This window comes from Rattus norvegicus, chromosome 7 (assembly GCF_021556685.1).
Source record: "Rattus norvegicus strain SHRSP/BbbUtx chromosome 7, alternate assembly SHRSP_T2T, whole genome shotgun sequence".
NCBI lineage: Eukaryota > Metazoa > Chordata > Mammalia > Rodentia > Muridae > Rattus > Rattus norvegicus.
In genome coordinates this window covers 55,944,801-56,016,889 of record NC_141540.1, presented here as the reverse complement: position 1 = coordinate 56,016,889, position 72,089 = coordinate 55,944,801, and the positions used below count along the sequence as shown (strand labels likewise).

General features: G+C 41.9%; 1 long non-coding RNA gene across 2 annotated transcripts; it reads left to right on the top strand.

Moving 5' to 3' along the window:
- Positions 1 to 18,955: 18,955 nt before the first annotated feature.
- On the top strand, positions 18,956 to 54,185 carry LOC148004671 (uncharacterized). 2 transcript variants are annotated; one of them, XR_015624633.1, is made up of 2 exons: positions 18,956 to 19,167; positions 53,001 to 54,185. It is a non-coding gene; the product is annotated as an uncharacterized LOC148004671 (long non-coding RNA). The 2 variants fall into 2 exon arrangements; XR_015624634.1 differs by lacking the exon at positions 18,956 to 19,167 and adding an exon at positions 42,109 to 42,431.
- Positions 54,186 to 72,089: the final 17,904 nt, after the last annotated feature.

Below are 72,089 nucleotides of genomic sequence, written 5' to 3'. Positions count from 1 at the left end.
TTGATAAATGACAACAGAGAAGGATAAGTGCAGTGACAACCCCATTGCCTACATGGGGTCAGGTGAAGCGTTTAACCACTGAAGGACAAACATGTTGTCTTGTACAGGAAAGTCCTTTACTGATGAGCATTTCCTTTTAGCAATGTGTGCTTTACTCACAGTATCTTCTGCTGAGGCCGATGTGAGTTATTGGGCTTGTATTCCTAAACCACCTTTATTTGAGCCTGCTACTTGGGGGGTGGGGGGAAACAAATGTGGTATTATACACCAGTCCAAACATTTTATCATCTCCTTGGAATAATTTGACTTATTTGAATAAGCATGATTGTATAATTTTACTTAATGCTGGCTCAAAGATGCCTTTATGTTTAGGACAGAGACCATGCCTCCAAATGGGCTATCAAAGTTGGCTATTACCAGGAATAAATGCTACAGGCTCCAGGACTTACTTGCAGTGATTGACAGCTTGGTCTATAAACCAAAATTGGAATAACATTACATTTGTTAGCGAGTCAGTATATTCTATTTGTGCTCAATTTACTTATATAGGCTTAAAATATCACCCATTCATTTGGAAGAATTGCCTTGGCACGTTTGGAAAAATTATCAAGATAAATGGATAAATTGGGGTCCTTACAGTCAATTTATTAATACATGTTCAGAATGGAATGTTACCACTTGTGATTTGTCTAATGTTACCAAGATGAACGGAGAGGAGAATGAATACCTTAATGGATCCTTGCTGATGGTATGGGGAGATGGTGGCATTGCTGATAACCGACTGGCCTCTGTGGAAGATCCTACTGCATTTCAAACTCATTTGTGGAAGACTGCTGCTACATTAAAAGTTGTGCTTGCTAATGGAAGCTTTTCTGGGACTGCTCAATCTGCCTCTCAGTATAATTTTACCACATTTAAGAAAGAAAAGGTTACTACTTGTATTCCTATGCCATATTTTTAATAGGTAGATTTAATTTTACCAATGGATTTGCTTGTATTAACTGCCATTTGTTTTCATGTATTAACTGTCATTTGTATTCATGTATTAATTCATCTATTCAGTTTAATATGAATCAAGATTCTATTATGATATTCAGCAAACATTATATGTATGGATGCCTATTATTTGGGATGCCATTGTCTCAAGATCCTCTTAGTCATGTGATTATTGAATGTTTTAATAATCTGCTGGAGAGAAGTAAAAGAATTATTGGAGTCATAGTAGCTACTGTTTTAAGCCTTATTTCTGTTGCTACTTTGGCAGCAGCTTCCAGCATAGCATTAAAAACCTCGATTCGGACAAAGCATTTTGTTGAAGACTGGCATAAAGGTTCACATGAGTTATGGATAGAACAAACTAAAATTGATACTAGACTTCAATATAAAGTAGACGTTTTAAAACAAACAGTAGAATGGTTGGGTCGAACGATGTTATCTGTTGAAAAATATGTGGATTTAAGATGTGATTGGAATTCTACTACTTTTTGTGCTGCTGAATATATGTATAATTATGCAGAACAGGATTAGAAGTCAAGCCTATTTAGAAGGTAATGATAGTGCTACCAAAGTAATTAATGCCTTGAAATAAGATGTTCAAATGTCTATTGGTAAACAGCTAGAAGATACTACCCCTGAGGAAATGGCTAAATTATTGGCTGATCAGTTGACAGGACTAGTTCCCAAAGCTTGGCTTCAAAGTATTTTCCATAGCTTGGGAGGAGCTAGTTTTGCCATAATATTATGTGCATTATGTATTATGTTGCTTTATTTTTGCATGATTAAACCCCTACAAAGGCACTGAGCTATGTTATGGAAAGTGTTACTTCTAGAACAAAAGAAAAAAGAAGGAATTGTTGAAACATAAAGACAGCTTCAAGACAGGATCAAGTAAGGACTGGTGACAGGTGCAAGTAGGAGCTAGAATGTTGCCCTGGAGAAGGAAATGTTTTTCTCACTTGGCCTTAAGCTATGTTCTGCTGTGTACAGTTTCTGTGGAAGCAGTTCTCATACTCTCTTGGTAATGGTGAGTATATTTTGATAAGAAGAAGAGGGGTGATTTGTTATGTGAATATTTTGAGAAGCCTTTGTTTAGTCTTGCCTCAGTTTTTCCTGGTATCGTGGGAATAATGATCTTATGGTATCTTGACAAAATGGAAATTGAGATAATGCATATTCATATCTATATCAGGATTAATAAAGTTTGCAACTGCATGCAGTTGTTTCTGCCTTTGCTCTGCACCCCCCTGTGTCCTGGTTGTGTGACTGCACCCAGGGCCCCCAATGCACTAGACTTTGACAGGGAACCTCAATTAAGAAAATGCCTCTTTAAGATTGGCTTGTGGGATGTTTTCTTAATTAGTGATTTATGTGGGAGGCCCTGCCCATTATGGGTGGTGCTGGGTTCTATACGCAGGTTAGGCAAGCCACGACGAGCAAGACAGTAAGCAGCATCCCTCCATGGCCTCTGCATCAGCTCCTGCTACCAGGTTCCTGCCCTGTTTGAATTCCTGTCCTGACTTCCTTCAATCATGAACAGTGACATAGAAATGTAAGCCAAATAAACCCTTTGCTCCCCAACTTGCTGTAATTTAAAGCTACTAAGTTTTGGTGGGACACATTATGTGGTAACAAGTTATTGGAACAGAAACAGTGTTCTCTTTAGTGTCCTAAGTAGGCTTTTGTGGTCTACAGCAGTCACCGAGGGAGAAGGGTTTCTTTTGATCATATAAGCACATCATAATAATCTTAGCTCTTAGCTCAGTCTAGCCTGTTATGGAAAACCACAAGAGCCTGACAAAGTTAGAGCCGTGCTTCTAAAAACTATGACAGAACAAGCCAGTTACACACTCCATATAAAACTATGATGTTGTATTTGACCTTTAATCATTTTTTTTAATGTATCTGAGCTTGCTGTGGGCATTGATTTTTTTTTTGTCTGTTTTATTTAGCTTTATACCTCTAAAGCCTAGAGGACTTCTCAGTAAAAATATGTTGAAGGAAAGAATGAATGACTGTTGTTGAAAGATGTCTGTAGGGAGACCCTCCCTCAAGTATCGAGAAGTCTCGGACCCCAGACACACGAGAGACCGATCTTGAATGTAATATGCAAAAGGAGAGGTTTATTATGGAGATCTCCGGACCAACACGTATCTCATGCAGGAGACAGAGGTGTCGACCAGAGTGGCTGGGAGAGGGGCTTTTTAAAGGGAGAGGCTGTGGGCCCCAGGGGATGAGGGGATGCAAAGGGAAATGCCAAAGATACCACAAGTTATAGGATTGTTTTATGGCTCCAGGAGATAAGGGGTTTTATGGCCCCTTGGTTCCTGGAACATAGCTACTAAATCTGGAGAAGGGTTGGGTCCTCAGGTCCTCATTATTTTGAGAGCAAATCTTATCTCTTGTCCTGTCAGAGTAAATGTGTGTCAGAGTTGATGAAGCATCTGCATCTAAAACACATCTGGTTAGGCTTTGGGCTGGCTGTTTTCCTGGAATGCTCTCTGCAAGGCACAATGGGGGCTTAAACAAATATCACAGAGGGGTAGAACAGCTACTCACACCAGTGATAAGTGAAGTGTCAGTGGGTCAGTATCAGTTCTTCTGCAGTTTTAACCATCTGTCTTCCTGAGTCAGATCTTGTTGCTGTGTTTTGAGCTAATTTAAAATTCTCTCTCTCATTGTGAAGGTTGATGTTAATTGTTAACTTGACAAAAATCTGCACCTACCTGGGAGATGAGCCTCTGAGAATTGTCTATGAAAGGGTTATGTTCTTTATGTTAACAGAGGTGGGAAGACCCACTCAGTGTGGGTGGCACATTTCCCTAGGCAGGGGATTCTGAACCATGTAAGAGTGGAGAAAGTGAGCATGTGTACATTCACTGCTCTCTTTTCCTGACTACAGACTCAGCATGACCAGCCCCCTGAGGCTCCTCCTGCTGTGGCTTCCCTGCTCTGATAGACTGCAATCCGGAACTGTGCGTTAAACCAACCCTTTCTCCTTTAAGTTGTTTTTGGGAGAATATGTTATCACAACAAGTAGAAGAAAACAATAACAAAACCAAAAACAGAACTAGAACTAGGCAACCACAGCTGGTAGAAAAACAGAAAATGTATTTCTGGAGGGTAGAATGTGTTTGTTGCTTTTCTTCTTTTCTCCCAATTTTCCCACCAATTTTCATTGTAGCATACTTATAAAATGCAATGGTGCTTTGTTTTAGAATAACAACAGCTCTAGAAAGGCCTTGGGAAAGTCTCTTCCTGCTGTAAGTTTTCCTACACAGAAAGGAAACCAGTTCAGTTTGCATTTCAGTTCTGATTGGCTATTCCCAGTGTTTGATTACCTAACAAGCTCAATGGAGGATTCTAAAGTTACACCTGATTGATTAGTAATGTCTGCTGTTGAGCAGGCATAGAGGAAAGGGAAGTATACGTGCCTTGTGAATACTTACTTGCCTTGGGCAGTTTTTGCTGTTTTAATGTCTTTAGGAAACAGTGATCCTGATTAGCTTCTCAGGTGAATTAAAATTTTAATAGGTGTTAGCACACGTGTGTGGGTTTGTTGAACTAGACATAAAGCACATTTGAAAATAAACCATCTTGGGGTTGGGGATTTAGCTCAGCGGTAGAGCGCTTGCCTAGCAAGGCCCTGGGTTCGATCCCCAGCTCCGGAAAAAAAAAAAAAATCTTTTGCAATCCAGAACTCAAAACTCCAAAACTCATTCAGTACGAGTTTTGACACATAAACAAATGAGTATTACATTCAAGACAGTTCAGTGTGATGATGCTGTTGATAATGGGGTTGATCTAAGCATAAAGAGCTGATTATTTAACAGCATAGAGAGGCTAGAGAGATGTCCCATTGATTAAGACAGCAGTTCCTAGCCTTTCTAATGCTATGACCCTTTAATATAGCACCTCATGTTGTGGTGACCCCCCAGCCATAAAATTATTTTTGTTGCTACTTCATAATGTAACTTTGCTACTGTTATGATCTGTAACGTAAATATCTGTGTTTTCCAATGGTCACCCACGGGTTGAGAATCCTGGGTTATGGGCATATACTTCCCTTAAAGTTGACCTTGGTTTAATTTTTAGCATCCATGTTGGATGGCTCAAACCTGTCTGTAACTCTGGCTCCAGGGGCACCTGTTATCTCTGGCCTCCATTAAATACTAGCACCTTCGTTCATATACCACAGCAGACTACACACATATGTGTTATTATAAATAATAAAATAGTTTCAAAAATAAAAGCATAGATGATGGTGAAAACCAGATGTACTGGATCAGCACTCCGAATTTCATATACTAGATGAAGATTCCATCCCATTCTTTTTAAGGAAGCAAAATTTTAATGTAATAGGGCAGACTAATGCACCTCCTACCAACCAAGGATGCTTATATAACAGTCCTTGGACTTGAAACGTAGTAGTCAGCTTGAAGGAACTGAGAACTGGGTGTTCACTGGCTGCTATCCGATGGCCAATCTAGTTTGACTAGTCTTTGCATCGTTGTTACTATGTAACTATGTTAGGTCATGTGACAAAGTGAAATGAAGGGGATGGATGAAATAAAGCTGCAAATCGTTTAAGATAAAAGTAGGGAAAGGACCTTATGTTCACACTAAAATCACAAAAGTCCTTAAAAGTAGAAGAGAAAGGCAAAACAGAACCAACAAAAACTAGCCAGAGAGATGACTTTTTTAACGGGGAGAGAGAACCAGGAGAGAGGGAGCTGGTAGCCCAAGCAGTCTGCTTAAGGGTGGATGAGGGAAGCCAAGAATTAAGGACTAGACAGCCTTTTGGAAAAGGCCACAAAATGTACTCCAGAACCAGGGAAGAAAAGGTGGCCTGCTGCCACATTGGTATTAGCCCTCTGGGATTCATGTCAGACTTCCAACCCACAGAACTATGGAATAACAAATTTGTATTGTTTACGCCACTAAGTACCTGATACAGGTGCTGAAACAGGGAACTGGTCTATGATGTACTCTTGTTTTACTTCAGAAAGGGAACGATGGGTTTGCAGCCCCTTCCTTTAGTAACCCCTTGTCTTTTATAGCCGACCCTATCTATCTATCTATCTATCTATCTATCTATCTATCTATCTATCTATCTCTATCTATTTATCTATCTATCATCTATCATCTCTCCTCTATCATCTATCTATCTATCTATCTATCTATCTATCTCTATTTATCTATCTATCATCTATTATCTCTCCTCTATCATCTATCTATCTATCTATCTATCTATCTATCTATCTATCATCTGTCCTCTATCTATCATCTATCTATCTATCTATCTATCTATCTATCTATCTATCTATCTATCTATCTATCTATCTATCTATTTTTAGACAGGGTCTCTTGTAGCCCAGGCTGTCATCAGACTCCCTAAATTGTTAAGGAAGACCTTGAACTATTGGGCCTCCTGCCCTTTCCTCCAAAGTGCTGGGATTACAGCTGTCTGCCATCATACCTTGTTTGTCTAATTTTAGATACATATAAGAAACTTTTGAAAATGAACATCTAGGTAATACCTTACACCAACTAAGTCTGAATGCTTGGAGTGAATTTGGACACCAGCATTTTTTAATTTGTAAACTTCTGAGATGATTCGAGGTTTGGCAACTTCTGATCTGGAATTGCAGACTAAAGTTTGGGTAGATGCTGTCCCAGCCCTTAACTGTTTTGTTTCTGGGGCTTCATTGTTTATATCCATTTTATTTTTTTATATGTGTATGCATATGTATATCTATACAAAATATGACAGTTGTGTGTTTATATAAAACTGTCTTGCTTTACAAATTACTAGTAAGTTCTCAGGTATTTGAACTTAAGGACATTTAGTTTCTCTGAAACTTTAGAATTTTGTATGTGGTATATGTGTGTATGTGTATGTGTATATGTGGTGTGGTATATGTGTGTGTGGTCTGTGTTTATGTGTATATAGGTGGTGTATATGTGTGGTGTGTATGTGTGGGATATGTGTGTGTAAGGTGTGAATGTGTAGGTATGTGTATGTGGTATGTGTGGTATATGTGTGTCTGGCAGGTGTGTGTGTGTGTGTGTGTGTGTGTGTGTGTGTGATGTTTGGTTTATGTGTAGGTGTTTGTATGTGGTATATGTGTGTGGTATGTGTGTATATGTAGTAAATATATATATGGTTTATGTGTGTGTGTAGTGTGTGTGGTATGTGTATATGATATGTGTGTAAGTGTGTGTGGTATGTATGTGGGTGGGTGTGCCTGTAGGTATGTGTATGTGTGGTATATGTGTTTGTGGAGTGGAGTGGTTATGTGTGTTGCAGACAATTAAAACCAGAACTATGCCCTGTACACACCATACAGTTGCTTTACCACTGAGTTATATCCTCTGCTCACTGATTTATCACAAGTTTCCTGAGCCTGCTGGGGGTATTTATGAATTTTCCCCTTAAATTTATATATTATATATTTTTCAATTGCAATTTTATTGCTCCTGCATTGCCTATTTTGCTAGCATATATTTAAAGACTAACTTTTTGTAGTCTATTTCTGTTGAGCCAGCCATAGCATACTAAGACAAAAACTCAGAAGCAGGAAAACAGTTTAAACTGCTCAGTAAATAAAGGAAATCCCCACAAAGACAGATTCTAGCCTTGTGACCTTGCGTCTTTTAGCAGGTCTGGAAAATTCCTGTCTCCTGGGGCTAAGCAGGAAATCTAAGTGAATGAAATGGACTTGTGTTTAAGGTGGGGTAAGAGAGAAGAGGTTGAGAGTTTCCTGGACAGCCCACTTCTAAAAGAAGTCAGTTAAGAACCCATTTAAAACATTTGATCATTCAAATCCAACATGTTTGGGCCTGGGACTTCATCTACTGAGGTGCAATTTGTTTTAATCACAAACAATGGTGGATGGGTGGGTTAAGCGTCCTGAAGCGGACTCCTGGGATTTTGGCCTTGATCAGAATGACAGCCGATGGTGTAATCTTGCTATTGTTTTCCTCTTCCCTTAAGGAGTAAGAAGATTTGGGGTTCCTTTACATCATAATCACGGAAATCATCTTTATCATCATGCTCAACTGACACCATCACATAATCCATCCATTTATGAAGCGTAACTATCTGACTTAATAACTAGAGATAATATCCAAGACAGAACTCTTCGTGCCTAGTTAGTGTGATTGCCTGGAGTACTGACTTTGCATGTTCTGTGCAGCTAAGATTTGTTGCCTTTTAACAGAGTTAGTTGATAGGAATCAGGGATAAGCATAACCCATGCTGTTGTTAGAATAGCACTATAGTCCCATCAAGGGTGCTCTGTGCAGTCAAAAGGACAGAATGGTGGCCTGGGTGGAACCTAACATTGCTGTTGGGCCAGGTCAGTCACCTGCCCTCCAAGGAACCACCCCTGGTAGGTTGACTCACCTTAATGCATGCTAAAGACACAACAATCAGTCCTTCAGTGAGATACTGTGATCTCACTTCAAATTTCCTAACCCCTAGCAAAGTCCCTTGAGCTTGGCTGGGTCTGGCCACCTCACTGTGGCCACCAGGAAGGTGGAATTTTTTTTTTTTGAGTCTTTATTTTGGATGTTGGCCAGACAAAAGTATACTTTTGCTAGTATGTGGGGCTCCTCTCCCACCATGGGTCTACCTTTCCTCCTTGTCTCTGACCTCTGGACCAACTTCAATGCATGGCTCTTTTTCTACCTCTCGTCTCCTTTCTCCTTTTGGCAGCTACCAAAGTATCTGCAGAGCTTGTGTGGCCTGGGAGTATTTCTTTTAAACTCTAATAACATTCTTGGGCTTCTGTTCCAGTCCATTCTAAATTCTTTTATTAATGAGGTGATAGACCCCAAGAGGAGACCCTGGCTTTTGTGATGTCATGATGTAAGGTCTCATGGCATTGCATCAACAGCGGCTTGGAGAAAGAGTAACTTTGGAAGGGGTAGATTCACACATGGGCAAGAGCGGCATGTGCCCAAGTAGTCCTTGTGATGCCAGCACCTGACAGGCTAATAGGACTACAAGTTCAAAGCTAGCCCGGCTTACACTGCAGTTCCGGGACAGCCTGGATTGTAAAGAGAGATTTTGTCTCAAGAACATAAAACAGCAAAAAGTAAGAAACTGGAGAGATTATTTACTTAAAAGCGGTTTTAATGGGAGCTTGGTGGTTAAGAGCACATACTTGGTGGTTAAGGTACCACTACCTGGGTACCTGAGTACTGTTTCGAGCACCCACAGCAGGAGGCTTACAACTGCCTGCAGCCCCCGCTCCAGAGGGATCTGACACCTCTGACCTGTGCAGACACTTGCATTCATGTACACACACAACCCCAACCCCCACATACACATAATTAAAATAATATAAATAAATTTTGAAAAAGATTTAAAAGTGGACCTCCTGCCCTTTTTCTGTCTTTATCTGTCAAACTAGACACAGGCATTCTTCTTCCCCGTAATTGATAGCTACCCAAATTATCTACCCGAATCCACTGCATCTCTGAAATTCTCTCTTTTGGCGTTCCTTTCTTGGTGCTATGCTTTAAATGACATGCAAGGATCCACATTGACTATACTTGGTTGATTTGAAGTTCTAAACCGTATTCCCATAAAGTACTTGCCACCTAAATTCATTCTGATAAACAGACTGCTACCTTCCTTTCCACTTAACCTGGTGGCCAGGCTCCTGAAGAGCGTTCCTGGAAAACTCTTAACTCCATATCATATGCTTGATAAGACCAGTTTGGTTTTCCCTTTTGTTACAAACAAGGAAGGAGTTTCTAACAGTGAGCAGTATTGATGGTCTTATTTTCTACTGTATAGCTGGCAGGGATTAGAGCTACAAGTGGGAGAGCCCTTGTATTTACAATCTGGGCAAGGACTTGGTGGCAAAAGTCACACAGCTGGCCAATGTGGGCGCCAGCTTCTAACTCACACGTCTTGACTAACGCTTTGCTGTGGAGCCCCCAACACAATTTTAAAGATGTTTCTGTGTTTGATGCTTTTAACAACAATGTACAGTAGGCAGACTAGCTTAGACATTATTAAACTGGATTCCAAAGTAGAAACTATAGACCAAATCATTACAAGCTGGAATTTTCTACCGCTTAGGACCTTTTTAGGTGTTGAGAAAACCAAGATAATTTCATTTCTTTTATTTACTTAATTTTTAAAATGTTATGTGTATGAATGTTTTGCCTGCATGTGTATCTATGTACCATGTGTGTGCCTGATGTCCACAGGGACTAGAAGAGGACAGTGGATCCCCGGGAACTACAGTTATAGAAGGTCCTGAGCTACCATGTGTGTACCAGATACTGAACTGAGCCCTCTGAAAGAACCCCAGTGGCTTCCATTGCTGAGATATTTCTCCAGCCCCAACTTTATTCCTTAAGCCTTCTGATATCTTTAGATATAATAAATGCCCCAAAGCATCACATGTACTTCACATGTTTACAGTAAAGACACTACTGTAGATTGGAATTCTACTGTTCCCCAAAGGTATGCATTCAGAAAGCTTTATCTCCAACTTGTGCCACACTGGCAGAGGGAAGAACCTTTAGAAGGTGGGACCTATTGGAAGGGAGGTAGGGTTTGGAGAGCGGCAGAGACATAGGGCCACTTCCTGTTCCTCTTTGCTTCTTGGTTGGCACAAGACGAGTATCTCTATTCTATCATATACTATGTGCCACAGGCCCAGCGCAAAATGCTGACATAACACTTTTCTCTCTCTTTTTTAAAGATTTATTTATTTATTATATATAGGTGTACTGTAGCTGTCTTCAGACATACTAGATGAGGGCATCAGATCCCATTACAGATGGTTATGAGCCACCATGTAGTTGCTGGGATTTGAACTCAGGGCCTCTGGATGGCTCCTAACCACTGAGCCATCTCTCCAGCCCCCCTTTTCTCTTTATAAGGCAATCGTCTCAGGTATCTTGTCACAGTGACATCACAGCTGATTACCACACAAAATATCTCATTAAACATGGCTCTCACCCTTGAGGACATCAAGTGTAAACATACATGTTACATACTTTAGTCACCATGAAGCTCAGGACAAACTATCACGTGGATGAGCTCTGGCTTTGGTCTACAGGGTGTATAGAAGGATGGTCAAAGAAGGAACTGAGTAGAGAGGCTCAAGCACACCAATAGAGACAGACATCCTCAAATCATTTAGTCTCCTCATTTGATGCCATGGCACTTGCTAAACTAAAGCAGAGCTTTGAGTTTCTTTTCTTTTTTAGTATAGAATAGAGTTTATTCAGGGCATGGGGAGGGGAGTTGAAAGAAACGCGTGCATGCGCGCGTGTGCGCGCGCGCACACACACACACACACACACAGAGAGAGAGAGAGAGAGAGAGAGAGAGAGAGAGAAGAGTAGAGGTCAGCCATGAGCACATGGAGAGAGAGTGGGGAGGGGAATGGAGAGAGGAGGAGGGACAAGAGGAGAGAGAGAGCAAGAGCAAGAGGGGGAGAGAGAGAGAGAGAGAGAGAGCGAGAGAGAGAGAGAGAGCGCGCTTTGAGTCCCTTACATGGTTCCAAAAATGCTATTTAAGGAGCAGCAGTGGCTGGGATCCTTGGTTTGGAGATGTGTTTGCATAGCACTTTAAGGTTAAGAATACTCATCAGAGAATAGGGTGACGATGGGTCTAGTGGCTAGCAGGGATGCGTGATGGTGGATGGAGGTGTGGGAAGATGGAAACAGATATTTGGTAATTTTCTCCATTTCCTGGCGTGCACACAGCACTTAAAATTCACAAAATATCCAGAATGCTCAAGTATCTTTTACTTGCTAGCAATATGTTTGGTGACTTGAAGTACCTTGCTGGTTGCCAGAAGAAATGGGGCATGATCATGGTGAGTTGAGAAGTTGAGTTTAGTCACCAGTGACCAATGCTTTAATCATGTAAAAAAAAAAAGTCTTTCTTTTGAATGATAACACTCCAAGATCTTCTGGTCTGGTAGACAACATGGAAGACTATGGAGGTGACAGTCCCAAGAAGGCTGGGAAGCTCTATTGCCCTGTTCCTGCGCTTTGTATCTGTATGGATTCCATTTGGTTCCAAGGAAACCATTTTCCTCAGTGCTGTGAGCTGCTCTAGCAAATGTTTGACCATGAGGAGAGAATTATGGGAACCCTCAGTTTTTAGCTGACCAGCTAGAGGTAGATGATGGAACCAGCCGTTGACGTAGTGTCTGAGGTAGCGATGGTTTTGAAGGACTGAGATTTTAACATGTGGGCTCTGAGGAAACATTGGGCGGTCAGTGTCAGAACTGAACAGAAGTGAAGTTAGATGGTCTCTGATAAGCTGAAGGATGTGTTGGTCTGAAGAAAAACGCCCACATGTTTGGTGTCAGATGGGAATAAAGAACAGCTTATAGCTGAGTATGGTAGCTCACACCTTTGTTCCGAGTGCTGCAGAGGCAGAGGCAGAGGCAGAGGCAGAGGCAGAGGCAGAGGCAGAGGCAGAGGCAGAGGCAGAGGCAGAGGCAGAGGCAGAGGCAGAGGCAGAGGCAGATGGATCTCTGAGTTCAAGGCCAGCCTTGTCTATAAAGTGAGTCCAGAATAGCCAGTGCTGGTTACATTGAGAAATCCTGTCTGGAAAAACAAACACAAACAAAACAAAACAAAAAGAAAAAACAAGGACTGTTCGTAGAGAAGAAAAGTGTTTAAATTATCCTTGGCTCTCTCTCCTGGTTTGGATTCAATGCCATCTGAAGCATCAGTTGACTTTATTCATAGAGAAGAGGAATAATAACTTCAGTTCAGACACAGAAGCTACCCTTTTATTTCTTTTCTCTATTGCTGTGTCCTCCCTTTCTCCCTAGTTCATTGAAAAGGGTTTATCAAGAATTTCTTAGGTTCCAGGCCTTGAGCTATGGAGGTGAGTAGAACCCACAAGGCTCTTCTCATATGTTGCATGGAGTCCAGCTGGGAACAAAAAAAAATAGACAAACTGCAGGAGATAAGAAACCAATGGCGTACTGAACACAAAAGAAAGGGAGTGGGATGAAGACTAAGGACCACACCCAGACTACACATTCTGTTCCTAAATATTTCTGAGTAACCCGAGATACCTTGCTGGTCAGGTAACTCTGGGGAAGCATTACTTAGATGCTCAAAGTTTTATCAACCACTCCAGGGAAAGCAGCAGCAGTTTAAACAATACTTTAAAATGCATGTTATGACTGGCATGTATTGCACATGGATGCAATGTACATTGTTGAACACAGATGCACGAGGGGATGTCACACATGACTGATGTAGGTAGAATAGAACAGGGACTTGATTAGACAGTCTCTTGGAGGCAGGAGTTATTAATCTCCAACCCTAGTGAAATGTATCTATCGTAACTACAGATTTGTATCTTAGGGGCAAGCAACAATGTTTAGGTGCCATGCTCTGTTTACTCTGTGTTACTGTAACAGATACTTTGCATAATTAAAATTGAGGCCTGGGGATATACAGTTGGCACAGTGTTTGTCTAGCTTTCATGAAGACTTGGATTCAAACTATAGAAACCAGGCACGATGATGAATGCTTGTAACTTCAGAGCCTGGGAGGGAAGGTGGAAGATGAGGGGTTCAAGATCATCTCCAGTTACACTGTGAATTTGAGGCCAGACTGGACTTAAAACTCTGTCTCAAACAACTCCAAGCCAAAGCCCAGGCATGGCAGTACATGACTGTAACACCAGTACTCAAGCTGTTTAGGGTCATCCTGGGCTATGTGAGAGCTTAGGTTTCACTGGTTTGGGGAGAAAAGAGACAGCAGAGGTTGGGTTGGGAGTTTGTTTCAACTCATAGTGTTCTGGTTGGTTCTTCCAGTTGCTGTTGGCCATGGAGGCATAGGCGTATGTGGCAGAGTGAAGCCATTGAGTTCATGGTGACTAGGAAGGAAAACTGAGAAAGAAGGCTGGAGAAGAGGCCCAGCGGTTAAGCGCATGTGCTGCTCTTGCAAGATGATCCAAGTTTATTTTCTAGTGCCCAATCAGGTAGCACAAACCATCTTGTAACTCCAGTTCTAGGGGATCTGACTCCTCTGGCCTCAGAGGGCACCTGCACTCATATGCATATATGGGTGCATATCCACATATAGTCATATACACATACACTTAACAATAAATATAAATAAATCTTAAAGAAAAGAGAAATTCACTAATCACATCCCCAGTGACCATACCTTATCTCCTGTAGCACTCTACTATTTGGTTTTGATCAACTTTCTAATGTGTTATTTGACCTGATTTTAAACTTTATTGTACATTTAACCCTGGTTTTAATGAGATCTTTATTGAGCAGTGATACAATTTTGCAAATAGAATTTAACTACTCATTTGACACTTTTTATCAAGGCCTGTCAATTTTAGCTTTGTAAGATATATATGTATATATATATATATATATATATATATATATATATATATATATGAGATAATTTGTCTCCTCTTGTCAGTTAATATCTTTCAAAAATAAAGACAAACAGAAGGACCACAGTCTGGGACCAAGTTTTCTCCATCCTTCATATGTTTTATTTCCTGCCCAGAGTGTCTTTCCCCACCACACCTCAAACTGATGCCCAGCTCCAAATGCCTATTCTGAGAGTCAGCTGCATAGTTAATGGGGGCCAGGGCAAAATAAAAAAATATTTTTTTTTGGTTCTTTTTTTTTTTTCAGAGCTGGGGACCGAACCCAGGGCCTTGCGCTTCCTAGGCAAGCGCTCTAACCACTGAGCTAAATCCCCAACCCCAATAAAAATATTTTTAAAAGAAGGTGCCATTAAAGGTATTGAAATAGAAAAAAATTGTAAAACAAAATAAAGGAATCAGGAAGACAAGTAACAGTAAACTTACAAACTGCAGAAAAAGCATTGTGGGGGGCGTGGGATGGTCGTTTGGTTTCTGAGCACATACTTTGATATTATGCTCCAGAGGTTATGAAACCTGAGGTCCTTAACGCTTTGATTACTTCTAACAATGCTCCAACATGGTCTGCTTCCGAGCCCGTGTAGTCATTTATTTGACAGTTCAGCACCATAGTGCTGGCTCTTATCCCAGGACTAGAGCATGAAGAAGAGTTCACATCTGTACAGCCACCACAGGACAGGCCTTGGGATGAGGAGCGTCGTGGGGGGCGCGCTTCTGCCTCAGAGCATTCTGGTCTTTCTAAAACTGTCGCCAGTCCACTGAGGCTGTATCTCCTGTTGCATCTGCTGCCCTTGCTAGTCTAGGCCCAGCTCCCAGCCCAGCTATTCCAGGGGTCCTTGGTGCCCCGTAGTCAGAGACTGCTCTGCTTCCTGCTTCAGCTGTTACCCAGTCAGAGCTTTTCCTGTTCCTGGAACCGCTTGCTTTTCTCTTCTCTCAGGTGTCCTTGCTCCACTGGACTTCACTAGAAACATTGTTTCAAGGACAAAACTCAAAGACAAAGCAGAACACTAGAGCGAGCAGGAGCCCTATACTTACAGGCTCTTGAAGCCGCCATACCTTTGGGTTAATCCTTTCTGAGTGATTACTCCAGCCTTCTAGTCAAACAAGGAACAACCACGCCCACTCTCTCCTCCAGGCCTGGGCCATCAAGGTTAATGGTGACCTCAGACCTTCATTCTTGCTTGTTTATCTAGCATGTCTAATTGTGGTTTGGTTTGAGGGCACTGTCCCTTTTATCAGCCCTGACAAATGGCTCCCTCCCTGGTCTGCTTCACTGACTCTGGTTTATCTCACACCTTTCTGCTCCTCATTTCTGATGGCTGGAGTCACCTTGTGAGCAGACAGCCTGCACCCACACCCTTATCTCAAGATCTGCTCCAAGAGGATTTTTTGAATGAGGCTGATTTTACTAAGAGGTGATCTACTGGATGGCTGAAATCTGTGGGTTCACCTTCAGATTCCAGCTCAAATGGTTAAGCCACGCTGCTAGTTTGAATACTGCTAGCTAGAGTCAGGATGGGATCATACCCATGGATGCATCTGAGGTAGGGAGGGCTTGCTGTTTTAAGCAGAGTGTTAGGCATGGCCTCAGCGGGTGCTGGAGGATGGGAAGAACCATGTTGTAACCTGAACGGGTTTTCTCGGCAGAGATGAGGGACACATGGTATAGTCCTGAGGAACAGTAGCTGGCCCGTGTTCTCAGAGCAGTGGTTAAAGGCAAAGCTGTAGCTGAGACAGAGAGACAAGGCCAGGTGGAGTAGCCCTAAAGGATGCTTGAAGGGAAATACTGACAGCTGTTCCAAATAGAGACACCATCTCCCTTTGGTGCAGACACAACAGCTTCACCTGTGGGAACCATTTTACTCGGGTTCTACAAACTCAACTGCTTTCTACTTTCTAAAGAGACTCAAGCAGGAATATCTAAGCGTTTTTTTTCTTTGATATTATGTTTACATTTTATTCCTCATATTGGTGCAGCTTTCTGACATTTAAAAAAAGAGTTTAGTTGGCGTACACCTAGTCATACCATTGTGACTTTTTAGTGTGGATGTACATGTGTGTTTATAATTGTACTTTGCCCATATTTGTCTTGATTTCTTAATAACGAATAGCTTTGGGAACATTTTGTTTATGTTTGCTGAGAACTGTAAACTGCATTTATCACTGTTTTTCATTTTAAAGAGATCTGTTGTTTACTGGTAGGAATGTTTTACTTCAACCATCATCTGTATTCTTCAACAACTAGCCTTTTAGCCTTTTAGGTTGTATATATGTAATTATTCTCCTTGTTTGAAATGCATAGTTTCCACCATTAGAATTTACATTTTGATTTTCTTTTCTTTGTTTCTTAAATCAAATATCATTTGTTAGCCAAGTATGTAAGCGAATACTAAAACGAACCCTTTTTTAGCTAAGAAGTATGCCATGAATATAACATGAAATTTTATATGGAGTAATTGAGTCAAGATGGCATAAAATTAGTTTTCTGTGTCTTCAGTCAATAGTGCTTTTGTTCAAAGTTTTGAAGATCATTTGAGATATTTACTGAACCATTCGAAGGAGGCGTCCTTCCAGAACTCTGAATGAGCACACAGATGGGCATTTATTCACACTTCAGAAGGCAGAATTTAACCTGTCACCCATTTCTTTTTCAATTTTCACCCACCATTCCCTAACTTTCTACGGCTCTTTTTATGTCTCCAGTTCCTGGGCCTTTTTCTCAGCCTGTTCTCTTCCCCCAGACCACCCACCCTTCAAAGCCTATTACGTTGCACTTGGGAGTGGGCTGGGGTCTAATTTACAGGCTGGACAAATTGTTCTAGTTCCCCCAGTTCTCCAAGGAAGTGGGGCTAAATGCCAAAGTCACATTTCACAGTGACCGCGGAGCTTCCCACTGGAACAAAATGTTCTCACTTGGCCAGATTAACGACCCATGAAATCTGCAGTGTGAACTGTTAGGAGTGATTCTAGTCCCTGGACAGTTGGACATACCTTCAGTTCAGGGAGGGCAAAGATCGAAGCTTTAAGAATGCAAAGTAAGGATTCAGGCTCTGCTTAGGCCACTGTATCCGAAGCAGCCCCCTCCTCCCTTCACAGGTCCAGACAGGCACTCTACTGAAACACTGTCCCGCCATGACAGGACAGTCCTGGAGCCAGGCCATCTTATCTGAGAAGTTTACATAAACATCACATTTCTTGTTCCCTGCCCCCTTCCCTGTATCTTGCAAGGGAATCCCAAAGCCTGGCTGCCGGCTCCTGCTGGGAAACCCTTCTCCCCATCAGAGGGAGAATGCAAGCTGTAAGAAGAAGCTCACTCCTGTGCACATTGGCTGTGGCTGGATTCCCCAGAGACTCTGCATGTTTGTCTATCTTTGCTGCTCTGGTCTGAGTACCCCTCAGAGCTCTCCACCACACTGTTACTTCTGTCTGTCTGTCCATGGCACTAATAATTCTGCTAATAAACTTCTCACTCCCTAGTAATCTGTCCGGGTGTCCTCTAGAACACACGCCCCACCCCCACGCTGGTCCCCAAATAGCAAAGGTTTGTTTTTGTTTTCCCAGCTGAAAATGTAACCCCCCAGATGAAGCAGCACTAGAGGGAGAGATTTCAGTACACAAAGAACAAACTTCATAGCGCACCGGGCTGATTTTAAGTAGAATATGTTTTTATAAACAAATCTGAAAAGGACACGGTGACTTTTAGAATTCGACTCTGAGAACATTTTGTTGGCAAATACGTCTTCAAAACAATTCAGAACCAAATTTAACCAAATCCAAACAGTCTGGCAAGCCACTTGGGTTTAGGTAGACAGGGGAGTATTGTTTAGGGTAGCAGTAAAACTCATTAAAAGAAAAAGCCCTGGTCAAGAGAACAGACTCTCTGGGCTGACTGCAGAGCCAACATTCCACATTCCAGTGAGGTCAATTCAATTGTCTTGGGGAGGACCCACCCCTAGGCAGGCAGGCTGGCTCACCTTAAGCCAGGCTGAAGAGATAGGCAGAATACACTTTCCTTTAGTGCCTGCCTATGGCCTGAGTCAGGAAGACACCTCTTTTTCCTTTTTCATTTTTCCTGTCTCTGATGCTGGCCATAACCTAAGCATGCCTTCTCTCATGCTTTGGGCACTCTTACTGTTTCCCTAAAGCTTCCGTCTGCGCCGCACTGCCACCGTAAGCCCCGTACCAGTTTACACAGCCCCTTGGTTTCTCTGTCACCCTCCTCTGGGTCACTGCTGAGATTTGCAGCTCGTCTGCCCTGGGAGCTTTTCTTTTAAACTCTCATAAAATTGTCCTTGCGCTTCTGTTTGAATCCATTCTTAAATCATTTTACCAATGAAACTAAGAGCCTAAAGTGATGGCCTCAGTTTCCCCTGTATTATTACGCGACAGAAGGAACTCCCTCGAATTCCCGGAACAGTATCGAATCATTCCCTGTAAAAGATCACATTTTCTTGGAGAGCTAATAGCTTTGGGGCTTGCTTTGAAATCAAATATTTGCCCAAAGCGGTAGGCAAGCACATGGCTGTTAGGTTTGCCAGACAGTTAGTCACGGTAACTTGCTCAGCCTGGTTACCTAGAGGGTGAGCCTGTAGCAGAATGTGAATGATACAGGGTTCAGCCAATCAAAGCCTCGCGCACAGTTACTGAGTGAGGAGGGGCTCAGGTGCCAACCAGAGGCGATAACACACCAGGACCCTGGAGTCACTGGAATGGAGTTTGGAGAAATTCCAGATATGACATCCATCTAGGTGAGTATTTAACAGCCGTGGAACTAACACGAGGGAAATAGATGTGTAGGACGGAGAGAAACAGGGTCAAGTTTGAGTTAGGGTAATAAAAGCTTTGGATCATTCTAGGTTGAATTGCCTGTCCCTGAAACTTTCTAATATGGCTCAGAGAGTCTAGCATTTGTTGGGGTGAGATTTCGTTTGATCGGATTTTTTTTTTTAATCAAAAATAGCCAAAAAGTAACACAGATGATTTAAAGAAAAAAGTCTACAGGTCCCTTTTAAAAATTCCTAATACACTAGCGCACTCTATAATTTTTCCTCTTAATATGCTTACCAGGATTTCTATTTGTTCATTGTTTTTGTTGTATAAGCTTCATAAAAACTATCAGCCCTGGTTCTCTGGTGCTCACTTTTAACTTATTTCATTTTAATTATTTATTTGAATTCCAAATGTTGCCCCTATTTCTAGTCCCTCCTCCAAGAGTTCTTTACTCCATTCCCCTTTGCCTCTGAGAAGGTGCCCCCCCCAATCAAACACAACACCCCCCCGCCCCCGTCATATCCCCCTTCCCTGGGGCATGACGTATCTACAGGATTAGGCTCACCCTCTCTCACTGAGGCCAGACAAGCAGTCTTTTGCTACATGCATGCCAGGGACCACAGACCAGCCCATGTATGCTTTTCGGTTGGTGGCTCAGTCTGTGGGAGCTCCCAGGGGTCTGGGTTAGTTGAGACTCTTGTTCTTCCTAATGGGTTGTCATCCACTTCAGCTCCTTCAGTCCTTCCCCTCACTCTTCCATAGGGACCCTGACCTCAGTCCAATGGTTGGCTGTGAGTATCTGCATCTGTCTCAGTCAGCTGACGGTAGGCCTTCTCAGAGGATAGCCGTGCTAGGCTTCTGTCTGTAAGCACAAAATAGCATCATTAATAGTGTTCGGGTTTGGTGCTTGTGCATGGGATGGATCCCAAGTTGGGCTGGTCACTGGATGGCCTTTCCTTCAACCCCAGCTCCATTTTTGTCCCTGTATTTTTTTTTTTTTTTAGACAAGTACAATTCTGGATCAAAAATTTTGAAGGTAGATTGTTGACCCCATCCCTTAACTGGGTGCCCTGTCTATCTACTGGAGTTGGTCTCTTCAGGTTCTATTTCCCCACTGTTTGGTCATTTCAATTAAGGTCATCCCCATTGAGTCCTAGGAGCTTCTCACATCCCCAGGTCTCTAGGACTTTCCAGAAGTTCCTCCTCACCCCATCCCCCACCCCTACCTCCACAGCTGCACATTTCCATCCATTCTCCTGGCCCTCTGGGCTTCTCTCCCCTGTCTCCCCCCATACCTGATCCTGCCTCCCCTTTTCCCTCCTTCTCCCCTCTCCCACCCAAAGCCCCCTCCCTCTGCCTCATATGATTATTTTGTTCTTCCTTCTAAGTGATCCATAAAGGATCCTCACATGGGCCTTCCTTCTTGTTAAACTTCTTACTGTCTGTGAGTTGTATCATGGGTTTCTGTACTTTTTGGCTAATATCCACTTATCAGTGAGTACAGACCATGCATGTACTTTTGGGTCTGGGCTACCTCACTCAGGATGATATTTTCTAGTTCCATTCATTAGCCTGCAAAATTCATGATGCCCTCATTTTTTTTTCAACTTTATTAAATTGGGTATTTCTTATTTACACTTCAAATGTTATTCCTTTTCCTGGTTTCCAGTCCAACATCCCCCTAATCTCTCCCCCTCCCCTTCTATATGGCTGTTCCCATCCCCATCCTCCCCCATTACCACCCTCCCCCCAACAATCACGTTCACTGGGGGTTCAGTCTTGGTAGGACCAAGGGCTTCCCCTTCCACTGGTGCTCTTATTAGGCTATTCATTGCTCCCTATGAAGTTGGAGTCCGGGGTCAGTCCATGTATAGTCTTTAGGTAGTGGCTTAGTCCCTGGACGCTCTGGTTGCTTGACATTGTTGTTCATATGGGGTCTCCAGCCCCTTCAAGCTCTTCCAGTTCTTTCTCTGATTCCTTCAACGGGGGTCCCGTTCTCAGTTCAGTGGTTTGCTGCTGGCATTCGCCTCTGTATTTGCTGTATTCTGGCTGTGTCTCTCAGGAGAGATCTACATCCGGCTCCTGTCAACCTGCACTTCTTTGCTTCATCCATCTTATCTAGTTTGGTGGCTGTATATGTATGGGCCACATGTGGGACAGGCTCTGAATGGGTGTTACTTTAGCCTCTGTTCAAAACTGTGCCTCCCTATCTGCTCCTAAGGGTTCATGGAAAATCCCCAGCCAGCTGCAGAAGACTAATGCAAATCCTATGGTCAAGATGAATAATGATATGATAAAGTTCTGACCTTGCTGAGAAATACATCTGAGGTCAAGATACCCAATGTGATGACCTGTAACCTTTATGAAAAACCAACATCCTGTTGACATCAGCTGACACACGAATACTGTGTCCTTGGCCTGCGTAAATGTTTCCCACCTGCCCACTCTCTCTGTTACCCCTGCTATGGTATAAACTCAGCCTTGGGGAAAAAATAAAATTGTCACCTTGATCAGACTCTTGTCTTTACGTCCTTCTTCACGTCTCTTGTCCCCCATTCTCTTCCAGGTACCCTCAGCACCTTCATTGACATATAGTGGATCACGTTGATGGTTTTACGTATATTGAACTATCCCTGCATCCCTGCGATGAAGCCTACTTGATCATGGTGGATGATTGTTTTGATGTGCTCTTGGATTCGGTTTGCAAGAATTTTATTGAGTATTTTTGCGTCGATATTCATAAGGGAAATTGGTCTGAAGTTCTCTTTCTTTGTTGGGTCTTTGTGTGGTTTAGGTATAAGAGTAATTGTGGCTTCATAGAAGGAATTCGGGAGTGATCCATCTGTTTCAATTTTGTGGAATAGTTTGGATAATATTGGTATGATGTCTTCTATGAAGGTCTGATAGAATTCTGCACTAAACCCATCTGGACCTGGACTCGTTTTGGTTGGAAGACCTTTAATGACTGCTTCTATTTCCTTAGGAGTTATGGGGTTGTTTAAATGGTTTATCTGTCCTGATTTAACTTTGGTACCTGGTATCTGTCTAGGAAATTGTCCATTTCCTCCAGATTTTCAAGTTTTGTTGAATATAGGCTTTTATAGTAGGATCTGATGATTTTTTTGAATTTCCTCTGATTCTGTTGTTATGTCTCCCTTTTCATTTCTGATTTTGTTAATTCGGACGCACTCTCTGTGTCCTCCTTCATTAGTCTGGCTAAGGGTTTATCTATCTTGTTGATTTTCTCAAAGAACCAGCTTTTGGTTCTGTTGATTCTATGGTCCTTTTTGTTTCTACTTGGTTGATTTCAGTTCTGAGTTTGATTATTTCCTGCCATCTACTCCTCCTGAGTGTATTTGCTTCTTTTTGTTCTAGAGCTTTTAGGTGTGTTGTCAAGCTGCTGATATATGCTCTCTCCTGTTTCTTTCTGCAGGCACTCAGAGCTATGAGTTTTCCTCTTAGCACAGCTTTCATTGTATCCCATAAGTTTGGGTATGTTGTACCTTCATTTTCATTAAATTCTAAGAAGTCTCTACTTTCTTTCTTTATTTCTTCCTTGACCAGGTTATCATTGAGTAGAGCATTATTCAACTTCCATGTATATGTGAGCATTCTTTCCTTATTGTTATTGAAGACGAGCTTTAGCCCTTGGTGGTCTGATGGGACGCATGGGATTATTTCCATCTTTCAGTATCTGTTGAGGCATGTTTTGTGCCCGATTATATGGTCATTTTTGGAGAAAGTACATGAGGTGGTGAGAAGAAGGTATATCCTTTTGCTTTTTTATAGAATGTTCTATAAATATCTGTTAAGTCCATTTGGTTCATAACTTCTGCTAGTCTGTCTATGTCTCTGTTTAATTTCTGTTTCCATGATCTGTCCATTGATGAGAGTGGGGTGTTGAAATCTCCTACTATTATCGTGTGAGGTGCAATGTGTGCTTTGAGCTTTAGTAAGGTTTCTTAGAAAGGCCTGCCCCTCCTTCTCCTGGGTCCCTGTGCGCTCGGGGCCAAGATGGTGCTAGGCATTTTCCTCTAGAGTCAGAAATGTGGGCAGAGAGTAGTCTCCTCTAGTTTCCCAGGTGTGTCTTCCTCTCTGAAGGTCTAGCACTCCTTCCCACGGGATTTGGGTGCAGGGAGCTGTTTGACAGGGTCCATTCAGATCCAGGCACAGTCTGGACCCCAGGGCTCCTGCAGCTTGACTGCCCCTATCTTCCTGTGCCCAGAGGCCCTATACAGTTTCCTCTTGGGCCAGGGATGTGGGCAAAGGTGGGCAGAAGTGGCAGTCTCTCCTGCCCTGCAGTCTCAGGATTGCCCACAAGTCTGGGTGATCAGCTCTCTCTCCCACAGGGTTTGGGAGCAGGGAGCTGTGGGCCGGCAATGCCCTCATTTTTAATAGTTGGATAGTATTCCATTGTGTAAATGGACCACATTTTCTGTATCCATTCTTTGAGTGAGGGACATCTGAGTTGTTTTCAGATTCTGGTTATTATAAATAAGGCTACTAGGAAAACAGTGGAGCACGTGTCCTTGTATGGTGGAACATCTTTTGAGTATCTGCTGGGTCTTCAGATAGAACTGTTTCCAACATTCTGAGGAACTGCCAGATTGATTTCCAAAGTGGTTGTACCCAGTTTGCAATCCCACAGCAATGGAGGAGTGTTCTTTCTCCACACCTTCCCCAGCATTTGCTGTCACCTGAGCTTTTGAGCTTAGCCATTCTGATGAGTGTAAGACGAAATCTCAGGGTTGTTTTGGCTTGTGTTTCTCTGATGACTAAGGGCATTGAACACTTCTTTAAGTGCGTCTATACCATTCCAGTTTCCTCTCTTGAAAATTCTCTCTTTAACTCTTTACCCCAATTTTAACTGGGTTATTTGGGTTTTTGGAGTCTAACTTCTTGAGTTCTTTATATATTTTGGATATTAGCCCTCTATCAGATGTAGGGATAGTGAAGATCTTTTCCCAATCTGGAGGTTGCCATTTTGTCCTATTGACATTGTCCTTTGCCTTACAGAAGCTTTCAGTTTCATAAGGTCCTGTTTATCAACTGTTGATCTTGTAGCCTGAGCCATTAATGTTCTGTTCAGGAAATTTTCCCCTGTGCCAATGAGTTCAAGGTTATTTCCCATGTTTTCTTCAAGTGGATTCAGTGAATCTGGTTTTATGTGGAAGCCCTTGATCTACTTGGACTTGAGCTTTGTACAAGGAGGTAAGAGTGGATCAATTTGCATTCTTCTACATGCTGACAGCCAGTTGAACCAGCACCATTTGTTGAAAAGGCCGTCTTTTCTCCATTAGCTCCTTTGTCAAAGATCAAGTGACCATAGGTGTGTGGGTTCATTTCTGGGTCTTTAGTTCTATTCCATTGATTGACTTGTCTGCTTCTGTACCAATACTACATGTTTTTTAATCACTATTGCTCTGTAGTACAGTTTGAGGTCAGGGATGGTGATTTCTCCTAGGAGTTCTTTTATTGTAGAGAATTGTTTTCACTACTCTGTTTTTTTTTTCTTTCCATATGAAGGTGAGAATTGCTCTTTCCATGTCTGTGAAGAATTGTGTTGAGATTTTGATGGGGATTGCATTGAATCTGTAGAGTGCCTTTGGTAGGATGGTCATTTTCACTAAGTTAATCCTACCCATCCATGAGCATGGGAGATCTTTTGATCTTCTGAGGTATTCTTCAATTTCTTTCTTCAGGGACTTGAAGTTCTTGTCATACAGATCTTTCACTTGTTGGTTAAAGTTACATCAAGATATGTTATATTATTTTTAACTATTATGAAGGATGTTGTTTCCCTAGTTTCTTTTTCAGCCCGTTTATCATTTGTAAAAAGGAAGGCTACTGATTTGTTTGAGTTAATTTTCTATCCAGCTACTTTGCTGAAGTTGTTTTTCAGATGTTTGAGTTCTCTGGTGGAATTTTTGGGGTTGCTTATGTATACTATCATATCATCTGAAAAAAGTGATATTTTGACTTCTTTTCAATTTGTATCCCCCTGATCTTTTTTTGTTGTCTTATTGTTCTAGCTAGCACTTTGAGTACTATATTGAATAGATATTGGGAGGTTGGACAGCCTTGCCTTGTCCCTGATTTTAGTGGGATTACTTTAAATTTCTATTCATTTAATTTGATGGCTGTTAGTTTGCTGTATATTGGTTTTATTATATTTCAGTATGTGCCAGCAATTCCTGATCTCTCCAAGACTTTTAACATGAAGGGGTGTTGTATTTTGTCAAAGGCTCTTTTAGCATCTAACGAGATGATCATGTAATTTTTTTTTCTGAGTTTGTTTACATGTTGGATAATGTTGATGGAATTTTGTATAGTGAACCCTCTCTGCTTCCCTGGGATGAAGCCTATTGATCATGGTGAATGATTGTTTTTATATGTTCTTGGATTTGGTTTGTGAGCATTTTATTGAATATTTTTGCATCAATGTTGATAAGAAAAATTGGTCTGAAGTTTTCTTTCTTTGGTGAGTCTTTGTGTGGTTTAGGTATCAGAGTAACTATGGCTTCCTAGAATGAATTAAGTAGTGTTCCTTCTGTTTCTATTTTATGGTATAGTTTGAGAAGAATTGGTATTAGCTCTTTGAAGGTTTGGTAGAATTCTGCATTAAATCATCTGGCTCTGGGCTTTTTTTTGGTTGGGAGGTTTTAATGACTGCTTCTATTTCCTTGGGGGTTATAGGACTATTCAGATAATTTACCTGATCTTGATTTAACTTTGGTATGTGGTATTTGTTTAGAAAAATCATCCAATTCATCTAGATTTTTGTTGAGTCTACACTCTTGTAATAAGATCTGATGATTTTTTGAAAAATTTCAGTGTCTGTTGTTATACCTGCCTTTTCATTTCTGATTTTGTTAATTTGAATACTGTCTCTGTGCCCTCTGGTTAGTCCGGCTAAGGGTTTATCTATCTTGTTGATTTTCTTAAAGAACCAGCTCTTGGTTTTGTTGATTCTTTGTATTATTCTCTTTGTTTCTAATTGAGTGATTTAAGCCCTGAGTTTGGCTATTTCCTGCAGCCTATTCCTCTTGGTTGTGTTTGCTTCTTTTTTGTTCTAGAGTTTTGTTTTTTTTTTTCTTTTTTCTATTTTTCGGAGCTGGGGACCGAACCCAGGGCCTTGCGCTTGCTAGGCAAGCGCTCTACCACTGAGCTAAATCCCTAACCCGTTCTAGAGCTTTTTAGGTGTGCTGTTAAGTTGCTCTTATTGGATCTCTCCAACTTCTTTATGAAGGCACTTAGTCCTATGACTTTTCCTCTTAACAGAACTTTCATTGTGTCCCATAAGTTTGAGTATGCTGTGCCTTTATTTTCATTGAATTCTAGAAAGTCTTTTATTTCTTTCTTTCTTTGTTTCTTTGTTTCTTTCTTTTTCTCTTCCCTGACCAAGTTATCATTGACTAAAGGTTGCTCAGTTTCCATGATTATGTGGGCCTTCTATTGTTTTTGTTTTCATTGAAGTCAAGCCATAATCTGTGGTGATCTGATAAGAATGCACGAGATCATTTCATCCTATTGTGTCTGTTGAGGCTTGTTTTGTATCCGATTATATAGAATTCTGCACTGAGTTTTGGAGAAGGTTCCATGAGATGCTGAAAAGAAGATATAGTCTTTTAGTGTGGGTTGAAATGTTCTGTAGATATCTGTTAAATCCATTTGGCTCATAACTTCTGTTAGTTTCACTGTGTCTCTGTTTACTTTCTGTTTCAATGACCTATTAGAAAGAATGGGGTGTTGAAGTCTCCACTATTACTGTATGAGGTTCAGTATGTGTTTTGAGCATTCTTTGTAAAGTTTCTTTTACAAATATGGGTGCCCTTGCATTTGGGCATAGATCTTCAGAATTCAGACTTCATCTTGATGGATTTTTCCTTTGGAGAGTATGAAATATCCTTCCCTGTCTCTTTTGAATTGATTTTGGTTGAAAGCCTATTTTATTAGGTATTAGGATAGCAACTCCTGCTTGTTTCTTGGCCTCTATCATCTTCTTGAGATGGATTTTAGGTCAAAATCTTGCTATTCAGGTTTATTAGGGTAGTCAGGGCTTGCTGTGGTAGGAGAACCGGGCTCTGATGGTGCTAAATTGCATTGGCTTCCTTTGCTTCTGTTCTTACACTTGCCTTTCAACATCTGGTTATATCTGGTGTTAACTGGCCTGGTGTCTCCTTCAAGTCAGGTAGAGCTGTGTGACCTGGGTTAGAGCAGGCCTCCTAGGAGGCAGGCAATGCTGTCTCTGATTATGGCAGCCCTCCTATGTCCCTGGTTAGAGGAAGCTTCCTGTGTCCCTGTATTTTCATACAGGATATGTTATGGTTATTGTATTTTTAAATTTCTATTTTGATTTATCCCCTTCTCCTCAGATTCCTCACAATCATATATAGAAGTTTCCAAATGTTGGTATTTGTAAAGTTACCAGTTTTGTGAATATTCTCCTCCTCAACGAGCCGTAGATATGCTTTCTTGTTGAAGGAGGTGGGGAGGGTAATACCGAGGGGTTGTAAAAGGTCAGGCATTTTAGTTTTTTTTCTGTGTTTGAAAAGTTGTGCTTAGGATTCATATGCAGTCGGCACCTGTATCTATAGGCTCTTTGTGGACTCAACCGCTTGTGAATAGAAATATTTTTTAAAAAATTTTTAACCCTACCGAGCATATGCACTTTTATTCTCTTTGTCATTATTTCTCAAATGATACGTGTGACACTTATTCACAGAGCACATGAGTTCTGTTAGGCATCATAAGGAATCTAGCATGTGTAGATGAGACACACATGCTGCCCTGTTTTATGTGAGACAAGCATCCTAGGAGTTGGGATCTTTGGGGGCAGTCTTGGGACAGATCCCTTACAGACACCAAGGGAAGCTGCTCTCACCCACATTAGGTCACACGATTTTATCAATACTTTGTTTAAATCAATAATGTTCTCATAGCCACTGTACTAGCTGGTTTTGTGTGTCAGCTCAACACAAGCTGGTGTTATCACAGAGAAAGGAGACTTCCTTGAGGAAATGCCTCCATGAGACCCAGCTATAAGGCATTTTCTTGATTAGTGATCAAGGCAGGAGGACCCAATCCACTGTGGGTGGTGCCATCCCTTGGCTGGTAGTCTTGGTATCTATAAGAGAGCAAGCTGAACAAGTCAAGGTAAGCAAGCCAGTAGGTAACATCCCTCCATGGCCTCTGCATCAGCTCCTGCTTCCTGACCTGCTTGAGTTCCAGTCCTGACTTCCTTTGGTGATGAAACAGCAATGTGGAAGTGTAAGCTGAATAAACCCTTTTCTCCCCAGCTTGCTTCTTGGTCATGATGTTTGTGCAGGAGCAGAAACCCTAAGACAGCCACTGACTTGGTTGTAAACTGTAAAGAGACATCATGACCGAAGCAGTTCTTAAAAGGGAAAAAAATCATTTAGTTGGGGCCAGCTCACAGTTTTAGAGTGTCAGTCCATTATTAAGCATGCAGGTGCTTAGAGAAGTTGCTAAGAGTGTCACATCTTCCGCAAGCATCGGAAAGAGACTGTCACACTGGACATAGCTTGAGCCCAGAAGACCTCAAAGCCTGACCCCATAGCGAAACACTTCCTCCAGCAAGGCTACTCCAACATGGCCATACTTCCTAATAGTGCCACTCCCTATGTGCCAAGCATTTAAACACGAGTCTATGGGGGCCATTCCTATTCAAACCACTACAGCCACTGTAGTTTAGGAATTGTAGGTTTCTTTTTGAAAAATATCCTAATGTTCTTAACATATATATTCTGGCTATAGAGTTAAGTAATTACATGCCCCAAATTACTGCAGTTTTAGGCAAATTGTTTCTTTGCCACCATGTGTATTCCTGTCTGTGGTATTGATACAGTTGTAGCAGCTTTCTTCTGGTTGGTATGTTTTCATTATGTCTTTTCCACTCCTTGTCTATGAATTTTTTCCATGCCTCAACGTTTAACTGATTTTCGATCAATAGTGCATATTTTAAAGCAAACTTTATGTTTTAATAGTCAGACAGACTCAGAAAGAGAAAAGGAATATATTACTGAAAAAGCTGATTGAATAATAAGATGCTTGGTGGATCCAGGGGAAGAAATATAGGAACGACTGAGAACCCAGACAGGGAAAATAGAAAACCAAAATAGTGTGGACAGAAATTGAATCCAGTGGCACAGGTAGATTTAATAAGTACAAATAGAATTCACAACCCAGCTAGAAGACAGATGGCTAGACTACACTGTAAACTATCTGCCTGTATCTTCTGTGTTCTCTTTATCAAGTACAACCACTCAAGAGAGCTCTGTTTGGACCGTCTGACTTGATTCTATAAATGCTCGCTTATCCGGTCCTTGATACCGTGTTTTCCTCTTGGAGTGTACTTGATAGCAGACATGGCCATATAAGGCGTACTTCTGTATTATCTGTAGCCCTCTGAGATGTTCTGTGTGGCTCAGTGGCTCAGATTGTTTAATATGGCAAATCCCTCCTAAAAGAGAATGAAGTTTGGTCTCCTGACAAACCGAACATTTTCTGGTAAGCATAGTTATAAAAGGAATTTTCCTTTCCTGGCTTTAATGCAGTAAGCTTAAGGGTAAAATTTGTGATTATTTTTAGTTCTTAAACTTAGCTTTTAATAGCTGTACTTCATCCTCCCAGTTGGCCAATATAATTAGACCCAGTACTTGGCCAGTTTGGAGATTAAAGAAACAGGTTTATAAGGACATATACACTTGTGGAGACATGGACACTGCAGGGATTGACACGTGTTCCGGGGAAATAGCATGGGGGATTAATTACACCTGAAGTAGGGGGGCTGGCAAGGGTTTCCCAAGCGGTGACAGTGCAAACAGCGCTTTAAGCACAAGTCAGATTTCCTCAGAAGCAGGAAAAATAAATAAAAGACCTAAAATGATGTTGTCCAAGAAAAATGTAATGTGAGTCACAGAGGAAATCTCAGATGCCCATATATTAAAAGAAAAAGAAGTAGATGAAATTAACTTAATAATAGATTTTTCTTAATTCTACATATCCATTCTAATATCTTTTTGACATGCAATCCTTTCAAAGGAAACATTTTTCTTTAAAGATTTATTTATTTTATGTTTGTGAGTACACTGTAGCTGTCTTCAGACACACCAGAAGAGGGCATCGGATCCCATTACAGACGGTTGTGAGCCACCATGTGGTTGCTGGGAATTGAACTCAGGACCTCTGGAAGAGCAGTCTGTGCTCTTTTTTTTTTTTTTTTTTTTTTTTTTCCTCCCCTGCACATCACACCCTTTTGAGCCATTCATGAATGGATGGCTGTTGGGTTTTGACTGTCAAGTCCTAGTCTGCTAAGTTGCTGCTGCTCAGAGGTGGGAAAAGCCTTTAGGAATCAGGAGGAAGGGAAACCTCTTGAGCTGGGGGCCCGGGAAAACTTAGCATCGCCAAAGCTGCTGGAGTGGAAAGCCCTATGACTGTGAAAAACATGTACTTACTATAAAAGCCTTTTTACTTAATATAAAAGCCTCCAGTGAAACAGACCTCAGACCAACACGTTCGCTGCTGGGGACAAGTCCTGTGGAAACCGTCGTTTCTTCAAGGACACTTACCTGGATGAGCTACACATTGAAGTAAATTCATTTCAAAAGCTCACGAAGGCATCTGTCTATGCGGTAGAGAGATGTGGGTGTGGGGTGATGAGGTGCTTCATTCACTCGACAAAACTACTTGGCTGCCTATTGTGTTACAGACTCTGTCCTAGGCCTTGAGGTGCAGTAGTGATAAAACTCACCAGACTGTACATCCTACCGTATGGAGAATGGGAACAAGTTCGTTAGTGACATGAACAATTAGAAGAGAGCAAGTGTTCCAGGGACGAGCCGGAGGATGAACAGTGAGGGACGGATTTGCTAGGAGCTGGTCAGGAGAGGGCTTACAACTTGAAGGATTTTAGAGAGAGCCACATGGATTACCAAAGGCAGAATGTTGCAGGGCATATAGAGCAGAAGCAAAGGCCCTGGGGCAGGAGCATACCTAGCATGGTTGAAGGATAGCAGGGCATGTGGTTATGTGAGGAAGGGTAGGTGAGGTGGGGTAGTCTTGCAGGGTTGAGTGGGAGATTAGCCTAGAGGCGAGGGGGGAAAGAGCAGAGGGGGTCAAATAGGTCAGGGAATGATGTGCATGTCCTCTAAATAGGATGAAGAGTTCAGTGGAAAAGGTTAGGATTTGCTTTGTGGGACCTGAACAGTGGCCCCTGAGCCTGTGAAGAAAGGCAGGCTAGACTTACAGAGCGCTTTGAATCCTCCAGTGTGGGTGTGGTCTATACCAAGATTGTGGCAGAGGATGCTCAGGGCAGCTGGGTTAAGGCCCTAGGCCAGAGCAGCATATCCCCAGGTCCTCGGCAAGCCCAGGAGCAGTTCCTGTGTCTTCTGGGCATCTATCATGGGTGACCACCTGCTTTTGATTGTTGACTTATTTGTACTTTTTTTTTTCTTTTTTTTTTTTTTTTTTTATTAACTTGAGTATTTCTTATATACATTTCGAGTGTTATTCCCTTTCCCGGTTTCCGGGCAAACATCCCCCTCCCCCCTCCCCTTCCTTATGGGTGTTCCCCTCCCAACCCTCCCCCCATTGCCGCCCTCCCCCCATAGACTAGTTCACTGTGGGTTCAGTCTTAGCAGGACCCAGGGCTTCCCCTTCCACTGGTGCTCTTACTAGGATATTCATTGCTACCTATGGGGTCAGAGTCCAGGGTCAGTCCATGTATAGTCTTTAGGTAGTGGCTTAGTCCCTGGAAGCTCTGGTTGCTTGGCATTGTTGTACTTTTGGGGTCTCGAGCCCCTTCAAGCTCTTCCAGTTCTTTCTCTGATTCCTTCAATAGGGGACCTATTCTCAGTTCAGTGGTTTGCTGCTGGCATTCGCCTCTATATTTGCTGTATTCTGGCTGTGTCTCTCAGGAGCGATCTACATCCGGCTCCTGTCGGTCTGCACTTCTTTGCTTCATCCATCTTGTCTAATTGGGTGGCTGTATATGTATGGGCCACATGTGGGGCAGGCTCTGAATGGGTGTTCCTTCAGTCTCTGTTTTAATCTTTGCCTCTCCCTTCCCTGCCAAGGGTATTCTTTTTCCTCATTTAAAGAAGGAGTGAAGCATTCACATTTTGATCATCCGTCTTGAGTTTCGTTTGTTCTAGGGATCTAGGGTAATTCAAGCATTTGGGCTAATAGCCACTTATCAATGAGTGCATACCATGTATGTCTTTCTGTGATTGGGTTAGCTCACTCAGGATGATATTTTCCAGTTCCAACCATTTGCCTACGAATTTCATAAACTCGTTGTTTTTGATAGCTGAGTAATATTCCATTGTGTAGATGTACCACATTTTCTGTATCCATTCCTCTGTTGAAGGGCATCTGGGTTCTTTCCAGCTTCTGGCTATTATAAATAAGGCTGCGATGAACATAGTGGAGCACGTGTCTCTTTTATATGTTGAGGCATCTTTTGGGTATATGCCCAAGAGAGGTATAGCTGGATCCTCAGGCAGTTCAATGTCCAATTTTCTGAGGAACCTCCAGACTGATTTCCAGAATGGTTTTACCAGTCTGCAATCCCACCAACAATGGAGGAGTGTTCCTCTTTCTCCACATCCTCGCCAGCATCTGCTGTCACCTGAGTTTTTGATCTTAGCCAATCGCACTGGTGTGAGGTGAAATCTCAGGGTTGTTTTGATTTGCATTTCCCTTATGACTAAAGATGTTGAACATTTCTTTAGGTGTTTCTCAGCCATTCGGCATTCCTCAGCTGTGAATTCTTTGTTTAGCTCTGAACCCCATTTTTTAATAGGGTTATTTGTTTCCCTGCGGTCTAACTTCTTGAGTTCTTTGTATATTTTGGAAATAAGGCCTCTATCTGTTGTAGGATTGGTAAAGATCTTTTCCCAATCTGTTGGTTGCCGTTTTGTCCTAACCACAGTGTCCTTTGCCTTACAGAAGCTTTGCAGTTTTATGAGATCCCATTTGTCGATTCTTGATCTTAGAGCATAAGCCATTGGTGTTTTGTTCAGGAAATTTTTTCCAGTGCCCATGTGTTCCAGATGCTTCCCTAGTTTTTCTTCTATTAGTTTGAGTGTGTCTGGTTTGATGTGGAGGTCCTTGATCCACTTGGACTTAAGCTTTGTACAGGGTGATAAGGATGGATCGATCTGCATTCTTCTACATGTTGCCCTCCAGTTGAACCAGCACCATTTGCTGAAAATGCTATCTTTTTTCCATTGGATGGTTTTGGCTCCTTTGTCAAAAATCAAGTGACCATAGGTGTGTGGGTTCATTTCTGGGTCTTCAATTCTATTCCATTGGTCTATCTGTCTGTCTCTGTACCAATACCATGCAGTTTTTATCACTATTGCTCTGTAATACTGCTTGAGTTCAGGGATAGTGATTCCCCCTGAAGTCCTTTTATTGTTGAGGATAGCTTTAGCTATCCTGGGTTTTTTGTTATTCCAGATGAATTTGCAAATTGTTCTGTCTAACTCTTTGAAGAATTGGATTGGTATTTTGATGGGGATTGCATTGAATCTGTAGATTGCTTTTGGTAAAATGGCCATTTTTACCATATTAATCCTGCCAATCCATGAGCATGGGAGATCTTTTCATCTTCTGAGGTCTTCTTCAATTTCTTTCCTCAGTGTCTTGAAGTTCTTATTGTACAGATCTTTTACTTGCTTGGTTAAAGTCACACCGAGGTACTTTATATTATTTGGGTCTATTATGAAGGGTGTCGTTTCCCTAATTTCTTTCTCGGCTTGTTTCTCTTTTGTATAGAGGAAGGCAACTGATTTATTTGAGTTAATTTTATACCCAGCCACTTTGCTGAAGTTGTTTATCAGCTTTAGTAGTTCTCTGGTGGAACTTTTGGGATCACTTAAATATACTATCATGTCATCTGCAAATAGTGATATTTTGACCTCTTCTTTTCCGATCTGTATCCCTTTGATCTCCTTTTGTTGTCTGATTGCTCTGGCTAGAACTTCAAGAACTATATTGAATAAGTAGGGAGAGAGTGGGCAGCCTTGTCTAGTCCCTGATTTTAGTGGGATTGCTTCAAGTTTCTCTCCATTTAGTTTAATGTTAGCAACTGGTTTGCTGTATATGGCTTTTACTATGTTTAGGTATGGGCCTTGAATTCCTATTCTTTCCAGGACTTTTATCATGAAGGGGTGTTGAATTTTGTCAAATGCTTTCTCAGCATCTAATGAAATGATCATGTGGTTCTGTTCTTTCAGTTTGTTTATATAATGGATCACGTTGATGGTTTTCCGTATATTAAACCATCCCTGCATGCCTGGGATGAAGCCTACTTGATCATGGTGGATGATTGTTTTGATGTGCTCTTGAATTCGGTTTGCCAGAATTTTATTGAGTATTTTTGCGTCGATATTCATAAGGGAAATTGGTCTGAAGTTCTCTTTCTTTGTTGTGTCTTTGTGTGGTTTAGGTATAAGAGTAATTGTGGCTTCATAGAAGGAATTCGGTAGGGCTCCATCTGTTTCAATTTTGTGGAATAGTTTGGATAATATTGGTATGAGGTCTTCTATGAAGGTTTGATAGAATTCTGCACTAAACCCGTCTGGACCTGGGCTCTTTTTGGTTGGGAGACCTTTAATGACTGCTTCTATTTCCTTAGGAGTTATGGGGTTGTTTAACTGGTTTATCTGTTCCTGATTTAACTTCGATACCTGGTATCTGTCTAGGAAATTGTCCATTTCCTGAAGATTTTCAAACTTTGTTGAATATAGGTTTTTATAGTAAGATCTGATGATTTTTTGAATTTCCTCCGAATCTGTAGTTATGTCTCCCTTTTCATTTCTGATTTTGTTAATTTGGACACACTCTCTGTGTCCTCTCGTTAGTCTGGCTAAGGGTTTATCTATCTTGTTGATTTTCTCAAAGAACCAACTTTTGGTTCTGTTGATTCTTTCTATGGTCCTTTTTGTTTCTACTTGGTTGATTTCAGCTCTGAGTTTGATTATTTCCTGCCTTCTACTCCTCCTGGGTGTATTTGCTTCTTTTTGTTCTAGAGCTTTTAGGTGTGCTGTCAAGCTGCTGACATATGCTCTTTCCTGTTTCTTTCTGCAGGCACTCAGCGCTATGAGTTTTCCTCTTAGCACAGCTTTCATTGTGTCCCATAAGTTTGAGTATGTTGTATCTTCATTTTCATTAAATTCTAAAAAGTTTTTAATTTCTTTCTTTATTTCTTCCTTGACCAGGTTATCATTGAGTAGAGCATTGTTCAATTTCCACGTATATGTGGGCATTCTTCCCTTATTGTTATTGAAGACCAGTTTTAGGCCGTGGTGGTCCGATAGCACGCATGGGATTATTTCTATCTTTCTGTACCTGTTGAGGCCCGTTTTTTGACCAATTATATGGTCAATTTTGGAGAAAGTACCATGAGGAGCTGAGAAGAAGGTATATCCTTTTGCTTTAGGATAGAATGTTCTATAAATATCCGTTAAGTCCATTTGGCTCATGACTTCTCTTAGTCTGTCTACATCACTGTTTAATTTCTGTTTCCATGATCTGTCCATTGATGAGAGTGGGGTGTTGAAATCTCCCACTATTATTGTGTGAGGTGCAATGTGTGTTTTGAGCTTTAGTAAGGTTTCTTTTACATATGTAGGTGCCCTTGTATTTGGGGCATAGATATTTAGGATTGAGAGTTCATCTTGGTTGATTTTTCCTTTGATGAATATGAAGTGTCCTTCCTTATCTTTTTTGATGACTTTTAGTTGGAAATTGATTTTATTTGATATTAGAATGGCTACTCCAGCTTGCTTCTTCTGACCATTTGCTTGGAAAGTTGTTTTCCAGCCTTTCACTCTGAGGTAGTGTCTGTCTTTGTCTCTGAGGTGTGTTTCCTGTAGGCAGCAGAATGCAGGGTCCTCGTTGCGTATCCAGTTTGTTAATCTATGTCTTTTTATTGGGGAGTTGAGGCCATTGATATTGAGAGATATTAAGGAATAGTGATTATTGCTTCCCGTTATATTCATATTTGATGTGAGGTTATGTTTGTGTGCTTTCATTCTCTTTGTTTTGTTGCCAAGACGATTAGTTTCTTGCTTCTTCTAGGGTATAGCTTGCCTCCTTATGTTGGGCTTTACCATTTATTATCCTTTGTAGTGCTGGATTTGTAGAAAGATATTGTGTAAATTTGGTTTTGTCATGGAATATCTTGGTTTCTCCATCAATGTTAATTGAGAGTTTTGCTGGATACAGTAATCTGGGCTGGCATTTGTGTTCTCTTAGGGTCTGTATAACATCAGTCCAGGATCTTCTGGCCTTCATAGTTTCTGGCGAGAAGTCTGGTGTGATTCTGATAGGTCTCCCTTTATATGTTACTTGACCTTTTTCCCTTACTGCTTTTAATATTCTTTCTTTATTTTGTGCGTTTGGTGTTTTGACAATTATGTGACGGGAGGTGTTTCTTTTCTGGTCCAATCTATTTGGAGTTCTGTAGGCTTCCTGTATGTCTATGGGTATCTCTTTTTTTAGGTTAGGGAAGTTTTCTTCTATGATTTTGTTGAAGATATTTACTGGTCCTTTGAGCTGGGAGTCTTCACTCTCTTCTATACCTATTATCCTTAGGTTTGATCTTCTCATTGAGTCCTGGATTTCCTGTATGTTTTGGACCAGTAGCTTTTTCCGCTTTACATTATCTTTGACAGTTGAGTCAATGATTTCTATGGAATCTTCTGCTCCTGAGATTCTCTCTTCCATCTCTTGTATTCTGTTGGTGAAGCTTGTATCTACAGCTCCTTGTCTCTTCTTTTGGTTTTCTATATCCAGGGTTGTTTCCATGTGTTCTTTCTTGATTGCTTCTATTTCCATTTTTAATTCCTTCAACTGTTTGATTGTGTTTTCCTGGAATTCTTTCAGGGATTTTTGCGATTCCTCTCTGTAGGCTTTTACTTGTTTATTTATGTTTTCCTGTGCTTCCCTAAGTGTGTTCAGGTCTTTCCTGAAGTCCTCCAGCATCATGATCAAATACGATTTTGAAACTAGATCTTGCTTTTCTGGTGTGTTTGGATATTCCATGTTTGTTTTGGTGGGAGAATTGGGCTCCGATGATGGCATGTAGTCTTGGTTTCTGTTGCTTGGGTTCCTGCGCTTGCCTCTCGCCATCAGATTATCTCTAGTGTTACTTTGTTCTGCTATTTCTGACAGTGGCTAGACTGTCCTATAAGCCTGTGTGTCAGGAGTGCTGTAGACCTGTTTTCCTCTCTTTCAGTCAGTTATGGGGACAGAGTGTTCTGCTTTCGGGCGTGTAGTTTTTCCTCTCTACAGGTCTTCAGCTGTTCCTGTGGGCCTGTGTCTTGAGTTCACCAGGCAGCTTTCTTGCAGCAGAAAATTTGGTCTTACCTGTGGTCCCGAGGCTCAGGTTTGCTCATGGGGTGCTGTCCAGGGGCTCTCTGCAGCGGCAGCAACCAGGAAGACCTGTGCCGCCCCTTCCGGGAGCTTCAGTGCACCAGGGTTCCAGATGGTCTTTGGCTTTTTCCTCTGGCGTCCGAGATGTGTGTGCAGGGAGCAGTCTCTTCTGGTTTCCCAGGCCTGTCTGCCTCTCTGAAGGTTTAGCTCTCCCTCCCACGGGATTTGGGTGCAGAGAACTGTTTATCCGGTCTGTTTCCTTCAGGGTCCGGCGGTGTCTCTGGCAGGGGTCCTGCCGCTCCTGGGCCCTCCCCCACGGGAGCCCAGAGGCCTTATACAGTTTCCTCTTGGGCCAGGGATGTGGGCAGGGGTGAGCAGTGTTGGTGGTCTCTTCCACTCTGCAGCCTCAGGAGTGCCCACCTGACCAGGCGGTTGGGTCTCTCTCTCACCGGGTCTGGGAGCAGAGAGCTGCTGCGGGCCGGGATCCCCGGGTGTGGGACTTCCGGTAAACACAGAACGTGCCCGGTTCTAGAGAAATTCTGCTTCCGTGTGTCCCAAGCTCACCAGGCAGCTTTCTTGCAGCAGAAAATTTGGTCTTACCTGTGGTCCCGAGGCTCAAGTTCGCTCGTGGGGTGCTGCCCAGGGGCTCTCTGCAGCGGCAGCAACCAGGAAGACCTGTGCCGCCCCTTCCGGGAGCTTCAGTGCCAGTCTGTGCTCTTAAACCACTGAGCCATCTCTCTAGAGCCATCTCTCTAGCCCAAAGAAGACATTGATGAAATATTTCTCATCAGATTTTAATACAAATAATTTGAACTCTAATATCTATTTTGCGTTTAAATGAGATCTCGACTTGGACACAAAAGCCAAACACATGGCTGGCAGCAGCTACCATTATCAGTTAGCAAAGGATTAGAAAGAATTAAAGACAAAACAGAGGATGTGGGGAAAAAAATCAATAAATGTATGTGTCATAGTTTGGATCTGAAATGCCTCCCACGGGCTCATTGTTTGGCATTATTTGGGGAAGCTGCGGGGCCTTTCAGAAGAGCGATCTGGTTAGCGAAAGGTCATTAGAGGTTAGCCTTTTGAAGGTTGTAGCTAGCCCCTAGTTTCAGCCTGCCCTCTCTGCTTTTCTGGACCTTGTGATGTGAGGAGTCTCTACCACATGCTCCCTCTTCCCATGTCTTCCATGTCCTGATAGACTAAGATGATCCTCTGAAACCGTGAGTCAAAATACATCATTCCTCCCCTCCGTTTTACTATGAGCAACACAGAAGTAATGGATGCATGTTTGTGTGTGTGTGTGTGTGTGTGTGTGTTTGTGTGTGTGTGTGTGTGTGTGTGTGTGTGCTCGCGTGAGCACGCGTATGTCTACATTTTTGGGGAGTGATTGACAACTGATAAGGATTAGGAAAAATACGATGAAAGGTGTTTTTCTTTGACAAGGTCTTAGAATGTAGTCTTGGCTGGCCTGGAACTTGCTAAGTAACCAGGTCTTCATCTGCCTTCCAGCTGCTGGGATGAAAGACATGCACCATAAGGCTGGCTACAGAAAGATGTTTTGGTTTTATTAATGTAGAGCTATTAAAGGTTTCCACTATAGAAAAGATGTGCTCATGTATGTGTTTTAAAACCAGTCAGTTCTGGAGCAGTGTGGAAAAATAGATTGAAGAAGAGCTAGAGATTAGAAACAAAGGGATGTTAAATGTCAGTTCTTTGAAGAGACAGACACAATATGGACCTGTCACTCTGAGGGGAAGAAGAAGGAATCGAGATTGAAGTCTGGGGAGATGGCTCAGTGGCTAAGGATGCTTGTTGTGTAATGCTAGGAACCTAGTTTAATCCTCAGCACCCACATAAAAACAGGGAATGGCTGCCCATGCCTGTAATCCAAGCTCTTGGGGGGAGAGGCAGGTGGATCCCAGGAGTTTGCTGGCCAAGCAGTGTTGCCAAAGTAGTGTGCTTCTGGCTTAGTTATAGACTCTATGATTACCTGTAATTATCAACCTGACACAACCTAGAATCAATCACCTGGGGATAGTCTTAATGAGGGATTGCCTACATTTTGTTGGCTTGGTTGTGTATCCCTGGTGGAATTTTCAAGTTAATTTATGTTAAAAGACCCAGCCCACTGTGGGCAGCACTATTCCCTAGGGGAGTTTCTGAACTGTGTATGGAAAAGGCAAGCTGAGCAATGTAAGAATGCATACACTCAATTCTTTCTGATTTTGACTATTAACTTGATACAACCAGCTGTTTCAAGCTTCCACCACTGTGATTTCCCTGATTTTTTTATGGTCTGGACCTCAGAATCATAGGCTAAAATAAACTCATTGCCCACTAAGTTGATTTTTGTCAAGATATTTTATCATAACAACACAAATGAGACCTTCACCTAGAGGGATAAGAAAAAATACCCATCATTCTCATATTCTCATTCTCCTCTGGTCTCTGCATGTGTACATAGACACTCAGGTACATTCTTTCTCTCTTATACACACACACACACACACACACACACACACACACACACACACAGAGGCACATACACAAGCACACACACAAATAAATAGAATTTATTAGCGACATTTCAGCTAATAGCAGAATTTGCCAACCACTTGAATGTGGAGAACTAAAAAAAGAAAAATGACTTTAGAATTGAACATGGATAATTGAATACTGGTCATTTTTAAAAATTAAAAAAAATAAACTTTTTGTATATGAAAAAGGTTGAAATCAATTTTTGAAAATACTGAGTTTAATAAGGGTAAAAATCTATATCCTAAAAATGATAGTTTTAAAACCAAATTTAGTGTAAAATAGATCAAAATTTTAATTTTTTCTGAGAATTACATCATTTCATGTTAAAAAGAACTCAACATTTTAACATTTCCAGAAAAAATATTGAAACAGAAGAATGGTGTTGAAATACTTAATCAGATATTATATTGGGTATTGATTAATATGCATTCAAACTCATGATCCTATTGTATCAAATAGACATAAGAACAAAAAGAATATTCAAATGAGAAGGAAAGTGCTGATGGAGTGTAGGTACAGGATCCTGTTCAGGGCTTGGGGAACCTGAGAGGAAGTTGAGGTACTTCATGACTAATCCAGGAAGGAGGCTAAGGTAGTTTAAATAGGTATGGCCCCCATAGACACACATGGCACTACTAGGTATTGGAGTAGGTGTGGTCTTGTTGGAGGAAGTGTAGCACTATGGGGGTGGGGTGGGATTTGAGGTCTCCTATGCTCAAGCTATGCCCATTGTGACAGAATCATTCTGCCTGAGGATCAAGATGTAGAACTCTCAGCTCCTTCTCTAGCTCCATGTCTGCTATACTTTCCACCATGATGAAAATGGGCTAAACCTCTGAAACTAAGTCAGCCCCAAATTAAATTTTTTTTTCTTTATAAAAGTCGCTGTGGCTATGTTGTCTCTTCCCAGCAATAAAACCCAGGACAAAAGTTGGGTCAGGGACTGGGGTGATAGGCCTGACCAAATTTTTGTTTTAAGGAGTGTGGATTTTGAGAGTTTGGATTAGAAAAGCAGTGGAATGCTTTAAGTATTGCTTAATGGACTACACTAGTCAACGCATAGAAGACCACTGTCTGAGGGGTGGTTTGTTCTTTGGGGGCCTGGCTCAAGAGGTTTCAGGGGCAGTTGTTCTGGAGATAGTTTGGTTAAGAATTTGGCTGCTTTTTGCCCTTGTCCAAAAGTTTGCCTGAGGCTAAAGTGAAGGGTTCTGCATTACTCGAATTCACAAAGGAAATCTCAAACCAGCCTAGTATAGATTCTGTTGTATGGTTACTACTGTTATCTCTTACAAATAGTATTTTGATGAAAAGGAGCAAGCTGAGTATGAAAAAATACAAAATGTATGGTTCAAGAGGAAAGGGGCACCAGGATGTGGAATGGACCTAAATCCTGTGTTCAAAGAGATTAAGAAATGGAATAAACAGATTAAAAAATAGAATAAAGGGAGCAGTGACCTCAAGGGAACACCTCACCGAGGTAAACTTGAGAAAAGAAATTAAAGAAAAGCTTAGGTCCAGGCATGGAGGTGCACACCTTTAGTCCCACCACTCGGGAGACAGAGGTATGAAGATCTCTTGGGTTCAAGGCCAACCCAATCTATAGAGTAAGTTCCAGGACAGCCAAGCTTAGCCACTGAAGGAAACCATGGAAAATAGAAAGCTGGTGAAGATGTAATTGAACAACGGTTCCATGATGTTCCAGTCCAAGCAAATAACAGAATGTGGTAGCTTTGGCCATGTGGTTCTGGCTTTAGAGGAATCATGGAGTCTCCTCTTTTTAAAGAAAGATGCTGATGGCAGGCATGTGGCAGGGATGTCCCTGTATGAAGTCCCAGAGAGGTCACGTGTGTGAAGCTTAAAAGGTGAAGCCTGGATAGCCTTAGAGACAAGCGGTTAGGGACGCCAGAGCAGTGGGATCCCTGCCAAGGAGAGCTGCTGACTGAGAGTGGAATCAGCCCAAGAGAAGGGGGTGCATTGCAGTCAGCAAAGTTGAAAGGAGACGGAGCTCTGAAGAATGTTTTGACGTCAAACACAGAGATACAGAGTTTGGAGTTTGCTCAGCTGGATTTTTGTCTTGCTCTGTGTTAGGTTAACATTTTTGTACACTGTGAGAACGTGTGTCTCTGTCCTTCCTCACCTACTTAAGGCATTCTCTGATTGGCTTTAATAAAGATCTGATAGCCAATAGTTGAGTAGGAAGCAGCTGTGAGTGACTTCAGAGCAGAGAAAGGGTCTCCAGGAGAGAATGTGAGGATTCACCGTGTGACATGGAGGAGGTTGGGTGCGCCAGAGGAAGGTAAGAGCCCGTGTGACCTAGAATAAACAGGTTAATTAAATTAGAGGTAGCTGGGAGGTAGACTTGCTCTATTGTAAGCTTTTTATAAATAATAAATCTCGGGCTGGGGATTTAGCTCAGTGGTAGAGCGCTTACCTAGGAAGCGCAAGGCCCTGGGTTCGGTCCCCAGCTCCGAAAAAAAGAACCAAAAAAAAAAAAAAAAACCAAACAAACAACAAAAAAAAAAAAACAAAAAAAACAAAACAAAACAAAACAAAAAAAAAAAAAACTCCATGTCATAATCTGGTGGCTGGCAGATCTAAGAAAGTCTGGCAATAGCTTTGGTCCAGTATTTCCTCATTATGTTCCTTCCCTATGATCAAAATGTAGAACTCTCAGCTCCCTTACCGCCGCCATGTCAGTCTGGAGTCCGCCATGCTTCCAACCATGATGATAATAGACTAAACCTCTGAAACGGTAATCCAGTCCCAAATTAAATGTTGCCCTTTGTAAGAGTTGCTGTGGTCATGTCTCTTCACAGCAATAAAACCCCAAGACCGAGTCTGTCCACACGCTCTTGTTTTGCCCTTTAGTGCTTCCCATTGACCAAAGTCAGGCTTACACGAGGAAGGGTGTGGGCCTGGGAGATGGAGACACTAGTGTGGGCTCCCAGGGATACAGTGCTAGGCTGGGAATGGAAAGGGACCGCGGAAGACTACCCCAAACACAAACCTGATCTGTGACAGTTGGAATTTGAGGTGAATCATTGAAAATGTTGGCACTAACTATATACCTGAAGAGAGCAGTTGGCTCTTATGCTTCACAAAGTAAATTCTAGATAGATAAAAGGCTTAAATATTAAAAATAGCAGACTTACAACTTGAAAAGCTCTAAAGCAAGGGGGAAAAGTAGATTCAAGAAGTAGAGTAATTTACATATATGATATCAAAAACCCCTTTGAATAGAAAAATTTATTAGCTGTATAAAATGAAAGAAATTACACTGGGAAAATATATTTGCCATCTATTTGATAAATTAAGGAACCACTTCCTATGTTTAAAGAAATTCAAAAAACAAGTTAATACAGTTTTTTGAAAAAAGAAAGTAGCACATAATTTGGATTTCATTTTATCAAAGAGACTAACTACGAAAGGCTCTGAAACTTCAAGAGAGCATCCAGCCTGATTCAATGGAAGCATCTAATCTCTAATCCCATTGGGGAAATTCAAAGTTAAATGAGTTAAATTTCCCTCTATCAGATTCGCAAAAAAAAAAAAGTCCCACTTTTTTCCTGTTATCTGTATGGAAAACCAAAGTCATCCAGCATAAAAGAATATGCAGTGAAGTAAGCCTTCTCATTCAACCTCAGTCACCAAGGCTACATCCCCACAGCTTGCCCTATGAGGCGTTTGCTTTTGTATGTTACCAAAAATAGCCTCTGAGTTATATAACCTCAAGGGGTTAGTGGAAAAAATAGTACAATGTAAAATTACAAAAAAGAACGTGTTAAAGCCATTGCTTCAGACATCGCTCTCTTATTTCCCAGCAGCCTCTGTCTTTCTCTTCCTGTGCTGCATTCCAATGTTCTGTGCTCAGTATGTATGCATTATTGTTTAACCAGACATTTAGGCCAGGTCTAACCTGTGACTGTTACTAGTGTGCCTGTGTGCCCAAGCTTACCTGAAAGTCATTCTGATGTGTGTAATGGCTGTATCGAAGGGTTTGTGTAATTCAGATTTTTACAGCTCTTACCAAATTGCCTTTCAAAGTAACCACATTAGATTCACTTGTAACCACTGATGTTGAAGGATGCCCACTGAATTGTCAATCCCAGTGACCTCAGGTTGGTCTAGGTTAGAAGCACACTTGAACATTTTTCTGTCTGTCTGTCTGTCTGTCCCCCTCACTGTGTGTGTGTGTGTGTGTGTGTGTGTGTGTGTGTGTTGTGTGTGTGTCTAACCTAGGGTGTTGATTTTTGAGATAGTCTCTTATTGGCTTGGGATTGCTTAATAGGCAAGATGGGCTGGTCGGCAAACTCCAGGGACACTCCTGTCTGTCCCCAGTGTTATTGGCTCTATGTCAAGTGGCTTTTTGTTTTTTAATAATCCTGGGATTTGAATTAAAATCTTGTCCTTATAAGACAAACACATTACCAAAGGTTTTATATTTATCTTAAGTTCTGTTGTCCACCTGACAACACATACACCCGAAATGTATGTGTTGCACTGAGTGGAAACACTTGGGATCTCTAGGACTTAAAATGGTCATAACTAGTTGAGGTCGGAGCTGAAGGAGGGGAAAGTTTGAGAGAGTAAGTTATTAGTGCAGTGAGAGAAAGTCAAGTCCTTGGTAAACTGGATACAATGTTCCGAGAGGACTGCAGTCCAGTTTCAGTCAGACAGTGCCATGTGGGAATGTGGGCCAGTATCTAGCTTCTCACTTTTTAAGGAAATAAATTGTAAACTTTTTGCTACATTTTATGTGTTCATCATAGCAGACAAGAGGAGGTCAAGGAGGGCTTATAGGAGTCAGCTCTCCACCTCCACAGCAGAGGTTCCAGGGACCAAACTCAGGTTATGGCCTCAGCAGCCAACACCTTTACCCAGTGAGCCATTTCACTGGGCTCCAAATTAGAGGAATTTGGGTGAAATTCCTTGACAACTAATTCAAATAAAAGTAATCTGTCACTATATAGGTTAAAACTATGCAGATAGAGCACTGTTTGTAATCATAAGCCACCAAGTGCTAATTCTCAGCTTGCAGGAGCTCCTCATTCTCACCCAGGAGACTTGTAGGCCACCTAGGAATACTGGATGGTTTTATTAAGTTTACTAACTACCTACTAAGACAGGTCTTCAAGGCAGCTTCAATGTTACAGTTTGTTTCAATGTCTGGGATCCACACATGATCTTCCAAAGGGCTGACTTCACTTCTCTGGTTCTGACCTCTGTAGCAGTTTAACTTCAGGTTGATCCACACTACACTGTTGCTGTTGTTCTTGGTGATCATCCCATGGTACTGGCGTCACCAATACACTGGGGTCTTCCATTGCAACTAGGCATCACCAATAACCTATCCTAGGCTCTCTTTATGGTGCCACGCCTCAACTCTTTTGCCTGACTCCTTCAGTCCTGGGCCATCAATTGCAACTGAGGGTGCACCTTCACCAATGGCCTTCCATGGCCTCTCACAGTGCCCAGCCTCAGCTGCTCTTCATGACCTTTTCATGCCTTCAAAACCATTACCACCTGGGTGACCCTTACACATTACCAAGTCTAGCCACAGCACGAGGTACAACCTTGGCATCTCTGGACGACAGCTCTCAGAAAACACTTCCCTGAAGATTTCACCTCAGTGATGCTGGTCTCTTTCTTAGCTCCAGCTAACCAGCATCAATTGTCTCCTTCTCCTCTTGAATATAAAGCCAGAGACACATGTAGGAGCTGGAACATGCCCCCCTTGTTCTATTACATTATCACTAGCTTCCTCTTTTCTAACTCCTTCACTGCCTCTGTTTGGCTGTCCTGGATCTTGCTCTGTAGATTGACATTGAATTTAGAGATCTGTATGCCTGTCCCTTAATTTAATTTAATATACTTAAACACAGGATTCAGTTCCATTTCACTTCTGGGTGTTCCCATATATTTTGTATTTTTCCTATTTCAACTTCCCTTTTTTCATTAAAATGCTCTTCATAACAGTGAATTTTAGTAACCCCACAACAGAATTTACACCAGGCTGCTTTGAGACTTCCTTTTTCAAAGCAATTAATCTAAATCTCTTTACCTTAACCTGAGGCACACTCTTTGGACAATGGCAAAAAGCAGCCACATTTCCCCCCAAAATACCATAAAAACAGTCTGTAGGTCACATACTGAAATAACTCTTCACTGAACCATCTTGGGCCAGGTCTGAACAGTTCAAATTACTCTCAGTAACAACGTCTTCTGCATTCCTACTGAGATAGCTCATTAAGCCCCATTGAAAGCCTTCCACTGCTTTCCAAATCCAAAGTCCCAAAATCTATATTTTTCCAAACAAAAGCATGATCAGCCTATCACAACAATATCCCGCTCCCTGGACCAACTTCTGTCTTAGGGTTTTATTGCTGTGAAAAGACACCATGACCAATGTAAATTTTATAAAGGACAACATTTAATTGGGACTGGCTTACAGGTTCAGAAGTTCAGTCCATTATCATCAAGGTGGGAGCATGACAGCATCCAGGCAGGCATGGTGCATAAGGATCTGAATTCTACATCTTGACCCGAAGGGAACCAGGAACAGACTAAGCATCCTCAGGCTGCTAGGAGGAGAGTCTCCAAGCCCACCCCTACAGTGATACACTTCCTCCAACAAGGCCACACTTTCTAGTAGTGCCACTCCCTGAGCCAAGCATGTGCAAACCATCACACCTTCTAACCAGTACAACAGAGATGTTGTATCTTCTGAGGTTTTCAACTCCTATTACTCATTAAAAACTTTCAATTAAAATCCTTTCACTTTAGTATTTAGTCTCCTTTTATTAAAATAACTCAGGTGAAAGTGTCTTTGCAGGAGGGATTATCTACTAGTGGGCAGTAGAGAGGGGTTCACAGTTTTTGTTTGTTTTGTTTTTTGTTTTGGCAACTCACTCTGCATCTGTGGCAGAAGGAACACTAAACTCAATCTAAAACATCTTAATTCAACTCTATGTTACTTATACACGATGACTGTCAGTGGCGCACACAGAAAGTTCTGTTATTGTATCTTTGACATTGAACTGCGGTCCCCTCAGACTCACTGTTCCACACACTGCAGCTAGAAAATCCTTCCCCCTTTGTAGAGCAAAACCAGTCCTTCCCACTGTTTTTAAAGGGTGTGTACTTGATTGATTTTTCCATTTCTGCAGTATCTAGGGTTATGATCTAAGCAAGGAGAGCCTCTTCTGCAACGTGCCTTTTGGATTTCTTCCTAGAAGTCACATAGTTTTCCCACTCTCAGGTTATTTACAGGAATCAGCCCAGTGTTCTATAGGCTTGAGATGTTTGTGGCACTGTGGTCTGATAGAAAGCCCATGTTCATGGTCTGGTTTCTGACATCTCTAAAGCAGTCCCACCAGGTGGCCTGGCTCCAAGATTCCTATCTGTTTTCCTAGTGTTTCTCCTTTGCTGCCACTATTCAGCCAAAAGTGAACTTGGCCCATTGGTGGGGGAGCTAAAGGCGAATTTACTTCAGTGTGTGCTGATCCTGGGGAGGTGAACTCCGCAGAGTTTGACTGATTGAAGTAAATGTGCTTGTTATACCTTCAGGATCTCTCTTTCAAGATGGCTTCCAAGTGTGAGAAAACAATTTTAGGTGGTAGACGTACATGTGTGGGGTCAGAGGGTGATTATTCCAGGCTCTCTAAAGTAGCTCTGAGGCAGCTTGGGGTCCTGTCTGCTTAGCACCATTAACAGACAATAAATTCTCCCAGCTACATTTTCTATCTCTCCTCCTTTTCCTTCCTCTCTCCTTTCTCCTCCTAACACTATAACCATAAAAGACAAACATAAACTTCATCATAATTATACTTTTTCTCAGCAGCACAGAGAAAATGGAAGGTATATCATAGCCTAGACAAAGTTGCTTGATGTATGTGTATATCTCATATACACACATATGGTTATGTACAGGCATATGGAGAAGAATTTGTGTTCAGAATATTAGCAGTGTTTACAACTCCATAAGTGGAAAACAGTGAGAAGTGGGCAAGCTATGAACACAGTTTCCCAAAGAAGGTATGTGAATGGTCTGTAAGCCCGTGAAGAGTTGGGGTATGCAGAGATGACTGGCATTTGGAAAGAGAGAATGGGCGGGGGAGTAGCAGAAGCTTTATTAGAGCCAGAAGTGCAGGTTTACAGAAGGTGGGAGGTGTGAGAGTTGATTGTACTTAACCAGAAGAAACACATGCCTCTTTGATAGGAGACTGGCTCACTGACTGCTCTTCCAGAGGTCCTGAGTTCAAATCCCAGCAACCACATGGTGGCTCACAATCATCTGTGATGGGACCTGATGCCCTCTTCCGGTGTGTCTGAAGACAGAGACAGTGTACTGATATATAATAAATCTTTTTTTTTAAGTGCCTGACTTAGGATTTCCATTGCTGTGCAGAGACCATTTAGTTGGGGCTTGCTTACAATTCCAGAGGTTCAGTTTGTTATCATGGTGGGGAGCATGAAGGCAGAGTTGGTTCTGGAGCTGCTGAGAGCGCTACATCTTGGTCAGAAGGCAGCCAGGAGGAGAATCAATCAATCAATCTCTCCCCCCGACTCTCTCTCTCTCTCTCTCTCTCTCTCTCTCTCTCTCTCTCTCTCTCTCACACACACACACACACACACACACACACACACACACACACAGAGTGACATACTTCCAACAAGGCCATACCCCTGAGTAGTGCCACCTCCCGTGGGCCAAGCATATTCAAACCACCACAGTGCCCACTAAAATCAAGCCTGCCTCCTCCCTCGGAGTCTGAGAATAAGGCTTTCCACTTCGGTAGCTCTCACACTGGTGAGTCAGAGGTAAGGGAGTATCTGTGGTTTGAGGACAACCTGATCTACAGAGCAAGTTCTGGGTTAGCCAGGCTAGTGAGATCCTGAGGGGGTGAAAATGGCTTCCAAATCTTTGAGAAAACAATTTCAAGTGGTAGTCAAACATGTGTGAGGTCAGAGGGAGGGAAGATAATTGCAGGCTCTCTGAAGTAGCTCTGGGGTGGTCAGTCTGGGATCTTATCTGCTTTACTACCTTGAACAGATAGTAAATTCTTCCAGCAGTGCAGAGCTCTCCCAGGCAGGGACTTTAAGGGAAGGTCATCCTAAGGGTGTGTGACTCTTTGCTGAGCACTAGGTCAGCGTTCACGCGACAGTGTTCATTATGGCAGGTCTGAAGAAGTCATTTATACCAAGTACAGTTTTTCCAGAGGAAGCTTGAGGTCTAGTAAAAAAGACTGAAGGAGTTTGACTGGGTTTCCTGAGGTGGGACATCCTTCAGTCACTGATCCTGGGGAATGCAAATTAGCACCACAATTAGAATTAGCACCACGATTAGAGACCATTACACAGGTAGCACTGCAGAATGACAGCAAGGAGTGTCAGGAATGTGGTATAAGGATTGTGGTAAGGAGTATAAAACATACAAACACTTCGGTACTCCTTATAAAAGTAAGCATATGGTTACCGTGTTACTAAGAAAGTTTGTTTCTATGTGCTTTAGCAAAAGGCCTATCAGAAAGCACATAGCTCAGCCCACTCTGTGTGTCCATATGGTAGAATATTGTCCTGCAATGAAGTGGAAAATACTAAAATGCATGGCCCAAATAGATGAATTGCAATTCAAGCTTAACAAAGGAAGCCACAGGAAAAGTAAGGATTATCTGGATTATTATGATTACATTCTAAAAATGCAATAAAACGTATTTGCCAGAAGGCAGCACAGTCTAGGAACAAGGATGGAGGAGGCCTAGGTTTCAGAGAACAGAGGATACTTTTGTAAGGAAGAAACCATTTTTGCATCTTGGAATGACAGAATCTTTAGGACACTTCTCATTTGCTATCTCGCATCCCAATGGGTGAGCTGTTGCCTAGGGTGTCTAAGGTCCCTCAAAGTCCCTGTGCTCAGGTCCTGAAATCACACCCAGAAATCATGTACTTCAAATGTGTGCAGATTACTGTACATTACTATATTAAAGCTGTATTAAATACTGTGTTAAAGCTTAAGTTGTTGCTGAGTGGTGGACAGGCCTTTAATTCTAGCGCTGGGGAGGTATAAAGAGGAGGATTTCTGGGAGTGCAGGCCAATTTGATCTTAGTAGCACACTCCAGGCCAACCTGGGCTCTATCGTGAGGTTTTTCTCAAAAACAAAGCAAAACAAACTCAAAGAACAACAACAACCAACAAAACAAAACAAAACAAAAAAAACCAAGCAAACAAACAAAAACAAGCAAATGTAAACATTTAAATATTTATTAGTACAAACATCTAACATCATTATATAAATTCAGGAAACAGGTGAAAAACTATTTTGAAGTGTACCCAGACTTTTGCTTGCAATTGTGTCATCTAGATACTAATGTAAGGACCCTTTCTATTAAGAGTATGATTTATAAGCAGGCCACATGTTGTTCCTATAGCATTTTTTCCCTCTCAAAAATAGCACTTTCAGAAACAAAGTCCATTTAATGGCTTATGGGCCATTAAAACAGGCTGCAGATAAGATTAATTTCAGTACAAGAGATAAATACTCAGCCATCACATGTTCACGATCCATTTTACTTCAATACTGGAGTTTTGAAAACCGCCTTAATCTCATGATCAACACATGATCATGACAACACATTGGTTAGGATGGTGGAGTTCTTCCTTTTAGCCTAGACAGAAACTGGCTACCAGGAGCTTCAATGGATGGTCACATAGGGAATTAAAGCCATCAAAGGCTAGCTGGACATCATAATGTGATTAAGAAAATAATAGAACTGCAGTCTAAGCCTTGGTGTGCCTCTCGATATGCATACCTGGTGTAATGTAACTTTTCCCTCTTTATGAAGTGCAATCCAGCCAGACGAATTTATACACAAGCGCAATTTATAGTTTTTCATTTTTAGCTGGAGGAAGCCTGTTTGTGGAACTCTGTGGAATTATTTTGACTATATCACCAGCAGATGCTTTCAAGATGGAGTTCTACAGTGTGTCTGTAGTGTAGCTAGTATATTTCATTACTATAGGTCAAACTTTATATTGATTTTTATCTTTTATTGTTAAAAGGAGAAAGTACTCTGTCAATATATTTTTAATATTCACTGCAACAATGTAGACAATATTTCTTTCTCTTTTTTTGCTTTTCTCTATTTTGTTGATTTTTTAATTGTATATTTTATGTATTTACATTTCAAATGTTATCCCCTTTCTCTATTCTCCCCTCCATCCCCCCTTCCCCTGCTTCTATGAGGATGCTCCTCCCTACCCCCACACCCACCAGCCCACTCCAACCTCATCGCCCTGACATTCCCCTACTTTGGGGAAAGAGCCTTCACAGAACCAAGGGCTTCTCCTCCTATTGATGCCAAACAATGCCATCCTCTGCTACGTATGCAGCTAGAGCCATGGGTTTCTCCATGTGTACTCTTTGGTTGGTAGTTTAGAATGCAAATCAATTCATTCTTATCTCCTTGTACAAAACTCAAGTCCAAGTGGACCAAGGACTTCCACATAAAACTACATACAATGAAACTAATAGAAGAGAAAGTGGGGAAGAGCCTCAAACACATAGGCACAGGGGAAATTTTCCTGAACAGAACACCAATGGCTGTGCTCTGAGATCAATAATTGACAAATGGGACTTCATAAAATTGCAAAGCTTCTTTCTGTAAGGCAAAGAACACTGCCAGTAGGACAAAAGGGCAACTGACAGATTGGGAAAAGATATTTACCAGTCCTACATCTAATAGAGGGCTGATATCCAAAATATACAAAGAACCCAAGAAATTTGACTCCAAAGAACCAAATAATCCTATTAAAAATGGGGTACAGAACTAAACAAAGAATTCTCAACTGAGGAATATCAAATGGCCGAGAAGCACCTAAAGAAATGTTCAACATCCTTAGTCAGCAGGGAAATGCAAATCAAAACAACCCTGAGATTCTACCTCACCCCAGTCAGAATGGCTGAGATCAAAAGTTTAGGTGACAGCATATGCTGTTGAAGATGTGGAGAAAGAGGAACACTCCTCCATTGTTGGTAGGACTGCAAGCTGGTACAACTAGTCTGGAAATCAGTCTGGCGGTTCCTCAGAAAATTGGAAATAGTACTACCAGAGGACCAAGCTATACTACTCCTGGGCATATACCTGAAAGATGCTCCAACAAGGACATGTGCTCCACTATGTTCATAGCAGCCTTATTTATAATAGCCAGAAGCTGGAAAGAACCCAGATGTCCTTCAACAGAGGAATGGATACAGAAAATGTGGTACACCTACACAATGGAATATTACTCAGCTATCAAAAACAATGACTTTATGAAATTCGTAGGCAAATGGATGGAACTGGAAAATATCATCCTGAGTGAGGTAACCCAATCACAGAAAAACACACATGGTATGCACTCACTGATAAGTGGATATTAGCCCAAAAGCTCGGAATACCCAAGATACAATTCACAGACCACATGAAACTTAAGAAGAAGGAAGACCAAAATGTGGATGCTTCAATCCTTCTTAGAAGGGGGAACAAATACTCAAGGGAGGTAGAGGGTAGAAGGGACTTGGGAGAAAGAGAGGAGGGTGAGGGGAAAAGGGGGGGCAGGATCAGGTATGAGAGGAGACAGGAATGATATACAGAGGGTCAGGAATTTGAACAATGAAGAATGGGGAACTGGGGGTATCCACTAGCAAGTCCCAGATGCCAGGAAAGCAAGAGCTCCCAGGAACCAACAGGAATGAGATTAGCTGAAAGAACAAGAGGGAGGGAGAGCCGGTAGAGGTCATATCCAGAGGTTAGGCATGGCCCCTGGTTTGGGGACGGGGCCACCCACCCTTCTCAAATTTTAACCCATAATTGCTTCTGTCTAAAGGAAATACAGGAACAAAGAGTGGAGCAGAGACTGAAGGAAAGGCCATCCAGAGACTGCCCCACCTGGGGACTCATCCTATATGCAGTCACCAAACCCAGATACTACTGCTGATGCCAAGAAGTGCTTGCTGACAAGAGACTGATATGGATGTCTCCTGATGCTCTGCCAGAGCCTTACTGATATGGATGAGGATGCTTGCAGCTAACCATCACACTGAGCATGAGGACTGCAATGGAGGAGTTGGAGAAAGGACTGAAGGAGCTGAAGAAGTTTGCAACCCCATAGGAAGAACAACAATACCAACCAACCAGACACCCGAGAGTTCCCCGGGACTAAACCACCAACCAAAGAATAGATATTTCAATCATGTCATGAGTGCAGTGTTGGTTTCAAAAGGACACACAAATATCCAATCACATCAAATTGTTACACATTAAATATGTAGCTTAGGGCATCAAATGTATGACAATCAAGATTTGTTTTGTTTTGTTTTTATGTATCTTTTATGTAAAGTAGGAAGTATACTTATTTTATTTAGTACCCAATAGGCAGAAAGCCACTAAGTTTAACTGATAATGTTCATTTACCCATTCATAACACAATACAAATAAATAGTGGCAGAAAACATTTAAAATTGGTAAGTGTAAACATGTACATAGACCTTAGGTGTTATGCATGGATCCAGAATCGTATCAGTGCAAATTACATATATCTCAAGGTGTTAAACCATGTATTGGGTGAGCCTGGTCTACAGAGTGAGTTCTAGGATAGCCAGGGCTACAAGAAGAAACCCTGTCTGGAAAACCTGAAATCAAAATCAAACCAACCAATCAACTAACCAACCAGACAGACAAAATAATACGTATTGAGCCTACAGTTCAAAAACAGACAGGATTAAAATTGAAAGGAAACAAAACACCTTTGAAAGACCCTAGTCCTCTCCAATAAACATTGGACTCAGACTTGATTTCCTTAGAACAGTAGAAAAAAAGTGTTTAAGCAAAATGTTATTTTTTTACTCTGGAAAAATTTTGCCCATATTTAAGAGTTCAGAAAGATATATAAGAAGGTACTTGCTATATACAACAACATGAATTATTATACCACCTGGCCTGAAAACTATTGTAATTTCCTAAAAAATTCTTGTTGATTTTCTCTGCTAGATTAAAAACATGAAAATGTGAATTACGTGTTGGGAGAATGGTGAGTTCCATTATTTTATCTTCGACTTTCCTGGTGCAATTTACTTGGACATGCACACAAACCAGGGATAACCGATCTAGTTTGTGAAGGATCATACTTCCCCGTGTAATTTTATCTGATTTCTGCAGGAGCTCCATTTGGGTGAGCTTCAATGACTAACACATCATTTGAATGAATTCACTTTGGGATCTGCGTAATTAATCATTAGGACTTCAGACCCATTCCTTTGAAGCTTTCTGTATTAATCAAATTACTTACATTCACAGAGACTTTTACAGATACCATGGACACTCTTTTCCAAGGTATATCAATTGCTTTAAGGATAAATATCGTGGATGTATATGTGCGTTATTTCAAGTGATTTTGTACTTCTTGACTTGAAGGGTATTTTGCTGCAGACACTGAGTTGAAGACAGCTGTGGGCTTATTTGAGTCCATCTGATTTTACAAAGAACAAAATTGGGGAAATGGGTAATACTGGACAATGTGAAAGAAGTTTGAGTTTGAATCTTATTGAGGTACAGTACCATAGGGGAGTCCTGTTTTGTGGGATATTTGGCAGGATGTTCTAAAGATGCTCATGCTTCATCACTGCCTTTTGAAACACAATTTCATTTCTGTTTCTATTTCCTGAGGCAACTGGCTGTTCAGAATGCATTCATGGACCCTCCACTGTATGGAGAATCAGTACGGAGGAGCAGGCACAGGACTCTCTGTTCAGTCATTCTTTCCTTATTCTCTTTCTGTTTTTTCCTTTGCTTTCTTTGTCATTGGTTTTGTGGAGATGGGCTTGGGCTCTGTAGCCCAGGCTAGCCCAGCACTCACTAGGTAGCTCAGGCTGGCTTTGAACTGATGGCACTCCTCCTATTCAGTGCCCCAAACGATAGGATTATGGTCCTGAGCCACCATGTGGAACTAAGGTGTCCATTTCTCGATAAGGATGGAGCCATGCATCTATCAGGCCACAGCGAGTCCTGGAGACAGATAACACAGATGTTCTAACAATCCTAATAGCCCTCGTGTGTTGGGCTCTTAGTAACTCAGAGTAATAAAGCGTGCCAACCACGGTGTCTGGGGGCGTATGTTGGTTAAGTTGTGTCTCTGGCATGTGAAAAACCACTGCAGATGCCTGTAATTCCAGGGCCTAGGCCATCTGTGCCCCAGTTATGGTTGCCTTTGCTTCTGCTGCGGGCCGCTAGGGAGTGACAGTCACTAGTGGCACATGCTGGGTGTCCAGGCCTGGCTAGAGCAACCACTGGATTTATCAGGGAACCGTTGTTATAGGTAAATTTTCAAGACACTGTATGTCACTAGATGTCTGGATATCTTAACAGGTGTGCCCATATTCATGTATAAACACACACACATAAACGTGTTTTCTTCCCCATACTAATACCCTGTATAAACACACACACATGAACACATATCCTCCTCATACTAATACCCACATACTCATACCACCAATCATGTTCACACATCTGGTCCCAACCAGTTGCTTCATATTACCTCAGACCTACTTGAATCATTTTATTCTAATTTTTTTAATATGTAAAGAATGATTCTTGGGGAAGAGAAACCATGTTTATATTTACAGATAATTATAAACATTACATAAATTTATTTTAACACAAGCCCGTTGGCCAAAGTGGGGAAAAGAAAATGACAGAGTTTTTCCTTTGTAATTCTTAGACAAGTTATTTTCTGGAAAACAACACATTGGATGACTGATTTGAATTTTCTGGTTCAACAACAACAGAATGTATTTTCTCTTCTTCTTTGGCTGTCGTTACATAGTCTGGCTGTCGTTACTTAGTCTGAGCTGAGGCTCCCCGTAGCATAGATACAGTTTCTCAGAATTGTTTAGGATAATTCCAGGCGGGAAAGTTTCACATTTGCAGATATTAGTTGGAAAAAACCAGTAATGACTTGAAATCCTAAGTTCTCAGCGAAATAACTGGTGTGGAATTACATAACTGCTGTCCTTGGTACCATATGGCTATGGATGCTTTATAGATTTTTGATGCAGTCCAAAGAAAACAAATTACAACAATTCCCTCTCACGTTGTCAATTAGGCAAACAGATGTGACTGCTCAGAGTCAAGGGAATCATTGATGTGTTATCAAAATTAAAACTGGGCTAGATGTGAGACCCCCCCTTCCCCCAGATCAAACCCCCTAATTACATTTAGTAAAGCAAATCTTTTTTAAAAAACCCACAGTACTGCTTTATTAGTAACGATCTGGAAGACATTTAGTCATCCATTAAGGATGAAGGCAAAACGATTAAATGTCAATTAGTGCGATTTTTACACCTTGGGTTCCTTGGAGATGTTCCTATCCTAATGTTCATTCCAGTAAAAATGAACTTGCTCACAGGGACACTGGCCGGGCTCCCTGGTTCGCCCTTTGACATTTTGACAACTCCCATGTATCTGGCTCTATCCTTCAGATTCAGCCCCGCTGGAAAAAGAAACAGAATAATTTGAAAACAACCTTGTTAGCTTCACAAGCTATCAAGCCAATATAAGGCCATAGGCCTGTGTATAGCTTCCCTGCTCCCCACCCCACTTTTATTAGTAATGGGAATTTCTTTGTCTGGCTTAGATTTGTGTCTGTTCTGGCCTTAGCCAAACTCTCTTCATTTTTAAAATAGGAACTTAATGAACAGAGAATTAATGGCAAATCTAATTATAGTGATTTGCATAAATTAGAAGACATTTTTATTGATTTCTGAGGGCTTATCTCTACAAGAGAGGATGTATAAATTTAGATGCTAATTAATCCAAGATTATCTTTGTTAATGAGTGTTAGCATACATTAAGCTTTCCAGGGAAGGGGTGGGGGCATGCTGGTGGGTGGGTGAGGGCACTCTACCGTGGGTGTGGGCAGAAATAATCTCTGAGTTCTCACTGCCTCACCACGGCTTCTTTCTCTCCCTCTGCTAAGCTACCAAGGTAGGCAGATTTTATGACAAATTTTTGTCATTAAACTTTCTGAAGCTTGTGAATTTATTTTTAATTTTTTTTTTACTTATTCATTTTATAATCCAATCACTGCCCTCCCCCGCAAGTCCCAGTCACTCCCTCCCATAATCCTTCCCCCATCCCCCATCCCCCATCCCCCATCCCTTCTCCTCTGAGCAGGTGGGACCCACCCAGCAAGTATCCCTCTGCCCTGGCACTTCCAGTCTCTGTAAGGCTAGGCACTTCCTTTCTCACTGAGGCCAGACAAGGCAGCCCAGTTAGAAAAACATATCCCACATACAGGGAACAGCTTTTGGGATAGCTCCTGTTCCAGTTGTTTGGGACCACAGGAAGGTCAAGCTGCACATCTACTACATATGAGTAGGTCCAGCCCATATGCTGTTTGGTTGGTGGTTTAGATTCTGAGAGCCCCAAGGGTCCAGGTTAGTTGACTCTGTTGGTCTTCCTGTTGAGTTCCTATCCCCTTCAGGGTCTGAAATCCTTTCTCCTATTCATCCATGAAAGTCTCCAGGCTTCATCTACTGTTAGCTGTGCGTGTCTCTCTCTCTCTGAGTCATCTGCTGGGTGGAGTCTCAGAGGACAACATGCTCCTGTCTGCAAGCATAGCAGAATCACTAATAGTGTTAGGGATGGGCTTGTCCATGGGATGGGTCTCATGTTGGGCCGGTTATTGGTTGGCCGTTCCCTCAGTCTCTGCTCTATCCCCGATGCCTGCGTTACTTGTAGACAGGATAAATTTTGGATTGAAAGACTTGGAGGTGGGTTGGTGTCTCTATCGTTCCACTGGGGCTGCTGTCTGACTACACAAGGTGTCCTCTTCAGGTTCCATATCTCCAATGTCGTGAGTTACAGCTAAGGTCACCCCCATTGATTCTTGGACACTTTCCTTATCCTTAGGGTCTCTCTCATCCTGGAGATGCCTCCCACCTCCTTACCCCTGTGAGTTGCTGATTTCCATTCATTTTCAAGACCATCTAGCCACATTTTCAAGACTGTCCTTTCCCACACTGGATTCTAAATCTCCCATTCTCATCCCCATCTCTATTCCCTCCCAGTTCACTCTCTCCATTTGCCTCTTCTGACTATTTTATTCCCCCTTCTCAGTGAGATTGAAGCTTCCTCTCTTGGGCCTTCCTTCTTGTTTAGCTTCTTCGGGTCTGTGGTACCTGTAATCTATGGCTAATAGCCACTTATAAGTCCTTTTGGGACTGGGTTACCTCATTCAGGATAATATTTTCAAGTTCCATCCATTTGCCTACAAAATTCATGATGCCTTGTTTTTAATAGCTGAATAGTATTACATTGTATAAATGTACCACATTTTCAGGATCCATTCTTCAGTTGGGGGACATCTAGGTTGTTTCCAGTTTCTCGATATTACGAATAAATTTGTTATGAACGTAGTTGAACAAGTGTCTTTGTGAGATGTTGGAGCATCTTTTGGGTATATGCCCAGGAGTGGTATAGCTAGGTCTTGAGGTAAAACTATTTCTAGTTTTCTGAGAAAATGACTAATTGATTTCCAAAGTGGCTGTACAAGTTTACAATCCCACCAACAATGGAAGAGTGTTCGCCTTTCTCCATATCGTCACCAGCGTGTGTTGTCTCTTGAGCTTTTGATCTTAGCCACTCTGATGGGTGTAAGGTGGAATCTCAGGGGTTGGGGATTTGGCTCAGTGGTAGAGCGCTTGCCTAGCAAGCGCAAGGCCCTGGGTTCGGTCCCCAGCTCTGAAAAAAAGAAAAAAGAAAAAAAAAAGATAGACCCTCAGAGTTGTTTTGGTTTCCATTTCCCTGATGACTAAGGACTTTGAACATTTCTTTAAGTGCTTCTCTGCCATTTGAGGTCCCTCTGTTGAAAATTCTGTTTAAGTCTGTACCCCATTTTAATAGGGTTGTTTGGCTCTCTAGAGTTTAACTTCTTGAGTTCTTTGTATATATTGAATATCAGCCCTCTATTGGATGTAGGATTGGTAAAGATCTTTTCCCAATCTGTTGGTTGCCATTTTGTCCTATTGGCAGTGTCCTTTGCCTTACAGAAAGAGGCTTTGCAATTTTATGAAGTCCCATTTGTCGATTGTTGATCTTAGAGCACAGCCATTGGTGTTCTGTTCAGGAACTTGTCTTCTGCACTAATGTGTTCAAGGATATTTCCCACTTCCTCTTGTATGCGATTTAGTGTATCCAGTTTTATGTTGAGGTTGTTGATCTGCTTGGAATTAAGTTTTGTTCTGGGTGAGAAATATGGACTTATTTTCATTCTTCTACACGCAGACCGCAAGTTAGCCCAGCACTATTTGTTGAAGATGCTTTCATTTTCCCACTGTATGATTTTAGCTTCTTTATCAAAACTCGAGTTTCTATAGGTGCACAGGTTTGTTTCTGGGTGTTTGAGTTGAGCTCATTGATCAATTTATCTGTCTCTGTACCAATACCATGCAGTTTTTATCACTATTGCTCTGTAGTACAGCTTGAGGTCAGGGATGGTGATTCCTCTCAAAGTTCTTTTATTGTTCAGGATTATTTTGGCTTTCTTGGTGGATATGTTTGTTTTGCTTTCTATGGTCTAGTATACATTCGTTTATTTGTTTATTGCAAGCCTGGCTCCTCTTCTAGAACAGAAGATACATGATGTAGTCAGGGGCTCTGTTTTGTTTGTTGCTAAGTTACTACATTATGAATTAGTGAATATCTGTTGAATGGATGAATGAATTTTGTGTCTTGTTACATGACCATTGATTACTCAGGCTGATAGATTCTAGAACCTTATCCATGAAACATGACCACTTTGTAAGGTGTAAAGTATTAAGCCAACAATAACAGTTATGTATTATATATGGAGATGGCATGGGGGAGGGAGTGGACCTGCTATTTGCTTAAGCTGGGAATATGGGAGGGTGGATTCTCTTACGATTATCAGTGTACTGCTTGAGGATGTAAGACTCAGGAACAAGGACAGAGAATGGTCCACTTCTCTATCTAATATTATGTCACACATAGAATGTTTTAAGGGATAATCTAACTTAGATGAGGATTACTACGAGTTTGAGTCCAGCCAGGCCTGGTAAGTTTGGTAAGTTTGAGACTTACCAGAATGGCTCAGCACCTGCTGCTTCTGCAGAGGATCAGTTCTCAGTACTTATGTGGTCTGTAGCAATATGGGTCCCATACCTTCATCAAGACTCACAATATATACATGCTAGTAAATATCATGCACTTAAAAAGAAAACCCACAAACCTTTAAAACAAACAGCAAAACCAAGCAAGCGAAAATCTAGGCTGGAAGTAGACTGGCCTTAGAATTAGCAACTCCGAGAAAGTCTCCCAGATAGATCCCCCTCTCAGTTGCAGCTTGAGGCCACTCTTCCTCTGTGTCTGGCTCCTCCTCTTCCCTTCCCAGGGACCCTCCGCTCTCATCACTGCCTGTCCCACAGCCTGAGGGTGGCAGTCCTGCTCTTTACCTCACAGTGCTGGTGGCATCTGAGTAAAGAAATGGCTGTTCTGCCTCACATCACCCCTCCCAAGCCTTCCTCAGCCCCGGAATTACACATCTGAAATCTAAAGCAGTCTGTCTTGACAAATGACTGTGTGTGTTCACACTGGGTTGGGTTTCATGTCTCAGACTCAGAGACAGAAGCCAGAGAGAGAAGGACAGCCAGAAGACCAGGGGTGGAACAGATCAAAGACTGCAGAACACTGTTAGCTAATTCTCAATTCTCCAGTACTGCAGATTCCGAGCCTCACAGGCCTCCATTAGTTTGAGCCTCAAAGGCCTTACTTGGTGCCCAGGGGGCCCTAGCACCACCCCAGCCCAGCAAATATCGTGTTCTTATTCTCAGTGATCATCTCTACAAGATTCCTCATTGTATCAAACTTCACTTCATTGGGGATGTATCCTAAGGTTCTCTGATAAGACCTATGTCTAATACAGAGGAATTACATATCCACCTTCATCCCACTTAAGTTCCCAGTGCTTGCCTTTTTGGACATGTTTTGACAAGTTATTCAGTTGTCTATAACCCAATAACTACAATCACATCAATGTTTTAAAGTACTAATTCCTAGGACACCAACAAAAAATTGATGTACTTGTTACCAGTTTAGATATCAATACTGTCTTAGTTAGGGTTTTATTGCTGTGAACAGACACCATGACCAAGGCAAGTCTTATAAGGACAACATTTAGTTGGGGATGGCTTACAGGTTCAGAGGTTCAGTCCGTTATCATCAAGGTGGGAACATGGCAGCATCCAGGCAGGCATGGTGCAGGAGGACCTGAGAGTCCTACATCTTCATCTGAAGGCTGCTAGTGTATGACTGACTGCCAGGCAGCTAGGGTGAGGGATTTAAGCCCACACTCACAGTGACACACCTACTCTAATATGACCACACCTCCTAGTAGTGCCACTCTCTGGGCCAAGCATATACAAACCATCACAAATACCAAAAAACAAAAACAAACAAAAAAAAAACCAAAAGAAAAAAAACAAAAAAACAAAAAAGTCTTACATACTTTTTGGAAATCCACTTTAGGCAGGGTTAGGAAAAGTCTTCCAATGTAGCTAAGTACAGAGAGCAATCCTGACCTTTCCAGATGCTGTTTTGGGGAAGAGAGCTCACTCAGCATGTTTAAACACCAAGGATAGGAATGATTGATAAAATTTCATCCTTTTTAGAGAGCGGGAGACTTTCCCTTGTGACCTTCTGGTTTTAGTTTCCTATGTTGATAACTTCGCTTGTAGCCACACAGCGAGGGAGGGAAGCATTCTCCATGTCAGAGTGCTGTGAGTATTTATTGGCCACAGAGAGATGGCTCGATGATCTTGGTGATGGCCCAAGATCATTCCAGTTGTGGGCTGGTCTGGTTCTTCTCTTGCCCATGGGCAACTTTTGTGTCCACCCCCCTTTGCTTCTTGGGTGTTTGAGACAGGATTTCTCTGAGTAGGTCTGTCTGTCCTAGAACTCACCATGTAGACCAGGTTGACCTCAAACTCTCAGAGATCTGTCAGAGGTCTGCTTGCCTCTGCCTCCCAAGTGCTGGGATTAAAGATGTGTGCCACCAACTCCGGCTTTGTTTCTCATTTTGTAACAATTGGGAATCCATCTCCTCAAACAACAACAAAGTAGAAAACTCTTGCTTGTAGCTGTCCATTGCTCAAAGTAGAAGAAATGGTGATTAGGATAATCCTAAGGACAAACACAGTTATAAGACTTTATTTGTCTGGTCAAGCTGTCCTTGCAGCTGAAGACTCCAGATGTATTGTCTGGTGGCATTCTCTTGGTAGCTTGTCTTACAGATGAGAAAGCAGATGCCCAGAGATGTAAAATATATTTCTCAAGGTCTCCAAGCTGACTATTGGTATGGTGACATTTCCCCTAAGAGCACTGTTTACATACAGACTACAAATCTTTTTGTAAACTTCTAATTATTTGTGTGACTGAATTTCACAGATCCCTGTCTAAGGAACTTTTTCCTCTTCTCAACCATTTCCATTTTTGTTCTAGGCTCCCTAATACAATGGCAAGCAAAAGATTCTTTGAAAACTGGCAAACTGCAATTCCTCACTATGCAACTTCCTCAAGGTAAAGGAGGAGGCAGTACCATAGTCATTTGACCCTCAGTTTCCTCTTTTTTAGAAGCTGTTTCGTAGGCTTACTGCGATGAGTCAAGAACTGTGGTCCTCCTCAAGTTGACTAATGTTTCTGCTTTGCACAGTATTTCACTCTATAGAGATGCACAGCAACCTCTCTGAGGACTACAAAACTACACACATCACTTGAGTGAAACAGAAATGAAGGAGTCAGTCTACTGTTTGACATTTATCAAAGCTTAAAAATTGCCTCCTCTCCAAAACTCCAGTTCTGGAGCAGCTGCCAGAGCTTCTTGTTTTGTTTTTTTCTTTTTTTTTTTTTTTGGAGCTGGGGACTGAACCCAGGACCTTGCGCTTGCTAGGCAGCTTGCTAGGCAAGCGCTCTACCACTGAGCTAAATCCCCAACCCTGCCAGAGCTTCTTGTACAGAGTAGTTTTGCTCCTTGCTTTCTCCTTCCAAAGTGTTCACGTTACCATCATGTCACTGAGTGTGGTGGTTTGAGTAGGAACGGCCCCCTTAGACTCATATATGTGAATACTTGGTCATTAGGGAGTGCATTACTTGAGGGGGATTAGGAGGTGTGGCCTGGGTAGAGGAACTATATCCTGTTGGAGAAAGTATGTCACTGGGGGAGAACTTTGAGTTTTGAAGAGTTCAAGCCAAGCCCAGTAGTGTGCTCTCTGACTGCTGCCTTTGGATCCAGATGTAGAACCCTCAACTTTCCAGCACCATGTATGCCTGCATGCCACCATGAAGGGATGGATGTTCCTTCATGATGATAATGGATTAAGACTCTGAAACTGTAAGCAAGCCCCAATTAAGTATTTTCCCTTATGAGAGTGGCTGTTGACATGGTGTCTCTTCACAGCAATACAACACTAAGACAGAATTTTATAGAGTATTATGTTTTATAGTTCAGATGTGGTAATGAGTCACTTGTTTGGTTTTCTGAAGCTATTTCACTGGGGAAACACACACAATTCCAAAACTGCTGATATATTTTACTCCCTTCCCACCACCACACCTTCTCCTACCTTTATCATGCCCTAGATAGAAATGATGTATTGGAATTGAGCACATTTCCTCTCTTTGTACTGTGTTTCATTTTGTGATTATCCATGTCTAATGCTTCAAATAGACGTGTAAGCTTGTTTTGGTTTAGAAGTCTTTAGGCTGCAGGCAACAGAGAATTAGATTCCATTAGTTTCAACAAACAGGGTTTTTACTTCTATGCCAAACACCACAGCAAAAGCAGCAAGCTGCTGACATGGGTTCAATAACTCTTCGTGGAGCTCAAGTTTCTACCCCAACTCTTTGCTGAAGATTTCCAACACCTGGAGCTGATGATTTTTGTACATTTCATCCTTCATTGGTGCCAGGCTTTAAGGATGCCCAAGAAGCTCATGGAGGTCATAGATAAGAAATAAGGGACCTGGGAACGCCTCCTGTTGCTCTATGCCTTATATAGAACATATGTTAAATTCTTCCTTCATATGTAAGTTTTAATGAACGTTCTGTTGCTGTGAAGAGACACCATGACCACAGCAACTCTTTAAAAGGAAAGCATTTGATTGAGGCTGGTTTACAGTTTAAGACGTTTAGTCTATTACTGTCATAGCAGTGAGCATTGTGGCATGCAGGCAGACATGGCGCTGGAAAGTAGCTGAGAGCCCCACATCCTGGTTTGAGCATTTAAAACCTCAAAGCTCACCCTACGTCCTCTAACAAGGCCACACCTTCCCGACTAAGGGCCATACCTTCAAATAGTTCTATTTTCTGGAGGTTAAGCATCCAAGTACATGAGCATATAGGGGGCCATTCTCATTCAAACCACCAGTGTATAATTCAATTCTAGAAGGAGACTATGCAATCTATACTTTCATATTTAATGTATAGTAAAGCAATGGATTAATGCATGAGGGTTGGGTGCCACCATTACTACCCATTATAGGAAAGAGTAGGTTATAATGCAGAGAACTTCTTTGTTGTCCTGAAATTACGATAAAATAGTTTATCTGATGCATCCTTGAATGTTTGGGAAGAAAATGAGGTGGCCCAAAGATTTTCCTGTGCTGTTTTACAGTACTTAGATTATCCTTAGATTTAGGTCAGATTTTTTTGTTTTTCAAATGGGTTCTCTCTGTGTAGCTTTGGCTGTTCTAGAACTCACTCTGTAGACCAGGCTGGCCTCAAACTCCCAGAGATCCACCTTTCTCTACTGCTCAAGTACTAGAATTAAAGACCTGTGTCACCACTGCCTCTTATGTCCAGATCACAGAGTCCTCGTAGACTACCATGTAAAATCAGAGAGTCTTTAAGCTTGAGCTAGGACCCTATAACTTCTAACACAGTAGATGGTGTTGTAGGTACTGAGCTGGTACAAGCCTTGTTTTTTATCATGGTTATAGCAGGGTAAGGGACTTTTTAACTTGGCAGTTACATGATTGGGTGACATTTGCTTGGCATATTTCTATTGGCTAGTGGTGATTTTAGCTTGATGTGAACAATGGTTGCTAGCTTAATCAATTTACTTTGAGATGTTGGGTACTTTTTTCCTTAAGAGCCGGTTGGTTGTTGTTAGGGGTGGTGTGGCTTTTTATTTCGGGGAATTGTGGTTGTTGCCAGGGTGACATGGCCCCTGGAGCTGGGATTTTTCCAGTAGCTGAGTTTATTCTAATGGCAAGTTAATCATAAAATGGAGTGTGAAAGCAAAACAGGGTTTATAATGTTAAATTGGGCCTTTTACTGCCCATCAGAGTTGGGGCAGATTTCTAAAGCAATCCAGAAGAATCCCTGACCTGAAACATATAATCATGTTTTTGTTTTGTTGTTTGTTGCATTTTATAATAAAACTCTGAAAGTCACAGAGTTAATGAAAATTCAGGAGGCAGTAATGGTAAGATAGAGACCTCAGTCACGACGACATGACGTCAATTCCATTGGGTTCCGCTGAGCGATGCCCTTGAGCCTGAGAGCAGACCCTTCTCCGTTGTAGTACCCTCCAAGACAAGTTGCACACAAGCCCTGCCAATCTAGCTTCCTTACCTCTTCGACCTTATCTTATCTTCATTGCTTTCTCTTTGACCCTTTTCCTCATTGATTTCTGGTTTGTACTGCAGCACCCAGTGTCTTCGGTCCTTCCTGAACAAGGCAGCCTATAAATAACCACGCCGTGACCATCCTGCTGCTACTTTCTACATTCACTTCTGAAATGTAAAAGCTGTAAAATCACTGTAAAGTCACAGAATCTAAGAAACTGCTACTCTCAGTTAAGGCTAGCATGGGCCTTTAAAAAAATGTGACCCAAGGGGTTGGGGATTTAGCTCAGCGGTAGAGCGCTTGCCTAGTGAGCACAAGGCCCTGGGTTCGGTCCCCAGCCCCGGGGGGGGGGGCGGGGGGGGGAGGAAGAAAAAAAATGTGACCCATTGTATGTACGTGGGTGTTTTGGATGTGATGTCAAGTGGTGAATTTAAACTCCTAGGGTGTTCACACTTTTTGACTGGTGAGTGTGTCATTTCTATAATTGCTACCCTCCCCCCAGCACTTGGCTTGGGGATTACGATTCTGATTGTTGTCTACTTTGAAATCTTACCTTTGAAACAGGTATACAGGGAAAGCAAAATCCCGTGAAGTAAATATCACATGAAGTCGTTCTTCTTTATTACCTGTTAAGTAAGAAGTGAATCTAGCCACAGCCTTATTTTTAAAAAGAGCTAGTCTTGGGAGCAGTTGGTATAAATCCTCTGTCAGCTCTGTCAAGTGAGTAGTACTAAATGCTCGAACAGGTGGCTCAGTAATTAATACACACACACAAAAGAATTATTATAACACCTTAACTACTTGCAGATGGCCTGGGTAGGACTATGCTTCTGTTTCATAGTGCAGCCATTGGTGTTCATGTTCTATCCTTGGCGGGACTCTACAAACGACTCCATCTGTTTTTTTTTTTTGTTTTGTTTTTTGTTTTTTTATTAAATTTACAACCAGGTGAATTTCAAGGGGGTGGGGAGGATTGTATCTATTTAGGGGAGTGAATGAGAATTGATAGAAACACAGTGAATGATTTGTTTTTCTTGGTGGAACTAAGAATGTGATTGTAGTGGGCACAAAGGGAAGGACAGGAACTACTCTCACATGTGCATCTGACTCTCTCCACTGTACCTAGCATTATTACAAAGCTCCACACCATCTGCTGTAGTCCCCATTCCTCAACTCACTGACTCCTCTAGTCTTAGAGTGATAGAGGACCTGTGCCAACAAGAAAAACAACCCTGTCCACAAAAAGAAAACCAAAGACTAACATGATTTGTGTGTGTGTGTGTGTGTGTGTGTGTGTGTGTGTGTGTGTGTGTGTGTGCAAGACTTTGTATAAGCCCTCCAGTGCTCGCTTCGGCAGCACATATACTAAAATTGTATAAGCCCTCCAAATGCTAACCCAAGCCCCCAATGAGGTAACGAGTCTGGGGACATATCGTCAGTGGTTGCTCACATCCCTAAAGGGCAACAAGAAATTGTGTGATTCCTACAGGAAGTTCACAGTACCACCTACAAAGCAAATTGGAAGGAGGGGGATCATCAGTTATTACCAGACCCAAATTTTATTTTTAACTACCAGTGTGTAGTGAGGGAAAGGACTGAGAGATAAGGAGGGGAAAACAGACATCGAATCAGTAAAACCAAAACTATGGGCAACTACACAGGACAATTTGGTGTCTTTGAAAAAATAAATTATAAGGATAAAAACTTGTGGAACTTGTAGATTAAAGCACTTTAATATAAAGACAAAACAAAACAAAAGCTAGGATCAAATTTGTATAAGCTGGCTACACATATTTTTTCATTTGGTTATGTTTATTTAGTTATTACTTATTTACCATGTACATGGCGTGCCCCAACATGTGTTTTAAATTGACACGCTCAGGGAAACCTGACTGTTGAATAGTTCATTACTTAATGTTTTTCTTAAAAACAACAGAGTTTATGTGTGATGATAACACTGAGATTTTATTCTTAACGTTCTTAATGTTTAGAAGTACATCGTTAATTAATATCATGTGAACAAAACACTAAATCTTCAAAATACTTGTCCTCAGGGAATTGATGTTATATAAAGGAAAGTCGGCTGTGAACTGGTTGAATACAGTTAATGAACCGTTTGCAGGTGGGGGTTTATTCATGTTGGTCTTTCCCTATATTTTTCATTTTCCCAAATTTAAAGCAGACAAGCAAATTTAACTATCCTGTCCCCAGAAGGCATTTCTCAGACTCTGTTCTGACAGCTTCGCTCCTCAGGCTTCCCAAGCCTTTCTTGGTCTCACACTGGACTGATTATCTGGCTTTCACTTAGAGCTCTGTGCCTGTCACTCTGGCTTTTGACATTGTGTTATGACTGATGAGTCAGCCGTGCAATGCAATAATATTTTCCATTGGGTCCTGTTTCCCATTTCTTCTTATCTCCCTGTCTTTATCCCATTCAGCCAGTTATTTTATGTTTAATGCCCTCAGGGGAAGGGTAACAGAGAAGACACAGAGACAAAAAAAGGAAAAAGAAAAAAGAAAAGCTGATTTTTTCTTTTTTTTCTCCATCTTTATTAAATTGGTTATTTCTTATTTACATTTCAAATGTTATTCCCTTTCCTGGTTTCCAGGCCAACATCTCCCCCAACCCCCTCCCCCTCCACTTCTATGTGGGTGTTCCCCTCCCCATCCTCCTCCCCATTACCACCCTCCCCACAACAATCACGTTTACTAGGTGTTCAGTCTTGGCAGGACCAAGGACTTCCCCTTCCACTGGTGCTCTTACTAGGATATTCATTGCTACCTATGAGGTCAGAGTCCAGGGTCAGTCCATGTATAGTCTTTAGGTAGTGGCTTAGTCCCTGGAAGCTCTGGTTGCTTGGCATTGTTGTTCATATGGGGTCTCGAGCCCCTTCAAGCTCTTCCAGTTCTTTCTCTGATTCCTTCAACGGGGGTCCCGTTCTTAGTTCAGTGGTTTGCTGCTGGCATTCGCCTATGTATTTGCCATATTCTGGTTGTGTCTCTCAGGAGAGATCTACATCCAGTTCCTGTCAGCCTGCACCTCTTTGCTTCATCCATCTTATCTAGTTTGGTGGCTGTATATGTATGGGCCACATGTGGGGCAGGCTCTGAATGGGCGTTCCTTTTTTTAACCCTTGAGTGAGTGCCTGTCCCTATGCACCCTGAGCAGCAAGGTCGCATGTGGAGATGCTCAAGTCAATACACAGTGGTATTTGAGAAGTGCCAGGATTCTCAGATCGAAATAACTAAGGGAGACAAGAACAACACAGTGAGAGACAAGCAAGATCTAGACTATAGACCTGGAAGACTCAGATAGGGCCAGAACCAGATTCCAGAGAGTGTGGGCCTTCCCCCAGAGCAACCTAATGCTGCAGCCCTTGAAAACAGTTCCTCATGTTGTGGTGTCCTCTGATTATAAAATTATTTTCATTACTACTTCATAACTGTAATTCTGCTACTGTTATGAACTGTAATGCAAATATCTGAGATGCAGGATATCTGATATGTCACACTCACACACACACAGAGAGAGAGAGAGAGAGAGAGAGAGAGAGAGAGAGAGAGAGAGAGAGAGAGAGAGAGAGGAGCCTACCGCCTTGTGAAATCCTTGTGTCAGTCCTAAGGGATTGAGGCCCATAGGTTGAGAATCACTGCTCTTGAGTATGCTGCTTGGCACCAGAACTAGGGACATAGACAAAACTTTGCACAGTACCCAGTCATCTGGTCCAGCGGAATAAACCACTGAAGCTTCCAGCCTTGGCTGTGCTGCTATGGAGACGGAGCAGTAACTCCTAGGGGTTTGTTTGTTGTGTGTTCCTTGTTTTGTCTTACTACCATTGTAAGTGTTTAAGTGCAAGAGTCAGGCTTTATTTATGGTTGTGTATGGTTTTTTTTTCACCAATGGACACCCAGTGGTTATATACTGAATTTAACTGAATTATACTGACACTTTCTGCTGGCACTTTAACCAATCAGATAAATTGATTTCCAGCACCAGTCCTATTTGTCTGATTCTGAAAGCCACAAATGCAACCCTATACATGTCCAGTTGTCGTCACTGTCTCTGGACTAATTTTATCAACAAAACACCTATTGCTTTGTGGTAGTCAAGCAGTTGAGATAGTTACCAGAGATTATACATTTACTAGTTTTCCTTTCATTTCCTAGAGTTTGAATCATTCTAACCAGGTTTTGAATTCAGCATATTTTCAGTGAATAAGTCAACCCTTAACTATTATGTGCCTTTTATAATGTGCATGCAGTCTATCAATATAATAATTTTACCCAATTACTAAAATTTGTAGGAAGATTCTGATTTCTAAAATGTCAGTCTCTGTTTTGTTCAAGTTGGGCACGTGTGCCTTTCATCTTCTGTTGGACATTTGGCTGCTTTTGTCCATTAGGACAGTGGATTAGAGCCAAGATCCCTTCCTGTCTGTACCCTTAACACCTAAGGACACATCTGTATCCTTACACAGTCTCCCCCACCGTGTATAGTCTCAGTTGGCAGTAAAAGTGTGTTTTTTTCCTGGAGCTCCGGAAAGTTCTTTCCATTGCGTCCTCACTCAGGAAAGGCCTAGAGGTACAGTGATATTATCAAGTCTTAGGCAACTTTAAATCTTGAGGGAATGTATACAAGGTCATAGAGACAACTGCTGGAGTTCCTATATGCCAAGGGTGGTACCAGGGTAGCATCGACAGCTGTCCTTGCTGCACGACCTACTAGGGTCGCTCGACTCTGTTAGTTTTAAAGATTTATGTGTGTATTTTATGTATGTGGATGCTTTGTCTCTTCCGCACAGCAGAAGAGGACATCAGATTGCATGGGAATACAGTTATAGATGGTTTCGAGCTGCCATGTGGGTGGTCGGACTTGAACTCAGGACCTCTATAAGAACAGCTATCTCTCTCGATTTTTTTGCTCATTTATTTATTTATTTATTTATTTATTTATTTATTCAGTTTACATTCCAATATCAGCCCCCTCCTCTTTTCCCAGTACCCCCTCACATAGCTCCTCCCCCTACCCCCTCTTTCTCTTCTGACAAGGGGGGAGACCCCCGATATCACCCCACCCTGATGCATCCAGTCACTACAGGGTTTAGGTGCATCCTCTCCCACTGAGACCAGACAAGGCAGCCTAGTTAGGGGAACAGGATTCACAGGCAGACGACAGAGTCAGGGACATCCCTGTCCCAGTCATTGGAGAACCTGCTTAAAGACTGAGCTGCACTTCTGCTCCATATGTGCAGGGTGCCCAGGTCCAGTCCCTGCTCAAGAGCAGCCGTCTCAACCACTGAGCCATCTCTTCTGCCACGGTTTTGTAAGTTTCAAGGTTCTGTTTTCTAAATGGTGGTTCCCCTCAAACTTTTCAGTTAGTCCTCCTGCTGTACATCTGTTTACCAAGGTGATTTCTGTCACTTGCCAATAGACCCTTAATGGGTTTTCAGGACCTCGAAAAGGGCATCATTGAATAGAGGAAACCTGAGCTAAGGGCACATGAGTTATAGTCATGGCAGACAACTTTCGGGTCTCAGCTTTTGAAACTGTAATTCTGTGACTTGTATGGTTATTCAATTTAAGTTATTAACGGGATGTAGTCATTAAATTATAGTGGGTGCCTTAACAACATTGTGTTTGGTTAAGGACTTTCAAAGAGGTCCATTTGCAAGAGCTGTATCACAGATGTTTCATTGGTACCCCCCTCCCCCTTTATTTATTTATTTTTTTTTTGAAGGATCGAGCTGTGTAGTCCAGTCTGGCTTTGAACTTGAGATCCTTCTGCCTCAACTTCCCAAGTGTTGAGGGTAAGACTTAGATCACTGGGCTGCACCAGGCCTGTTTGTTCTTAGCAACATTTATTCTAGACCATTTCTTGGGTGGAGTACCCAGATGTTGGAAGAGATTCCCACAACAGAGAAAGTAAAGGGTGTGTGACTGTCTGTTCTTGGCAAGTATTACCTCAGCTCACTCAGGCATCTGGGACAAAGCTAGCCTCAAGATGATTGATGGGTTTGGGTGTAAAGTCACAGAATAAGAAATGCTGACATGTTGCAGTAAGCTAAAATGAAGTCCAGGAAGAAGATACTTGCTGGGAGTGAGGCACCCTACCTTTGGACAGCTTGCTTCTGTTACGAGTTTGAGGAACATGTATGCAATCTCTGGTCTGGGAGTAATCATCACTGACTGTTTCCTAGTATTTCCAGGCTCTCCCTCACTCTGACCTCATCAAACTTGGACTGCTTCAAGGTGGATTGGTGTTTTCAGTGACCTT